We start from the raw sequence: 72,089 nt of genomic DNA, 5'->3' as shown, positions 1-72,089 counted from the left end.
GATTTAGTTCACGGATACAAACATAGCTACCATTGGTCTATTAAGATGAAGCCTGCTGACGTTTGTGAAGAAAATGTTAGATAAGTTCTCAAGAACCTGTATGGTACAACATTAACGAGAAATGGTCATCAAAACTACAAGTTCCAGTTTGGGGATACTGTGAGACTCTCAAAGCTGAGAGGTGCATTTACAAAAGGCTATGAAAAAGGGTACACAGATGAATATTTTACAATAACAGAATGCATTCCTAGGGTACCTCCTGTATACAGAATAAAAGATTATGATGGTGATGTGATAGTTGGGACCTTTTATGAACAGGAATTGCTGAAAATAGCAGTTTTGAATGAGAAAGTACAGAAAGGGAAGAAAATGTGTCTTGTGAAATGGCTTGGTTGGCCTGAGAAATTCAACAGCTGGATACCATCGGAACAAGTGGTTGACCTAGAAACTGTATAAAACTCTAGGATTTTCAGGATCACTTCATTTACATTGACTGCGATCAGCATGGGTGACGGTGGCTTCTACATAACGCTGCCCAGTAACTCATCGAGACATGTCTATCCAAGCAATACGAGCTTGTGCTATACTACAAAATCTGCCAAAGGTATGGGTATGGGATTGGGAAGTATCTTTGAAAGAATTCCAATACCCGCATACGTGGAAGACTTTTACATGAGGTGAAAACGCATTTGAACTACATGACTTGAATGACAACAAAACTTGGAAATCTGAACTCAACACTGGTTATTACAGCAGCATAGTAGAACTAGTGACAGAGATCAACAGTTATATAAAACCACATGGTGTATGGGCGGGGTACGATGAATTTAAAAATAGAATGTTTCTAAAAGGTGAGCCCCAGTTTAGTTTGAAAGTTTGTGCAAAACTGGAACAGATATTGGGGTTAAAACCAAACGAGCGGTGGTACGCCCCATGGTACGGAACATACCCCACAGATATTCTAGCTGGGTTCAACACCCTATACATCTACACAGATATAATTGATTATCAACGTGTTGGTGACAGTCATGTCCCACTGCTGCGAACTGTACATATTGCTTGGAAAAAGAACAAAGTTGTCACAGTGACGTACGACACGCCACACTAGTAAAAGCCAGTTTGATGAGATCTGTATTGAAGTAAAATCTGATCAAAACCAGTTTCATTTGTAGTGGGTAATGTGATTGCAAAATTACACAAACATTCTTTTAGAATTTAAGATGCAGCCTCAGAAACTCTACGATGATCCTCAAAGTTTTGTTGAATAATATACAACACAGGCCGGTAACGGTTTACTGGGGTATAATGGTAGCGCTGCAATGTATGGGGCTGGTCTAGGGGGCCTTTTCTGAGGGCTTTTCCGGATGGCAATACCTTTGTTGAAACAAGGGTTCTCAATAGCAAAACCACATCTGAAGAATGCGGCTAGGATTATAGTTGGCGATGTTGTCAACAGTGTTATGTAACAACAAATAAAACAGCAGGACGGTTCTGCATTGATGGTTATGACTCGAGGTGTTAGAAAGAGACCACCTGGTAGGCGGAGCCTACCCAAGAGTAAAAAACGCAAGAATGAGACAAAAACAAGAGTCAAGGTTAAAAGAGGACATACACCCCGGAGGACACTCAAAGGGAACACGACAAATCTGATTAAGAATATATTTTAGAGAGATGGCACTCCTACACCGTATGTCTGGTGAATGTATGAAAACAGAGTTGGATTTATTGACAGTTCCATTCACACAGACATCTATTGAGAAAAATACTTACGTCGAAATACCGACCCTATCAGCAATATCAGACGCAGCCCCTCTGGAGTTCTTCATTGCCGGGAATGGAGAAGCCTACGTTGATCTAAACAATACTTTGTTGTACCTACGTGTAAAAGTCACTAAACCGGACGGAACTAATATTGATGCCGGAGCACGTGTTGGGGTTATCAACTATCCGATAGCCACCCTATTTTCACAAGTGGATGTCTCCTTGGGTGATCGTTTAATTAGTCAGAGTAGCAACACATACCCCTACAAAGCCGTTATAGAGAGCATTCTGAATTATGGATGTGATACATTAAAGACAGTTTTCAGCTGGTTTGTTTTACAAGGATGCCGCAGGTCACATGGATGTTACGGACACTGCAGGCGAGAACGATGGACTTATTCAGCGGATAGTACAACATTTGAAATGATTGGCCCTGTTCATAGCGATATCTTCTTTCAAGAGAAACTCATGTTAAACGGCGTTGATATAAAGGTTAGGATGGTATGCGGTAAAGATGAGTTCTGCCTTATGGGGGTCGGGGATGTGCGTTATCGTTTGCATATGTTATCAGCGTCACTATTTGTCAAGAAAGTGTCTGTTTCGCCAGCCGTGAAACTTGGACACGCTCAAGCACTACTCTCAACCAATGCCAAGTACCCAATTGAAAGAGTGTGTATGAAGACATTTAGTTTACCGGCTGGGGGTCGTGTTTGCAACCATGAAAACCTATTTTTAGGACCTCTGCCAAAATGTATTGTAATCGGATTGGTGGACAATGACAGTTTTACCGGAAGTTACACAAAAAATCAATTTCATTTCAAACATTATAATTTGGAGTTTATGGCTATGTATGTAGACGGTCAGCAATTTCCTAGCAAACCATTCCAACCGAATTACACAACAGGGTCAGCAGTGTGTGAATTTTACCAATTGGCCTTAGCTTCAGGAAAACACCTAAAGGACCAAGTCCAAGAATCGAGAAAGACCGGGGTATATCTGTCTGCCTAAAATGCTAATCTGCTGATTGTCGCGGGGGTTTTTAAACAAGATGAGGTAGTTTGTGTTCAAGTTAATAGTTCTACTAGATTTGCCTTTAACAAACATGTTTTGGGCAAGGTAAATTGCACTCAGGTTACGGTGGTGTGAATATTGTGTGAAAACTCTCTCCATCTCCAAACTCTCTGATGCACTTTTCATTAAATCGTCAATAATTAAAAGGTTGTTTTTCTCAATCAGTAGCAGATTGTCATGACACAGAGATGTTGGTAGACCTTCTATAAAAGTAATCGCCCTCACCTTCAAAATTTCATCATACAGGGGTTGCCAACATGAATAAACCCAGACGACATTTGAATTTCTTTGAAGAAAACAATGTCAGCATTATCTTCACAAAATATGTTTTACCAGAGTTACTGGGGCCACTAATGACACAGCTGAACGGGTGTTGTAGTCATGGGTCAAAACCACTATCCATCCTAGACTGTGGTTTAGTACCCATAAGGCCTTGTGCTGTAATCAGGGAGCAGTACACGCTTGTTATACACAACTCTGAAACGCTTAGACACTACTCGGTTTTTCAATGTGAATGTTCTTTTATCTCTAGCACTTGTCTGCATTAGCAAGGACGTGATCATCACCACCACCACCACCACCACCACCACCCTAGCCCCGTACAAAGTTATCAACCAGTTGTGTTAGCGTCTCCAACTTAACAAGGGTTGTGTTATAGCTGTTGAGTGTAATGCCTTTTGCTTTGAGACAGGTTAGACCTTTAACGGTTTTGTAACCGTATGTCTTTGGCCCACCACTAAAACATTGAGCTGTGCTGTCACCCTCCAGTAACTCATTGGTTTAAGTCACACAAGAAGGGGGCCCAGTGGGGGCACCCAATTCTAATGGCGTGTTACAAAGATCACGGAATCAGTGTCTGTGTAGAGTACACGTCTATCTAACTTCTCCAAGAGTGAATACAACTCGAGTCTAGCATAAGCGGTTGTGAACGCAGAAATAAAAAAGTTGCTGTTACGTGGTTTGATTGGGGTCTGTTTTGTGTAACGCCACTGTACCATTACAACTGTGTCTGAGATGAAAGAGAAATAAACAACTTCTATTTCACTGGAAAAAAGGTAGTGGCTAAACTCCTCCGGATCTGTAATTAACATGGAGTTCATAAGGTTAATCCGCTCACCCATCTTACCCTAAAGACTATTCATCGCCAATTTAGCCAAAGATCGCCTAGCACTGTTTACAACAATGTTTTCCTTGTCAAGCTGCACACCCACCTTTTCATGATATTCACGGATATACTGGTCTTTAGCCTCATCATCAACCACAGATTGCGGGAAGCCGCTTGCTTCCTGCTTGTGCTTCAGGAATGTTCTCATGTAATCTGCAAAAAGATCATCTGATGTCTTGGTGAAATCCCAGACTTCAAATATTTCCACAATGCGATAATCTTTCTCAACAGCCTTAACCAGCTCAATAGAAACCCAGGTACCGGTTAAAGATCTTTCTGAATCAGTATGTGAACAATCAGTTACCTGGTTTTCAGACTCTGCACATAATCTACACAAGAGAAAGAAGAGCTTACCGCCAACCCCTGTGCGGTAAAACGGGGTGATAAAGGCCTTTTGGTGGACACACCGTAGCCTTAACAATACCAAAGTAGGTGTCTAGTGGTTTGAAATCTCGAAAGATTATGTCTCGATGCCCAATCGGATAAGTCTTTGTCTTGTTGCAGAATGGGTAAAGACTACAGACATCGTTATACTGAATAGTCTCCCCTTCTCGAGCCGTAAACTTCAGATGAATCGCATTAGTACGACCGCCAAAAATAGCATCCCGACGGTCAAGGCGCATCAAAGGTCTTCAAGAAAGATTTGACATCTGCGGATGTGTTTTTAAGCTGATTCCACTCACACTCCCATATGTATGGAACATGTACGTTGTGTTGTTCTTTCAAAGCCTCTAGCTTTGTCAACCATTGCTGGTGCATCAACCCATACTGAATCTTTGTCACTGGATTGATACTTGTTGATCAATGACACTTTGGGTGACCATGCCAGAAACAACATAGAAATTCATTGACCGCGTTCAGCATATCCATCAACGCAGTAGGCACCGATTTTCACTTCACCTTTGTTCAGGGCGTGCTGTATTGATATATTCTCATCGGAGGCCACATATTCAAGCCACTAGATTGAGCTGTTTGAGAATGTCTTCTGACATCGGTTGTAGTTGTCTGAGGGGACCAATGCAATGGTGTCCTTGGTGAGGAATCTGTTACAAAAAACTTTCATGCAAGCCGAAGCAATCGTAATTGACCGGAATGGGTCAACACCATCACACTCCAGGAACTCGAGTCTGTAGCGCATACAACCCTCTCTCAAGATGACCACATCATTCAAGCAGTAAGCCTTTATTTCATCCTGCATGACAAAGGGGTCTGCGGAAACAGTTGCATACCATTGCAAAAACTCATCTTTTTCTTTAGCCATCATGGTATTCACACCATAGTAATGCGGTTCCGGATGGGGGCCAACATAGTTCTCATTCTCCTTGATGTTAAACATGTAAGGAAAGTAGCCTTTTTTCGAATCCTTAAAACCCATAGCACGTGGCAGGCCGACAGCTTCATATGTAGGAAGCAATGACTATCAATGTATCTCTGATTGAATGTGCTGTCTATAAAAATCATGAGCTTGCTACCATTAGCAATAAGTGTTGTGCCAATACCATTGTTAACAAGGTATTGCATTGGGGAATCTGAGCATTAACAATTACAATATGAATGTACGTTTCATTGGAAGTGAACGTGCCTAGTAATCTCTGTTTAGATTATCTCTCTGTAGGTTGTGCTTTAATGACCAAAGGGATATTTACGATAGCCATTTGGCATGGGGGTTACTGTCTTGGAAACCTGATCTTTGCTAGTTAAAAACGCCCTTAATGTATAGGCTAGCTTGTAACCAACATTATAGTGAGAAGATAATGGAACGTTCACCGAATGACATCTGTGCTGTAATTTTCCAATAAACGTGAACAAACTTCTCCCTCGATTTGATACGGGTTTACATTATTTGACCACTATACGAAACCGCAGATTTCTAACAGCATCAAGATGTAACCATTGAAACCTTTAGAGTTGTGTGCTATAAATGTGTAGTCATTATATTTCGGTTGCCTAAACTTCTGGAAAAAAGCAGTGACACAACCATCTCCGGCTGAACGCCACGTCTTGTTATCAAAGCTTATTGCGCATACAAAATTTGCAGTGTGTACACCATTCACCGCAATTGTCTTGAAATCATAAAATATGTAGCACTCACTGGGGTCCTCGGGCTTGGAGGGTTTTATAAAATACTGATGATTAATTTCAACTGCCAGATCCACGTTACAATTATGACACATGTTAGCCATGCACCTGTGCGCTTTATAGTTGGTAACACTAACTTATTACTAATTGTAATAACGGTCGCAATCGACAATATTTCTTCTGGTCACACCTGCTAACCCAACAATCCACACTTTTGTGGTGCTTCAAGCGTTTAGGCTGTCTATAACAAAAATCTGAATAACATATCTGTTTACAGTCAGGGCACTGCTTTGTGTTACCGGGTTGGTTATGACAATCTTCATGAAGACAGACACTACAGCTATGTTTACAACCATGATCACCACGGGTGTTGAAACCGGTATAGCACCAGTCACAGACATAAGACACACCCAGAAAACCCTTCAGATTCATGATGCCATAGAAGTGGTTATCGTGTAAGTACATAAAGACGGTTCTAGGGTGGGTGTCCTCGCTGTTTTGAAACTTGGTAAAGTGACCATCCCGTGTTCTGTGAAAGACAACAATTTTACACTCTGTCATTTCTTCAAACCGAAAAATATCTGTGAATACCACACAATCATCTAAAGCTAAACCAGCTGCAGACGATCACCAGGCCTGTGTACAAAGTCTGAAGCGCTGAAGTATCCAATCCTGCCATAATACTTGCATAGAATGTGCTAAAATCACCAACTTCACTAATATTTTGTACATTTATCAAATGTCGTTATTCAACATTGTCAAACGCATTACGCTGTATAACTCTAACATCACCATCACTGCATTGAGTTTGCATCAGAGAGCTCGAAGGAGAGTCAACTAGATCGTGTGAAAAATGGGGGCTACTAAGCTCGGTTAACAAGCCTTGTATTTGAGGATTATTGTGTGCATCGCTGTGTAACAAAGTAATGTTTGGTTCATTTGTATTTTGGGGTGTGATCGATTGATTATGTGTAGAGGTTGTTGGCTGTTCCATGTCTGGTCTGTTGTTAGCATTATCTTTCTTCATTTCTCTGGCTTTACGTGTAAATAACAATCCACTTTTCAGGTTTAAATATTCTTACTCAAACATACATTTACATACAGCGCAGTTTTGAAGAGTTGGCTGTATTACATTCAGCTTTCAAGCCTGAAAGAAAACAAAACAGCCACAAGGTAGGGTGTCCGTAACTGAATCCATTGTGTTAATGTACTTTGTATAATCACCGGGCTGTCCTCGATCTGTTGGAATAAAGAATGTTGTACCAAGGTTCAGTATGCATATTGTCATAATTGTTAATAACACTTTAGAACAAGATAAAAAATGTCTGTAAATAATCCAAAAATGTGTTTACCAAACACGACCAGTGTTTAATTCTGCTCAACCTAAACCAGAGATGTAAACAGGCAATATGAAAGACAGCTTAAGATGCATGGATTGCGCAATCATAAAATTGATTTACACATTCTTAAAAGGTTCAAATGTCTCGCTTGTTAGTGTTTGTAATTGCAGCACATTTCAAATAAATTACTTCAAATAAAATAACTTATACTTACAACAGAAACGATATACTCCGCACTTGAAACAACAGCTGACTTCTGTGGATGCTGCAGGGTTAATTACTAGCTGTTTCTCAATGTCAATGATCCTTCCTTGGTAGGACTAGTCCTTCCAAGGAAGGATCCTTCAGAGGCTAGGCCAGGCTCCTCCTTAGCATTCGAAGAACATGTACAATAGAACAGGCTACCAAGTGCACGTCATTGCGTCATTACGTCAGTGAAAAGGCCCGTTAGCTATATGACAGGTCCGGTTCGGTTCAGTTAGCTAGCTAGCTAGCCTACTGTTAGCTCGTGGGGTATCTAGCTAATTATCAATAGCAATTTGTACTGGCATTTAAACGTTGAACTTCATTTTTATGTACTACTGTTTTAACAAAGGTACGGTAACATTAAACACTAAACTAAAGATACTAACATTTAAAAGCATATTGCCCTGTCACTCAGCTTAGGTCCGCCATTTTTTTTTTTTTACGAGCTAGCAAAGCCGTGCGCATAGGATTGTGGGTAATATAGTAGCGCGAAGGATACACATATGCATCCTTTGCCGTCTATGGGAAATTCTCTAAACGAAGGACTCAGTCCTTGGTGGGATTCGAAGGATCCTCGACATTGGAACGGTCCTTCGACGGACATCGATGACGTAGCATCCTCCAAATTCTGGCTTCGAAGTATCCTTCCTTGACATTGAGAAACAGCGTCTTCACATCACAACCGGGTGGCCTCCAGCAAGTCGCGCCTCTTAACTTTGTCATTGGTTACATGTCATCGTGAAATAACATATCCTGACCTGTCAACGATTTGCTGTTGTTCATGCAAATTTATACGCTACCTGGCGGGTAACTTTGTAACGTTTTGCCATATAATGCAACTTAAAAGTTAATGCTGACTTAAAACAACCATTTTTATTACAAAACTCAACATTGCTCATACATACACGTGCTTAAATCCATGTTTTTATTAATAACAATATTTTAAAACCCACCTTTGCGTAATGTGTGATTGGCCCTGGCCATGACTCTTCCTTCAAAATAATAGCATTGCTCATGTGATGTTAGTTTGCTGTAGTGCTGTGTTGGTCTACAAACCGTGTAACCGTGCATTTTCAACCTGCATATACTACAGTTTGTAATAGTGGTTATAAGGGACCATTACTACAGGGCTGATATCATCTTAAGGCCCATCTCTTGTTCAAATGAAATATGGGCTGAAACTATCCAAATCGTAAGTCCCTACCCCCCTTCTTTATGTCTTACATAAAGAGCATGTCTCTCACGTGTAACTCTGTGCTTGTGGAAAAACACCATGTAAAACATGGAAGTTTACATCTGTTGTACCACAAGGCAGTGGAACCCTGGCACCCTTTGTTTTGCTCATCAGGCTTTGTAAAACATATAACACTGAAACATCAATGTAATCATAAATTACAAAGTCACCGGATATGCATACGTCACTCCTGTAGTCCCACCCGTACACACGTCATACAGGAAGTCCCACCCTAACATACGTCATACAGGAAGTCCCGCCCACCCGTCACATCAATATGGAAACACCGCCCTCCAGGGCCATAGATCACAATTCTGACACATTATACCCTACACTAACTACTAACATAGATGACATATCAAATGTTTAAACTGAGAAAATGTATCACTTTAAGGGAAGAATGAGTTGATTTTAAATTTCATGGCATCAACACATCTCAAAAAAGTTGGGACAAGGCCATGTTCACCACTGTGTGGCATCCCCTCATTATTTTATAACAGACTGCAAACATCTGGGGACTGAGGAGACAAGTTACTCAAGTTTATGAATAGGAATGTTGTCCCATTCTTGTCTAATACAGGCTTCTAGTTGCTCAACTGTCTTAGGTCTTCTTTGTCGCACCTTCTTCTTTATGATGCGCCAAATGTTTTCTATGGGTGAAAGATCTGGACTGCAGGCTAGCCATTTCAGTACCCGGATCCTTCTTCTATGCAGCCATGACATTGTAATTGATGCAGTATGTGGTCTGGCATTGTCATGTTGGAAAATGCAAGGTCTTCCCTGAAAGAGACGACGTCTGGATGGGAGCATTGTTGTTCTAGAACTTGGATGTAACTGTCAGCATTGATGGTGCCTTTCCAGATGTGTAGGCTGCCCATCCCACACGCACTCATGCAACCCCATACCATCAGAGATGCAGGCTTCTGAACTTAGCGCTGATAACAACTTGGGTTGTCCTTGTCCTCTTTAGTCCGGATGACATGGCGTCCCAGTTTTCCAAAATGAACTTCAAATTTTGATTTGTCTGACCACAGAACACTTTTCCACTTTGCCACAGTCCATTTTAAATGATCCTTGACCCAGAGAAAACGCCTGCCCTTCTGGATCCTGTTTAGATACGGCTTCCTTTTTGACCTGAAGAGTTTTAGCCGGTTACGGCAAAAGGCACAGTGGACTGTGTTTACCAACAATGTTTCCTGGAAGTATTCCTGAGCCCATGTTGTGATTTCCATTACAGTATCATTCCTGTATGTGATGCAGTGCCGTCTGAGGGCCCGAAGATCACGGTCATCCAGTATAGTTTTCTGGCCTTGACCCTTACGCACAGAGCTTGCTCCAGATTCTCTGAATCTTTCGATGATATTTTGCACTGTAGATGATGATAACTTCAAACTCTTTGCAATTTTTCTCTGAGAAACTCCTTTCTGATATTGCTCCATTATTTTTCGCCGCAGCATTGGGGGAATTGGTGATCCTCTGCCCATTTTGACTTCTGAGAGACACTGCCACTCTGAGAGGCTCTTTTTATACCCAATCATGTTGCCAATTGACATAATAAGTTGCAAATTGGTCCTCCAGCTGTTCCTTATCTGTACATTTAACTTTTCCGGCTTCTTATTGCTACCTGTCCCAACTTTTTTGGATTGTGTAGCTCTCATGAAATCCAAAATGAGCTAATATTTGGCATGACATTACGAAATGTCTCACTTTCAACATTCGATATGTTATCTATATTCTATTGTGAATTAAATATAAGTTTATGAGATTTGTAAATTATTCCATTCCTTTTTTACTAACAATTTGTACAGTGTCCCAGCTTTTTTGGAATCGGGTTTGTACTCTAAAACACTTCAAACCACATTCAGTAATCTGTGGCGGTAGCATCGATTTTTGTAAACTAAACTGACCAAACAACCGGCAGAAGAAAAGGATACAACAGAGCTGGGAGAGGATACTTGGTGTTTCACTCTTTGCCATAACTTAATCGAGACATGTAACCCTTCATTCTACCATTGAAATACGATTAAGTTAGATATACAGGTATATTGACTCTTGTAAAAGCTACTTAAGTGGTTAAATAAATGAAATCATGTATTGACATCAATTGAATAGAAAAGTTTAGCTTTGAGATAAAGCCTCAGAGTCAAAGTTTGTGCACCAAAAACAATGGACCAGACTTTAGGTTTACATTCAAGGGGTTTAGCAGATTAGTTCTGTTCAGATACATATGATTGAATGAATAGATTGTACAATCACGTTTTAAAACTTAGAAACATAGTTGGCCAAAATACATTCATCAGATAAATGCCTGCCTGGTTGGCTATGTCAAGGAAATTCTAGAAACCTAGATTACTGTTTGAATCAAAACAGAGAAAGTGACTCTATGTCCATCCCTTTAACTGCAGATACTTCCCAAATTGATTTTCTGTCAAATTCCTGTGTCTCAAAATATTTATTACTTCATCCTGATATAAGTCCCCAATAACTATGATTCCTTTTTGAAACTAGGACCTCCAGAGGAAGGGTGATTTCTCTATACAGAGCCTGGGATTTAGCCAGATCCCAGCGAGACAGATGAAGATAGTGGTCAAATTTGAAGTTTGGCCGTGATATATTTCAAGGACACGAGGGGGGTACAAATAATGCTTTCAAGATTAAATCATGGCAGGGCTCTGTCCGGGGGCAAAGACCACTGAGCCATGTGCCTCAGAGTGAAAGCATAACTGTAAAATAACAGGTTAGGCACACCAAGGCCTCTGTCCACTGGCCTCTGCTTTTCTCGCAGGTTCATTCTGGGACATTCGCCATTCCATAAGAATTTATTACAGAATTGATCAAATTGTTTAAAGTAGAGTACCGGGATTCAGACCGGGAGAGCCTGCAGGAGGTAGTTACATTTCGGAGCACAATTCATTTGAATGATGGTTTGCCCCAGATAGAGAGACACAATGGAGACCATCACTCTATTTCAGCCCACAGTTTGCCCAGTAGAGGGTAAAAGTTTATTTTTATCAAATCAGACAATAGATGGCCTGCCAAGTAGTGGGAGCATATAAATCTGACCTGGTCGGGATGGATCAAGGAGGTTATAACCCTGTCCAGACGGTTAGCGAAATCTTTTGATAAAAATAGGTCAATCTGGGTCTAAAGCTTTTACAGTTCAAAGGGTAATAATGGCTTCAGACAGAGAGGAAGTTTCCCCTTCTCAAGTGCTGCATTATAAGTGTCTAGGATCAATGGAGCTTAATGGCCTTAAACCCCAAGGAGCAAACAACAGTAGTGTTGTATTTCAGTGGCTAGGAAAAACTCCCTAAGAAGGCCGAAATTTAGGAAGAAACCTAGAGAGGAACCAGGCTCAGAGGGGTGACCAGTCCTCTTCTGGCTGTACCGGGTGAACATATTAAAAGTACAAATTGTAATAATTAATAAATGCATGTGGGCTGAGTCTATTTAAACCTATTCCAGGTCAGAAGCATGACCAGATGGACAAGGACAGGGACAACACAGGGACAACACGGGTGGGGGGTCTCAGCATAGTTGCAACTGAAATCGTCAGGTATCGTCTTGATCTGTAACAGAACCAGGAAGACCTTGGACAGGGACAGTGACAAGTCTTTCAAGCCTGGTACTCTGCAGGTGTGGGCCAAGACCTTATGTCCTCCTTAGTTTAAAACAGGAGACAGGGAAAATTATAGGCTATAACCAATTGAACAGCTTTTGCGGGATCAATCGACGTTAGAGTTTACATAGCTGGCCAAAAACATAATTAGCATTTTACCTTATGGGTTGTGTACAGTACCTTTGGAAAGGATTTCTAAACCATTGCTTCTACTTCAATATGATTGGGCTATATCTCTACATTACACGCTAAAGGTCTGTCAGATATTTAGCAATTCCAATTAATCCAATAACCCGCGATCTTCCCGAATCCGATTTTTTATCTGAACATCTAATGATCTAACAAAATCTAATGATGCATAAGCCTATATTGTTATTACTCATGAAAGGTATTGACATTGTTGTATATAAAAATGTAGATATCCGTAGCTTTTCGCGCATAAACTAAATCTGCAGTCGCCTGACGTTTTGCTCCACAACCAACAACATTGTCAAAGTGTTGCAGAAACCTCACGCACGCGAATGCATGTTTTCAATCGTGAACACCCGCATAGAAATAAGATTTAGGCCTACATGCGCAAACGTAACCTGCGATTAGTAGGGCCACCAGTGATGGATTTTTAAAACGCAAATGAAATAAATAAACTGTGATTATAAACTTGCACACTTAGCTTAAAGTAAATTACGTAAGCAGCCAATGATAACCAGTGAACAACATTTTCAGAGATGCAAAACAATGCCGAATCAATTTATCAATCATCATTTATTGATGGAGTTGATGTGGCTGCATCAAATGCAAATAATCATCTTTTTGCAGAGTGCTTCCCAACACACCTTTTCTCCTCAAATGTCATGGTGAAATCCATATCATGTTTTATCTTGAAGACAGCGTCATGTTACAGCTATTTAAAAAATAATTGCCTAATCTATTAAACAATTCCTGTCTAAGTTGTTCAGTGCAATATAACACCAGGTAGGCCCATCACCTATCATTGTTCTGAGTAAGATGCGTTGAGTAGATAACTAAATAACATTTTATTTAGCTTGGCTAATATTATCATAGATAATAATAAAGAAATAGTTTTTGCCAGCCATCCAACCAACCAACCAAAACCGGAAAATTAAACTAGGCTTCAGCCGTCACAAATCTGGTCACTAATCTGGCCCACCTTTGCGCATATGACGATCACACACAACTGAGGCGCGCAGTTCAGTTCTTAGTTTGGTTCAAATAATGATGTGTAAAAAAATAAAATCAGATATTTTTGTTGGTAATGTAACGGGTTACAGTTTTTTTGTAATCCGTTACTCCCCAACTCTGTCCGGGGGAGACCCCGGCAGGCAGGAAATCAATCCACCCACATTGCCAACATCAAGGGGACACCCACCAACCGCACCCACCTTGAATGAGGGCTGAGTATTGCCAGCAGAGTACAGCCCAATTGCACAAGTGAGCAACAGAGAGACAACAACAAGCCAGTGACTCCGCCACCGAATGGCATTGGAGGGAGGGCATTCCAGCAGTGATGAGAGCCCACCTGGCAAGACAGCAAGAGTGGACAGTATCAAGCCTTTCTGGTCACCTTCACACCCCTGAGCCAGAGTACACTTAATCATAGACCATGCAGTAGAAATTAGTCTTTAGTAGACACTTGAAAGTTTGCACTGAGTTTGCATTTCTAACCTTAATTGTCTAATCATTCCACAGTAGTGGAGATTTTTGAGAGAAGGCTCTGCCTCTGGCTGTTTGTTTAGAAATTCTAGGTACAGTTAAAAGGCCTGCATCTTGCGATCTAAGGTTACGTGTAGGTATGTATGGCTGGATTATTTCAGCGAGGTATGTAGGAGCAAGTCCATGTATTGATTAATAGGTTAACAATAAAACCTTAAAATCAGCCCTAACCCTAACAGGCAGCCAATGTAAAGAGGCTAGTACTGGAGTAATGTATTCATAGTTTTTAGTTCTAGTTAGGATTCTAGCAGCCACGTGCAGCACTAATTGAAGTTAATTCATTGATTTTTCAGGGTAACCAGAAAGAAGAGCATTGCAGTAATCTAATATAGAAGTAACAAAAGCATGGATTTGTTTTACTGCATCAGTTTTTGATAGAAATTCTTCAGATTTTTGCAATGTTTCGAAGATGAATATAAGCAACCTTTGAGACATATTTTATATGTTCACCAAAGGAGTGGGCAGGTTTTGGCTTCCATATCTGACATAAAAGTATCTAAAACCCCATTTATCTCCTTGGAATCAGTCAGAATATGCCCATCGACCCTTCTATTAGCTGGAATAGTGCTCTGTGCTTTCTTTTGTTTAATGTATCTGGCGAGTAGTCTACCAGCTTTGTCTTCCTCCTCAAAGTATTTTTGTCTAGCTCGAAAGAGAGGAAATTATGCCCTTTAGGTCATAAGTGAATTAAACTTGTACTTCTAGTCAACCTGGTAAGATTTTCAGAGGGCATGTTTTGGTTTAAGATTGACTCTGAAATTCAGTTCCTGAAGTTAAGTTAAGTTAAGTATAGTTTTCCTGCTTAAAAGAAGTGTTGAATTATGTGACCTATCAAAAAGGCCTCTCAAGACTACTAAAGGACAGTGTGTGAAGAAATACTGGGCTTCTATATAACCGATGCCACTTGATACTATAGCGTAGAGGTTTCCAAACTAGGGGTCCCAACCCCATGTGGGGTCACCTGATATTAAAATGGGGTCGGGGGAGAATGTTTTAAAATTGACTCTCATAGCCTCAAATAAAAAAATTATGATAATATAATTTTTCATGACATGGTTGGTTTCGTGAGAATTTTTTGATATCGAAATGAGGTTTTTGGCCAAACAAGTTTGGGAACCCCTGCTATAGAATATATTAGCGACTGAGATACCAGAAAGAAATGTATTGTACAAAATGAACTATGGGGTGAAGAGAAGAATGTATAGTCCCTTGATGATGGGTTTTGTAGCTGCCATACATCTACCAAACCAGATGCCTCTGACAAATCCTTGAGCACCACATGTGCTCTAGAAATGCGAGCCGATGGAGAGCTACGATCTAATACTGGGTCCAATACATCATTAAAATCACCCCCATTATAATTGGACTGTCCCCCATTTCATTCAGTTTCTTCTCAAGTAGTCCAAAAAATGCAGGATCATCTATATTTAGAGCATATACATTTGCTAGTATAATATTGATACCCTGGATGTCACAAAAAATTAGCAGAATTCTCTCTGCCTCATCCGTACTTTTTCTTATGCACTTGTGTGTATATGAGTGTATATATATATACACTGAACAAAATTATAAACGCAACACTTTTGTTTTTGCCCCCATTTATCATGAGCTGAACTCAAAGATCTAAGACTTTCTCTAGGTATACAAAATACCTATTTCTCTCAAATATTTTTCACAAATCTGTCTAAATCTGTGTTAATGAACACTTTTCATTTGCCAAGATAATCCATCCACCTCACAGGTGTGGCATATCAAGATGCTGATTAGACAGCATGATTATTGCACAGGTGTGCCTTAGGCTGGCCACAATAAAAGGCCATCACACAGCACAATGCCAGTGCAGTTCCATCACACAGCACAATGCCACAGATGTCACAAGGGAGTGTGCAATTGGCATGCTGACTGCAGGAATATCCACCAGAGCTGTTAATTTCTCTACCATAAGCCGTCTCCAAAGGCGTTTCAGAGAATTTGGCAGTACATCTAACCAGCCTTACAACCGCACCAGCCCAGGACCTCCACATCCAGCATCTTCACCTCCAAGATGCCAATTGCACACTGCCTCAAAACTTGTGACATCTGTGGCATTGTGCTGTGTGATTGACATTTCTGTATTGTACATTTGTTTTTCCATGTCAACTGCTGGTATTGGTCCACAGTGTTTTATCAAGTCCAGAGTCAATTCAGCCATCTACCAGGAGATTTAAATCACTTCATGCTTCCATCTGCTGACAAGCTTTATGGAGATGCTGAATTCCATTTCTAACAGGACATGGTACCTGCCCACTGTGCCAAAACGAACGGTAACTGGTTCGCTGCCCATGGTATTACTGTGCTTGATTGGCCAGCCAACTTGCCTGACCTGAACCCGATAGAGAATCTATGGGGTATTATCAAGAGGAAAATGAGATACACCAGACCCAACAACACAGATGTGTTGAAGGCCACTACCAAAGCAACCTGGACTTCCATAACACTTTAGCAGTGCCACAGTCTGATTGTTTCCATGCCATGCCGCATTGATGCAGTAATTCATGCAAAAACAAGCCTTTACCAAGTATTGAGTGCACAAATTAATATACTTAGGAAACCTTTGCAGGTGTTTTGAGTTAATTAGCTGATTAGAGCTCTTCTCAGGTTGACATTTCTGTGTTGTACATTTTTTTTTCCAAATATTTTGAAACACTGGATTTTTTATTTCCATGACCTATAAGCCGTATATAAAATATAAAATGTAATATATAATTAATGTATTGTTCGCAGTCCGAATTGAACCCTGCACCGCAGGCCCTGTACCGAACGGTTCTATACGAATACACGTACTGTTTCACCCCTAAATGGAATGTATTGAATTGTAAAAATAACAAATTAAACTAAAAAGAAAATAAATAACACCAGTAAGTCATCAATAAATGAAGAGTCTGTATTTTCTTTTACTGGTCTCAAATATCTTTTCCAGTTGTAAGTACTGCCACTTGAGTAGTGGCAGGCTATAATATAGGAAGCACAGATTTTCGGCCTTGGCACCTGACAGCTCTAAAAGTATGCACACTCAAATAGGCAATCTAAGAGATGTTTTAAAAGTATTGCACCATTTTTTTTATTGTAACATTACTAATGGGCAAATCATTGAGCCAAATGAATGGACCTTTTCACCAATGCAATTTCGTTATCAACTGTCACCCAAAAAAAAAATTCCATCACAACAAGTAACTTTATTGAAAACATACGTATTGACTTGACTTCACTATTCGTACCTAACTTTTTACAGATATTTGTAAGATTGTTTTTTAAAAGTAGGCATATCATGGACCTTATCAACAATTCTTGACACGGATGCAATATATTATCAAATGTTCAACAGAAAGAGGTGATTGTTGTTGAACAACCAGTCACTACTGCAATTGTAGCAACAACTAAACATCTAATGCTGCATTCGCTCTGAGCTGCATTGCGTTAAAACAAGATGATACATCTACAATATATTGTAATGTAGCTATGTTTTTATCAACAATAGGAATGTAGCCAAATAAGTATTACAGTCATAATTTTCAATGGGAAATCACAAAATAAAATGGACGGACACAGCACTGTATCACCCGCAGACCAAGCTAAATTCTCTAAGACAGTGTTTTGCAGGGTCTATACTAAAAGAAAGCAGGGTATTTTTGTTGCAATTTCAGGACAAATGTAGCTACAGTACCTACAGTACAGTGGTTACCACAATAGTTGGCCATAGCATCAGTGTAACGACGTGTAGCATCCATTCTTTGTCCAAACAACTAGGTAGCTGAACCGTAAACACTTTTTTATATTGGTCTCTCATTGGTGAATATATCGCCAATACAAATGTATCAACAAACTGCTAATATCGTCCGATAACGTCAGTCAACCAATATATTGATCGGGCTCTACTTATGTATTTCTTTCTGAAAACAATTATAGCACTGATGAAGACGCAACTAGAAATATTTCAATTGCGAATTCCAGCTGTTATGTTAGAACATTGTGAACATTGTGTGTTACTGTTACTGTTAGAAAACAATTTCTGAGAACTCCTCACATTTTCAGCATTCTAGCTCCCCCTCATTTTTGGAATAGTGCAATCACAGCTTGATGCAACCTACCGCATGTTGACGCAATTTACCTCCTTTTACCATGGTAAGAAAACCCTGTAATTAGATGAGCGACATCTGTACATACTATATTATGAATGGTTGAGGGTGCAACCATACCAAAACAAGGCAGATTTGGTGGGTATTAATAAAACAAGCGAACAACCAATTTGAGGTGTCCAAGTTATGTCATTTTCCAAAGAAATCACAAAATCACATACCACTGGCACAAAACAGCGTACCGGTTACTCATTAACACGTAACATTACGAGTTGTGTGCAACTTAATGGAGAGTGGATTTTAGAAGAATGTCTAAACACATAATAAGGGTAGTAACTATTTATCTAATTCTAATCAAAGACACTTCTCACCATCTGGTATCATCCTTTCCAATGGGAGCTTGATCTATGTTATGCTGGACTGGCATGCTCTTAAATCACTCTTTCTTTCACAAACTGTGAAGGGGCACCAGTTTTATAGGGGATAAGGAGACAACAAATGACCACCCCTAAAAGTGCCCATGGTTGTTTTATTGCCCGGTACTCACTCACCAGGCGGGGACTGCTGCTGGCTTTTAACTTTACAATATGGATGTAGATTGGCAATTTATATGATTCTGAACAGGTTTTTTGTGTAGGTGACCTTTTGTTTTCATGCAGTATAACTTAACATCTAGTCCCAAATAAAGAAATTATGTTACTGACTTGTTTTCAACCCACAAATCCAACTGGAAGACAGAGTGTAGATGGGAGAATATTACACAGATGAGAGGTCTGTGATGAACTATCTGTGACATGAGAATGAAGCCGCAAGAAAAAACAGAAAATTAGAGGTCCAAATAATTCTTCCTCTGAGATGACAACACAATCCATAGCGAGAAAGAACTCCATTATGTATTTTCAGTCTTATCGGTTCAGTCTCAACACTACACATTGGTACCCTTGAAATATGGACCAATTTTCCCTCTCCAAGACGGCCTCCAGCTGATGTCATTAGCATGCAATTGCAATTTTTGGTTTGGGATTCCATGCACTGCCGTTGAGTGGTCAGGTCCGTACAGACCTTCTGTTAGGGCTGCAGTGCATTCCAAACTAGGGCCACCAAGAGCCATTCCTCTCAGTAATGACCCAGTCTCCCCAGTGGTGTGTGTAATGGGAAAATAATAACAAGAATGGAATCAACAGCTTTACTTTCAGTTTTCATTATTGTTTCTTTGAGTGAGTATTGGGAAACTATACATATAGAGGGGACTGCAGGGCTACCTCAGGGCACTGCATTGAATCGGGGGACGGGAAGTACTTCAAATGGAGAACAAGAAAAAGCTGTTTGATTTTACGGTTGTGGAAAAGAGAGGTGAAATTGGAATGAGGGTCCCTGAGTATTGTGTAGTTGTGTGTGATTTGCAGAAATGTGAATGGTGCTGGAATAGAAAGAACCCATTTGCCTTTCGAGATTATTTTGGCTCATGTACGAAGGTTCAATGCAGGCATTGTTATTAAATGACATAAAACATAGCCATTACAGTGGCGTTACAATTCAAAAGGTCACATAATGTACAGATGTACTAGGTTAACATATGATTGTCAAAGGACACAAATGAATAAAACGACATCCACATAATCACAAGGTTGGTATTTCTTATTTATATGATAACTAGTTGTTGCTTTATTCATTGGTATTCTGCTCAGTGCTCTATGGCTTCTGATTACACAAATCTGTGAGTGGAAAACAGTTCACATGCTATTGTTTTTCTGACACCATACACAAGATTACTCACTGATGGAGCAATAGCTCTTTAAAGAGACCAGAATAAAATGCATGCAAATACTTAATATAATGTTTGCAATTTACTGCAACATACAGACAGTCAGGCATTCACAATATCCCATTCCAATTTTGAATCAGAAAACAATCATATATACTGGTCAACATCAACACTTTTCTAACACATGAATAATGAACCAGTGTGCATTCCAACCTATTACTGCTTTCGACAACAATACTGCTGCAATACCACCTTCTCCTATGACCACTGACTGACTCAATTGTCGACATAAAATAATCACTAACGGCTTGAATTAATTCAAGGATTTGATCCTCCTTTTTTCCCAAAGTCAGGTCTTTGTCCAGTTAGGGATGTCAGGGATGTTTGTCAGAGAGATAATGAACTCAGGAGATCCATACCTGCGGGAGAATGAAAGACAAGGTTACAGGGTGTTGGTCTCAGCAGTGGGGCGTGGAGGACTACTCCAGTGTCTGGAGTGGGTTTGTGCTGGCTCAGGACTTCCCCTGCTTTCTTCCATCACTTTGATGGAATTTTCCTCTGTCTAGAATCTCCTTTTCATTTAATATATTTCTCTTCTACCAAAGTCCATCACCTCTCCAACTGCATACGGACATTGGCACTTGAGATCAAACAAGTCAGGTCTGGCTCCCCCTTTGAAGAGCTTTGCTCAATGAATACTAACTGGATGGCAAGATCAGACACAACCTGTGTCAGTAAAGCCTTGTTAAAAATAGATGGAAAATGCTGACATCCCAGCATAATGACAGTTTTTGGGTTTCTAACAGCTCAGCCCCACCCTGTTTGCTAACTAAAGCCCTTTTTTACTTACAACACACACAGGCGCACAATCTGCATTTTGCTAGCATCGCCTATATATCCCATAGTTATATCAGTTATAACTGTACTTTCATTTAGCTTAGTTGATTACCTATTACCTATTGCACATGCAGCTATGCTTGCTGGGGTCCAAAACAAAAGAAATCAAACTCATTTTAGAACACTTACAACATAGTAGTTTGTTATATTACATTATATAAATATGCATTAAACAGACACAAAGAAACATTTATGAAATGTATACTGTACATCATTTTTATATGCATTTTATATTCTTACAGTACAGTATTATAATTGTAGCTTTAAGAAGAGGAGAGGCACGTGAATCGATTTGAAATTGTGCATTGTCTCTCAGATATTAGCATCCTAAAAAAAATAATTTTGACAGTTGCCTTCACAGCTATTTAATTAGGCAGGAATGTTTTTGCATCGTCAGTGCATGCACATTCTAGTCAAAATGTTAGGCTTTGAATTTGGAGTCTGTTGCTGTCATCTTATAGCACCTGGATATCATGAGGCATTTCTTGTATTCCTTGTTGAGTGATGAAGCTTTCAATTATCCTCCCGGTGAATCCTATTCCAGATCGACCAAGGAGGTTGGGGCATTAACGCGTTCCATGACTGGTATTTTCATTTAGCGCCAATATAATTGGATTAGTTCTTGGCTGGTATCTGGGATCTTGAAGGTTATGTTGCCAGTACATAGCATCTGGGCAGTCTACATGCCCACCTTCCATAGTGCAGTGTAGATTGGATTTATCATTCAGCTCATTAGAGTAGTCTTTTTGTATGGGAAGATGGCTATACTGTCTTACAGCTGCACTATTTATATATTTTACTATGCATGTAGTTATCTTTTTCCTGGAATTCATGTTTGTCATTGCTCTGATCATTGATGCTCTTGTTGTTTTGGTTCCATGTCTTGGAATGATGGCAAATTTTTCTACATCGATGCTGACAAACCAATTAAATTATACCAGTTCTCGTCCCGGATCTACCTGCTTGGCTGGTGTTGTGGCATGTCTTCAAGTTAATAATCGATTTGTTTTGCGTCAGCGCTGGATGTTGCCTGATGATTCCCCACAAGCCTTCTGGTTGTCCCTGTCCACATGGTTGTGCCACTGATCTAGATTCCGCCTCCAGACTCTGGACATGGCCCATCTACATTTACTGCTGGTCATCTTAACTAATAAAGGTCATGGACTTTATTAGTCTTCACTCAGCACAGCCAGAAGAGGACTTGCCACCCCTGTAGGTGGTCTGTGGGGGTCTTTGATTGTGCTACATATTATGTGGTACTGTATTGGCAGGTCTTTCCTCATTGTGACAGGGGTTGGACTGTTTATTTGGGTGGCATTGGATGGGTGGGTTATTGCTAAGTTCCGGGTTAACATGTTCCAGCGAAGCCCTAGGCCGTGGCATATGGGAATGTCAGCATGGTCAGTCCATGTTTAAATGGTGTTAAGGACCGAATTCTTCTGCAGTTTTTCCAAGTTGGTTTATTCCCAGTACACAAGATGGCTGGTCCATCTTACTCCAGCTAGACACCATGTATTATTTATGTGGTATGAATACTTGGTCAGAGGTCACTTGAATGGGGGTTAATGTTGGGTAATATGTCAATTCAATGGCGCTCTGACAGTGGTTTTTGCTGTTTTGCAGGATCGGTACTACTCTTTACTATGCATTTACTCATTGCCTAGGGCGATAGCTAGCAATAATATTATGGCAATGTTATTTTTGGTAGTATCATATACACCAGTGATTGTGATTGCTAGGGAAAAACAAAAACGTGCAACCTTTGGTGTCCTCAGGACCAGGATTGGGAAACACTGCTATACACGACTATGTGATGGCAGTAAGCTAACATAGAAGAGCAGAAACTAATTCCAAGACATTGTATGTGCAATGCTGTGCATAGTGATCCAACACATGTTAAATTGGCATAATCAGTTCAGCCAGGAAATCTGAATGTTTATTGGCCAGCGACGCATCAGCTGATGTCGGATCACTCGAGTCACAATATCAAATGTTATACCGGTCTTTTTAATAGGTTCAATAAAACAAGTTTAAACTTTTTGTTAAAATTAACCACTCTTTTTTTTTTTTTTACAAATCACACACTATATATACACAGCTCAAAGAAATTAAGGGAACACTTAAATCACACATCGGGTCTCGATGAAGGAAATTTGTTGTTAAGACAACAAAATGTCCTAACAACAGTCAATGGAAACCAAAATCCCCAACCGATTGAGGACTGGATTCAGACTCAGAGTAAATCAAAGTAAATAATTGAAATGACAGGCGGTTCCAACTTGAATTGATTTTCATCATGGCAACTCATAATGTGACTCAGTAGTGTGTATGGTCCACACGTGCCTGTATGTACTCCTGACAACGTCTGCGCATGCTCCTGATGACAGCGGATGTGCACCAAAACATGTGACATTGATTCACAATCGCTTATGCTTCCTAACTGGACAGATAGTTAGGAACAGATAGTTAGGAAACTATTTCTGATATCCCAGAAGTTGAATTGACTTGCTGTTATACTGTGATGATTACATGTTCGCTTAATTTATGTGAGCAATTTATATAATGTAAGTAGCCTATTAGGTATTGCACAGTATTTGACTTTTTGCTTGTGTGTTTGCGACCGCGTTACATATCATGTATCTAAACTTATCACCATAATTCGGGCCAGGAAGAAAAGTCTGAGGCTAGCTAGTTTGCATTTAAAAAGCATCGAACAAGAGATAAAGCAAAAACAAATAGGCCTATCAATTGATGGATTTTTCACAATTCATAAAGATGTATCGACAACATCTGAAATGCAGTCAAGTGGGGTGGTGTTACAAGCTGTTTCTCCTGAGCAGATGCCAGTGTTCCTTCCTCACTCTAGCCAGGCGGCTACATCTGCCGCTATTGCTAGCCGAATAATAGCAACAGCAGCCTGGATCTGGGACATATCAATGCTTAAAACCGACTTACCAACTTAACCATGCCTTAGCAAGTACCATGAGGCAATGATTAGTGAGTAATCAGGAGAATCAGGACCATTCCCGCTGGGCCCCAGGTTGTTGGGCCGTTGACGAGGGTCGAGAAAATATATTTCATCATTGCAAGATGATACCTGATGATTCCAGCTACCACTCTGCTGAACAGCAGGAGCTGTCAGGTTTGCAGTAGACAACTTCCTTGCACTTACTGTTTTTCCAATAACTTGGCGGTTGACCTCAATATATCATTGGAGATTAGGCATTTACCCAGTGTTTACCCAGCTCAGGTTTATGAATGAATAACAACACATTAGTAAGCAAAACATCTGTTAGCTCTATGGATACATGGAAATTGGAATATGTCCCTTTGCATCCCAGAACTCAATTTCCCTCCAAAAACCCATAGAACGAATAGGCCAGCTGTGCCTCCCTTAAGTTGAACGCTTTTCACCAACAGTCATGAGACGTTGTGTTGCGTGAAACACCTGCTAACACCTTTCTTGTAGATTGGCAATCTCCCCTGATTTATGTTTGTAGATAAACATCCCTAACAAACTTAACTATTCTATGCCATTTCCTATTGAAGTAGCCTATTTTATGCATTTGTTTTAATTTGGGAATAATTAAATAGACACAAGTATTTGGTTGTGGCTAACCATCCACCAGGAAAGCTAATGTTTACAGGCTCCCACCTGAACACCATTCTAACCACATTTCAGCCTAAACATCAAAGTACAATACCTTGAAAAGCTCATGTGTGATACTGCGTTTGGATCAAATGCCTGCCCACCCTGCAACCTTCAAAATAAGAAGGGCTATGTTTTTTTATACAGTAGCCTAATGTAGCAGTTGTTGTACTTGGTACCTTATTCAAGAGAACAATATAAAATGGTAGAACTATGGTATGGGACAAAGCAACCTTCTATGCAGATTTACATGGGCAATATATAGAAGCTGCCAGTTATTGTGGAAGGTTATGGACTGGCATGTAAGGGGTGTGACAGCTTGCATTTATTTAATTCAAACTCAAACAATGTCCATAATTTACAATGGAACATGGTATGTCTTTAACATAATGCATTGATTTTTAAACCTAAATGTGTCGGCAACATCTGAACATATTCTAAAATTGAAATTAATGGTGATTAACTACAGAAGATTATGAGATTAGTCAGGGTTGTTTATTTAAATCATTTGACAGCACTTTTTATGTTTTTGTGTACATATTTTATTGAAAAGCATCAATGTGTTATCTGTATTTAAATGTGTATATTATTACATATAATATAGTTGTGAAGGACCCCAAAAAAAAGCGTGACATAAGGAAACGTCTGCCATTCCTTATGGCTGGGCTGGAGTGGGACTAATTTTAAACCCGGGAGTTGCATGTTGCATCAGCCCTGCCATAAGGAATGGCAGACGATTTCCCAGCATCCATTATGACCAACGTGTGGATTGAATATTCGGTGTCTACTGACTAAATGTTCTGTTTCGCTTGTCGCCACTTTGGAGGAGACAGGTATGAGCCTCGCGCCTTCATTGATGCTGGATTTTCCTGCTATTGAAGACTGAAATTGGCCTGCGTGGTCAGGCTAAACTTTGAAAGTAGAATACATTTGCAGATTTTATGCCAAATTTGCCTTTTGTTTTATTGTTTTGAACACCCCTTGGTTACCTACTAGAAATTAGCATGTAATTAAATGCATTTGTTTAATCTTTCCTTGTTTTCCAAACTTGTCCATTCCCTCTGTCTATGGTGCTGAAATATGCGCCAAAATAGACACAATGACAGGCGATTTTACTGCTCTCTCTCAGTCACGCATTACCTGCAAACATGTATTGTCAATGTGACAGAGATATAGGTCTGTTAAAACAGTTTTCAATAGCAATGTAGGTCCTTGATGTAATGTCACATTGCCATACCTTGGCTTTTGCTGAAACAATGCCCCTGCCTGAATTGACTGTATATGATTGCCATTATTGTCAAGTGTTTAAAACACCATATAATGCATTAAATACATTTAGATTTCTCAGGTTATGCACAAGGTAGATAAATCTGACTTGAAAGGCTTCCCCCAAAGGCTAAAAGATTGAACTAGGACATGGAAGTGCTTTCCTACAATAACATTGAATCCAACAGGGAGTGGAGAGAAACAGTCCTCTGTTGACCAAAAATCCTCTTAATGTGGGTTTGTTAAGTATTCCTATTGATACCTTTACACAAAGTGTGTTCTCCACACACACACACACACACACACAAGAAGGCTTTTAGCTAAATGTCTGTGTGAAAGCTTTGTCCTCTTCTGCCACAAGAAAAAAAGGATATAGAACAAATTAATTCAAAGACTACATTTCAGTCTTTTGAGTCGTTTATTCTTGTGTGCAAACCTATGTTTGACCTTCTAAACATGTCACTTTTGTAGATTATTTAGAATTTCTTCAACATGAGAACTTCTGCAACTTGAAGTGTTTTCCTGCAATACCACTTAAACCAAAATGGAGAAAGTGACCACATCAGTTTGAAACAGAGTGAAAAATGGTTTCTTAAGTATTCCTTTAGCAAAATCTGTTTAAAAGGCTTTATCTTCTTCTAGTGAAAAATAAAATATTGAAAGAATACATTGGTATCGCCAGTTGGTCATGCCATAGGTGAAGTGCACTGCATAGCTGTTGCTTGAGTTAGTGCCAGTAGCTATAAAGCTGTTGGTGTTATGAACTAGAAAATCTCTTCTGTACTGTAAATATCTAGCTATCTCACTGTAGGTGCCAACGGGTAGCTGGTTGCATGGGCAGCTATTAGCTTGAAATTAGGCTTTCAGATGAACAAAACAAAACTCCATTCCTCTATGGTTGAATCCTTAGGGTCTTTTGCAAACTTCAGCCTGGCTCTTCTTTGCTTCTCATTGATGAAGGGCTGTTTTCTAGCTTTGCACAACTTCAGCCCTGCCCCTAGGAGCCTATTTTGAACTGTCCTTGCCGTGCACTTCACCCCAGCTGCTGTTTGCCATTATTTTTGTAGGTTACTTGATGTTATCCTACGGTTGTTGAGTGACATTCAAATGAGTTGACGGTCATCCTCGGTCAGTGGACAGTTGTTTTTGCCCTCTGCCAGTCTGTAGCTTTGTTGTCCCCAATGTCTGTTGCTTGACCTTGTTATCTATGAACCGCCGTCCCTGAACCCTTCTTTTCCTCACTTAAAGCTTTTCTTTTCAACTATTTTGTTATGCTGAATAGTTATTTTTTATTCTAATTACCTTTGTAAGTAAAACAAGGTGTACCTGTGTAATTTAACACTGGAATGGAATGGCTGCCATAAATTTAGAGATGCTGATTTAATAAATATTAGGAGTGGTCTCTTAATTTTTCCAGAGCTGTGTGTGTGTATTTATATATAAATATATTCACCAAAAATTCTATCCAGTGTGGATTAAGAAGAGGCAGGAGGAGAGGCAATGTGTTTCTGGCACCTCCGTAGTGAATAGTCTTACACAAGGGCAACACAGCAATTTCTCCCAGCCAGAGCTGCTGCCCCAGGAGGGACAAACACCACTGAAAGAGCAGTAGTCTGCCAAGAACAAAATAAAATCCATGCAGGGTGTAAATGCTTTGGGCGTAAAAAGTCGATGAGTCAATTCCCAGCATTATTTACACTTCTTACCTCCTCATTCAGTTGACTAATGTTGATTCAGCACATTCAACAACTTTGGCTGAGACGGCAGCTCCTTTGGCGCTGTGAATGGTTCATGAATGCATAGACTAAGCCCCATTGGAGTTGAGCTCTGATCACACAATCACTCTCTGGGCCAGGTTTTGCGAGGAGTTGAATTTCAAATCATCATGTTTGTTTTGGAATGTGCATGGGAATAAAATGAAAGGCTTATTCTCATTCAAAGGATTGACTTTCATAAGAAAGTCCTTCCCCAAGGACTTTGCAATATATTTTATTCTACATTTGGAGTTGGAATCTGATGTAAATGAGTCTCTTTCTATATCTGTATAGATGATGTTTGCCATAATGTCATCAACGGGTTTATTGGTCGGTTCCAATACATAATTGCATTTTGTAAAATTTGTAAGACAAACATGGATCCTGGGCTTCCTGGCAAGTAGACCCCAGGTGGTGAGAATGGGCAACCACATCTCCTCTGCACCCAGGACTTAGGAATCATGAAAACTGGAATAGGATTTGTCACACCTCACCCATGTACATAGACTACTGTCTATTTACAGACATCAAGCGACACATGTATAAAGTAGTAGTGGTTAGATTAGCTTGATGAGTGGTAAATGGTCAACAGTCAGGTAGTCAGCAAATACTTATATGAATATTTAGACATGTCCTTTTCTTTAGAGCACTAAGAAACACAGGTTCCCATTTGCAATAATACTGAAAAGCTACAATATGTCTTCAATCAGCAACCATAATCCCACTTGTTTTGGAGCAATAACAGAGATGAAAAGCTGGCACAATGTCAGAGGATAGTGGGTTCATAACGCTCTACTTTCCTACTGTTTGCATCATTCATAATTAAACCAGAGATGGTGTGACCAACCACAGCAAACCTGGTTAAGCCAAGATCAACTTACCACTTTTTTTGTTTAGGGATTGAAATCATTGTCACTCTCTTTCTCATTACTCTGTATACAGTAGCATTTTCCTCTGCTGTCCACATTTAATCCATCGGGTTACTGGCATGTTAGTAGTCAATCAAATGTATTTATAAAGCCCTTTTTACAACAGCAGTTGTCACAAAGTGCTTTACAGAGACACCCGGCCTTAAACCCCAAGGAGCAAACAACAGTAGTGTTGGATTTCAGTGGCTAGGAAAAACTCCCTAAGAAGGCCGAATTTTAGGGAGGAACCTAGAGAGGATCCAGGATCAGAGAGGTGACCAGTCCTCTTCTGGCTGTGCCGGGTGAGATATTAAGAGTCCAATTAGAATTAAAAAAAAATTATCTGGGCTAAATCCAGAGTCTATTTGATTTTAGACTAGGTCAAAAGTATGACCAGGTGGACAAGGACAGGGACAGCAACGGGCCCCCCCAAACCAGGTACTCTGCAGGTGTGGACAGGACCTCATCTCCTCCTAAAATTTAAAACTGGAGGAGACTGAAAAAAGTTAGGAAGTGCATTCCTCATATCCCCCAGCACAATAATATAGCAGCGTAACACCTTGGAACTGAGACGGGGGGGGGTCCGGCGACTCTGTGGCCCTACCCGGGGAGGCCCCAGACAGGGCACAACAGGCAGGAAATCAATACACCCACATTGCCAGGCATCAACCAAAGGGACACCCACCAATTGCAACCCCCTGAAAGAGGGCAGAGTATTGCCAGCAGCGTATAGCCCAATTGCACAAGTGCGCACCAGAGAGACAACAACAAGCCAGTGACTCTTCCCCCGAAAGGCATTGGAAGGCCAGCAAGGGTGGACAGTATCAAGCCTATTGGTCAACTTCACGCCCCCGGGCCAGGGTATAAACCGTGCTATAGAGATGAGTTTTTAGTAGACACTTGAAAGTTTGCACTGAGTTTGCATTTCTAACCTTAATTGGCAGATCATTCCACAGTAGTGGAGCTCTATGAGAAAAGCCCTGCCGCCAGCTGTTTGTTTAGAAATTCTAGGTACAGTTAAAAGGCCTGCATTTTGCGATCGTAGGTTGCGTGTAGGTATGTATGGCTGGATCATTTCAGCAAGGTAAAATAGGAGCAAGTTCATGTATTGATTTATAGGTTAAGAGTAAATCCTTAAAATCAGCGCTTACCCTAACAGGTAGCCGGTGTAACGACGCTAGGACAGGAGTAATGTGTTCAAATTTTTTTGTTCTAGTTAGGATTCTAGCAGCCATGTGCAGCACTAATAGAAGTGTATTTATTAGTTTGTCTGGATAACCAGAGAGAAGAGCATTGCAGTAATCTAGTCTAGAAGTAACGAAAGAATGGATACATTTTTCTGCATCAGTTTTTTTGATAGAAAGTTTCTAATTTTTGCAATGTTTCAAAGGTGAAAATAAGCAACTCTTGAGACATATTTTATATGTTCTTCAAAGGAGAGGTCAGGGTCAAGGGTAACGCCTAGGTTTATTACAGTTTTTTGGGATACGACCATGCAGCCGTTGAGGTTCACAGTGAGATCTGCTAACAATGCTATTTGTTTCTTGGGTCCTAAAACGAGCATTTCTGTTTTCCTTGAGTTAAAGAGCAAGAAATTCTCTGTCATCCACTTCCTAATATCTGAAACACATGCTTCCAAAGTAGCTAATATAGGGGCTTCTCCATGCTTCATCGAAATGTCATCAGTGTAACAGTGAAAGTTTATGATTTCGGATGACATCGCCCAGAGGGAGCATATATAGTGAGAACAATAATGGGCCCAGAACCGAGCCTTGAGGAACACCAAAGCATACCTTTGACTTGTCAGTTGATATGCCATCCACACTAACAAACTGATATCTTTCAGATAAATATGATTTAAACCAGGCTAGAACATGTCCACGTAGCCCAATATGGTTTTCCAGTCTCTCCAAGAGAAGGGAGTGATCAATAGTGTCAAAAGCAGCACTAAGATCAAGGAGCAACAGGACGGATGCGGAACCTTTGTCCGAGGCCATTAGAAGGTAATTTGTTACCTTCACGAGTGCAGTCTCAGTACTGTGATGGGATCTGAAACCGGACTGGAGTATTTCATAAAGGTTATTTGTCTTTAGGAAGGCATTCAGTTGTTGGGAAACACATTTTTCTAAGATTTTTGAGAGGAACGGGAGGTTCGATATTGGCCTATAATTTTTTAATTTTATTCGGGATCCAGATTGGATTTTTTTAGAAGAGGCTTAATTTCCGCTATTTTTAGTGAGTTTGGTACACATCTGGAGGAAAGGGAGCAATTTTTTATGTTCAGCATTGGCTGACCTAGCAGAGGAAATAGCTCCTTAAGTAATTTTGTTGGAATCGGGTCTAGCTGAGAGTTTGTGGGTTTAGAACTCATTACAAATGTAGTAAATGTGTCGAGCGATACGGTATCAAAAAATTCAAGTGTCCCCATTGACACCTGGTCAGGGAGGTTCAGGACATTTTTAGGACAACTGAGATTTTGAGGACCATAACTATTTAAGGAGGAGTCAGTTATTTGTTTTCTAATGGTGATGATCTTTTCATCAAAGTAGTTCATGTTTTCATTACAACTAAAGTGAAGACCCACTTCACTTGCTAAACTTGGATTGTTTTTGTACACCTCAATCAGGTTGGAGAAATAAGCTGATCGAGCAGACGTGAGTGATTTGCGGTATTGTAGTGTACTGTCTATCCAGGCTAGTCTAAATACTTCCAACATGTGGAGGCGCCACTTTCGCTCCAATTTCCCTGGAGGCTTGCTTAAGTGCTCTAGTATTGTCTGTGTACCAGGGAGCAAGTTTCTTGTTGCATATTTCTTTAGTTTTTAGTGGTGCAACTGTGTCTAATGTATTTCGCAGTGTTGAGTTTAGATCCTCGATTTGATCGTTTACAGATTTATTTACTCTGTCGTTAATGAGGGAACTTGTAAGAATATCAAGGAATTTATTTGTAGTCCGAGAGTTTATAGTACGGCTTTTGAAACTCATTGTTTGCTGAGCAAGTGTATTTCTTGTTTTAACAGTATATGTAATAAGACCGTGATCCGATAATCCAGGATTTTGGGGGAAAATTATTAGATCTACAATATCTATTCCTTGTGACAGGACTAAATCTAAGGTGGGATTGTGGCAATGTGTTGAACCTGAGACATGTTGGATAAAACCCATTGAGTCAATTATGGCATCTAAGGCTTTTTGAAGAGGATCATTGGACTTTTCCATATGAATATTGAAATCGCCAAAAATTAGAATACTATCTGCCATGACTACAAGGTTAGACAAGAATTCTGGATACTCAGTGAGGAACATGCGTATGGTCCGGGGGGTTTATAAATAGTAGCTATTGTTGAAGTCTAACACTTCCCCGAGTTGGTTTGTTGGAAAGGAGAATAAAACACCAGGAGTCAGGTCAATTACCATACCGCATATTCTGTTTATTACAAAAGCTTTTGGAGACAAGTGTCGCCACACAATGTCTAAGGATCAACAGTCAAAACGTAATTTTTATACTTCTACTACGCCCAAAAAGATGCATTAAGAGGCATTAACTTACAAAGCAAGTGTGTCATTGGCCCAATCCCAGTTCTATTGCTTATGGGATAACTGCAAGTATCCCCTTGCCCCCCTTGTGGTTTCTGTGTTGTCTGTCCGACTATGTGTGTGTGTCTCTGACCTGTGACCTGTTTCTCACAAAACAGACATACTAAATCTTTCTCTCCCCGGCAACCGCTTGAACAGGGTTTCCTATTCTCCTACTTGCTCCTTCAGTTTCAGCTCATATTACAAACAATTAATATTCTGCTTCATTGGTTACAACAGCTTATAACAGTTCACTAACTTATACAATCAATACATCTACACTATGTAAAATGAGTTATCGGCTGGTTAACTTTCATTAGTAAAACTTCAAAAGAATGAAACTCAGTGATATGTTTGAGAGTAAATTTATATTTACTGTCATAAATATTAGCGACACCCCCTCCTTTTCAGGATGCACGAGGGATATAACCAGGAGGAGAGGCCTCATTTAAGGCAGTAAATTCATTAGGCTTTAGCCATGTTTCACATAAACCAATAACATCTAGTTTATGGTCAGGGATTTATGGTCAGGGATTAATTCATTTACGCCAACTGCCTTTGGAGCAAGGGATCTAACATTTAGGAGTCCCATTTTGTGATGCGAGGTGATACAGTCATTTTTATTTTTATTTGTGATCGAGGCGGAGGAAGGCTTTATCTTATTAAGGTTGTTTTTGTTAGCACTACCTTGTTTAACTTTTCTCAGCCTGGAACGAGTCACAGTGGCAATAGGCAAAGCTGTACTAACTACTCTGGCTATGCTACCGACAGACTCCACTATGCTAGCAGGCTGGCTAACAGCCTGCGGCCTGACCTGCACCCTATCTCATGTTAAGGCTATAGGAGTGAGAGTCCTGTCAATGTTCCTAGATAAAAGAAGAGCACCACTCCAGCTAGGAGTAAATGTAGGGTATATTGTGTCACTTTAGTGATTTATGACCCTGGGTGTGGGGCATCTAGATTGATTTTACAGGTGGGTGGGACTTCCGGTGTGACGTATGGACCTCCTGTATGACTTGTGATAGGGCAGAACTTCTGGAATGACATATGCATGTCTGGTGACTTCATCATTTATGATTGCATTTTTGTGTCCATGTTTGATGTTTTATAACGATTGATAATCACTCCAGACAAGTGTTATAACAGGTGCGATAAGTATGATGTTTAACAATGGGGTCTTAGGGTTCCGGAATATTAAATTCCCAGGCAATAAAGCAGTGTTATATCAGCGCCAAGATGTTTTGTGTTTAACAAAAGGGCGCTATAACCCCCGCTGCATTTTATGTTCTGACAAGTGGTACAACAGATGTCCTACAACCAGTGAGTGTTAACCTTCCATGTTTTACAATGTGCATGTAGCATGGTGTTTTTTGACAAGCACAGAATTACGTGTGGGATAAATCTTTGTGTAAGACATAGAGAAGGGGTCGGGACTTACGATTTTGGAGAGTTTCTGCCCATTTTTAATTTTAACAAGAGATGGGTCTTAACCCCCTGAGGACGGACTAGGCGGTAGCGCCAACGCCTGGGGCGTATTTACATAACAATTACATAGTATTACATATTTTCAAAACGGTTTGTGATAGAGAGATTCTGTTTCCTTTGCTGTTTCCACAATATTCCGGTGAAAACGCAGATGCACTTTGTGTTTACGTGGCACATTTCCTTGTTGTTTTCATCCTGTCCAAATGAAACCAAACCCTTGTGCACCTGACCAATGGATGGGCTGTTGGGTGACAGCATCCAATGGAAGGCTGTTGCTATGCAGAATAGTTTATTTTACCCAATCAAGGGAAGGTATCTGTTGTGTATTTGATCAAATCATTAGGTTGCTGGATAGGACATAAGTTTCGTTTTCTTCATTTGCTCAATCTGACTGTATAAGAGGTTGTAGAAATATGTCAACTTAGCTAGCATGTTAACTTAGCATTAGCGAACGTTTTAGCATTGTGTCCTTGCGTAACGCTAACTTGCCCGAGAAGACAAAGAAAGAATGTGTTTTCAACAGTTTTATAAGTATTATTATTAGTATAAAATGGCAAAACGTAAAAACACTTTTACTAAATGTAGCCATAGTCCGTTACGGTTATCAAACGCTGGATAGCTGAGTTACCTGACAACAAAGGACGAATGCTAACAACAGGCTAATGCTAACGCAACAACAGTCTGGTAAGTAACATCTAATAACCTATTTATCATGAAATAATGTAATACAAATGTGATCGTTATAGATATTGTCTGCTTTGCGTATTTGGAATGGGAGAACTGTTCCACATGGCTGTGTGTGGTCTGAATTCAATCATAAATAGAAAAATAATCATGGGTGTCATCATCATATTGTCCTGTATGCACATAAGGTGAATTATTTAATTGTTCTATTCACTTTTATTGTGATACAATGCATATTCGTGCAAGAAAAAGGGTTTGAAAAGTTTTGGTGTAATGGCAGAATGGTTTTTGGGCTGATTTCAATGAAAGATTTTATCAAATACGTGTTGAACAAAAGGCTGATTAATTCATTTTTTCTGTTCACATTCATTGTTGAAGCCTTTTCTTACACAAATGTGCATTGTGTTTGCACAGAACATTTGTATTGGGAGTATCACTACGTATGGGTATGTTATGGTCAGAATTCAATGATACACAGAAAAAAATCTGATTTCGCTTATGAAATTATGTACTTTATTGTGCATTTTTCCCTAAAACACTACCTTATAAGAACATTAACATGCATGCTTATATTAGCTGAAGTACTTTGGAATAATTTGATGCGAAATACACAATGATCAATTTACATTACATATTGTTTATAAGCCCAAATATAAAAGTAGTGACACCCAAACATTTTAAGTGTAGTACTCAGAGGGTTAAGATCAGATCCACCCAGTACAATCATTAAATCAGGTCAGTTTCTTTTCCAACAAACCTAGGACTGATAATGGAATAGGGGTAATCCCTGTTGTGGAAATATTTGAACTAAGGTACATTTGAGAAATGTCTGTCTTTCTATTACCTGGTATGTAACTATTTTCTTTGATTGTGACACACATGTTTGTATAATTTCAGAGGATTATTAGGTACTCTGACCATATTTATCTGCTTAAACCAAGAAGGGTGTCAGTCCTTTATTCTTTAGGAATGTGGCCTTTGGGAGGAAGTAGGGGCAGTTGGCCTCTTTAGGTAAACACAACAGTAAACATTATGGCAGGAAGGATAAGATGGGGGGACAGCCATCCCTTAAGGTAAAACCTATGAGACAGATGAGCAGCATCTTACCACACCCCTTTTCTCCCTATAAGTGCTGATGATTGTCCTGTATTAATTTAGAGACTCCTCAGATGATTATCCTGTAAGCGTTTGACGCATATCTCTATTTGCAAATAAACTGTTAAATTGTGCCAAGAGAATTTTGTCTCTGTACTTACCCCTTTAAGAGTGTTGATCGATGGAATTACCATCACATTTTGGAAGCTCGTCCTTGGTTACTTAACCTGGTGTCTCAAAATCATAACCTAGCAGGTCAACCGTGCACGGCCTGAGACTAGGTCTCTGGAGCCCGAATCCTCCCCCATTCGTGGACTGGCTGCGAAAGGGGTGAGAGTCAGGGCGCCCGGCTTAAATTATTTTCGGGATTTATCAGTACAGGTACCCGGGCTGATATTTTTAATTCTGGAGGTAAAAGCACAATACAGTTGCTGTTAGTCTTCAGGGTTAAAAATCTGCAGTTGAGGTTGGACCTTATCGATAAAATGTGCAGCATAGGTTGGACCTTTTGAGAGGTTGGACCTTTTTAGATCTGCAGTAAAGGTTGGACCTTTCAAAATCTGCAGCAAAGGTTGGACCTTTTGAGAGGTTGGACCTTTTTCGATCGGAAGGAAAGGTTGGACCTTTTAAACTAGATTTACTGGGTAAATTGGGAACATGTGTAAGTGCGACAGTTAACCATTGATCGTTTCTCGCATTTACAATGGACCGGCAAAAAAAAAATTCTGACGTTTATGGTGTTTGGAGTTATCTTTGGGAGTTATTAGGTTTTCCGGTTATTGGCATTTCGTTCGGAGACGTATGCCCGGCCTACCGGGCAGGTTGGAGGAATATGGACAACGTAACATATGGAAGTTGCAGAAGGTATTATATAAAGTTGTTTGGAGGGCGTAGGCTATGATATGTTGGACGTCTGGAAGCTTTAGGAAAGTTTGTGTGGGGTTTATTGATCTCTGTGTTGTAGTGGTTTTTGCTCAGGTTGGATGGATGTTCCCGCAAGAATAGAGACAGTTCCAGCTACCTCTTTAGCCTCACAGCGAGCGATGCAAAAGGAACACGCAGGAACGCTTAACCGCCTGAGGGAGTGGGGGTGAAGGTCAGAGGAGACGGACTAGAGAGTATCAACCGGTGAAATCATTCCTTAACACAAACCTGTTTTTTCTCTGACATATTTAGAGTATACAGAATGTATACCTTTTCAGGATTTAAAAACAAGGTGGGAGGTTTCAGAAAGTCAGGATTTTGGTTCTGAGTAAGTGTGGTTTGAAGATAGTGAAAGTGATTTTTTGACGGGGGAATATGTATACTGGTTTTCGGAAGGTTTTTGGGCATGGTCTGTGCGAAGTGTGAGAGTGATGTCTCGTTTTTTTTAAGTTTAGAGGTTGGACCCCTGTGTTCGCCAAACCTGTGTTTAGTACGTGGAAAAGCTTGGGTCCTTGGGTGAGGACATGCAATGAAGTAGTGGACTGGGTCCCTTGTCATATGGTGGGAGTGGAATTTTCCATAGCAGCCTATAGAGAAAGATTTGGGTGCACCGTTTTGGGTAAACGGGAAGTACATCTTATGCCACGTGATGACTGGGTCCGTCAGGTCTGTGCAGTCCAGGTGGCTGCTACAGATCCTAGGATAGCGGAAGTTCCACTCCCCCTTTGGTCACAGCATAATTATGATGTTGTGCTAATAAACAATGCACAGCCTCTTGTAGGTACACCTAGAGGACCCCATAGACCATGCCAGGCTCAGTACCCACTGTAAGCAGAGGCTGTTGAAGGGATAGCTCCTGTGTTTACAGCATTGTTAGAGGAAGGCATATTTGTTCCATGTCCAAACAGCCCCTGTCACACTCCTATTTTCCCAGAAAAGAAAGCCAAACCTGTAGTTTGGCGATTTGTGCAAGATATTTCGCCAGATTTTGCCTTGTTTGGTGTACACTTGGGTGAACGCATTCATTGCGTGGTTAGTGCAATTCTCTGGAGAGGTTTTTACCTACGTGCAGACCAGTTTTGTGTTTACTTGGCTTTACATGAGAGTTTTTTTTCTCCCTGAGAAACCTGAGTCGTTGCTAGAGCCAACTGAGATTTTCAACAGGTTTTCCCCACTGGAGTCGGAGTCAAGGCCCGAGCCGTCTTTGGAGGGGAATGATCGGCAGACATGTTCTACCGGAGGCCCAGAAAAACTGAAAACTTCTGTCATTGGCGATTCCATTACCTGCAGTATTAGACTAAAGAATCAGCCGGCAATCGTACACTGTTTACGTTAGGATGAAACAGTCAGAGGTTACGAAGCAGAACATAGCATCAGCATGTAAACTAGCAAGAAAGATGTGTTGGCATCGAGTACTTGTCTCTTGCCCCCTCCCAGCTAGGGGTAGTGACGAGCTCTACAGCAGAATTAGGCAACTCAATCGCTGGCTGAAAACTGAATTCTGCCTGTTGCAGGAGGTAGTGTTTGTAGATAACTGGCTCTCTTTTTGGGACTCTCCCAGAAATAGGGCCAGGCCTGATATGCTGAGGAGCGACGGACTCCATCCTAGCTGGAGTGGTGCTCTTCTTTTATCTAGGAACATTGAGAGGAGTCTCACTTCTATAGCCTCACCATGAGATAGGGTGCAGGTCAGACCGCAGGCTGTCAGCCAGCCTGCTAGCATAGTGGAGTTTGTTATTACATTTACCGTTAAAACAAGAAATCCACTTGCTCCGCAAACAATGAGTTTCAAAAGCCGTACTATAAACTCTCGGACTACAATTAGATTCCTTGATATTCGCTCATCAACAAGTAAATAAATCCGCAAACGATCAAATCGAGTATCTTAACACAACACTGCGAAATACTTTAGATACAGTTGCTTCTGGACTAGATCACAGCAATGCTCTTCTTTCCGGTTACCCTGACAAATCAATGAATAAACTTCAATTAGTGCTGCACACAGCTGCTAGAATCCTAACCAGAACAAAAAAATGTAACACATTACTCCTGTACAAACCTCTTTACATTGGCTGCCTGTTAGGGTTAGGGCTGATTTTAAGGTTTTATTGTTAACCTATTAATCAATACTTGAACTTGCTAAGAATTCTGTCTTTCTTTTACCTGGTATGTAACCATTTTCTTTGATTGTGACACATGTCTGTACAATATCAGAGGATTATTAGGTACTCTGACAATGTTTATCTGCTTAAACCAAGAAGGGTATCTGTCCTTTGTTCCTTAGGAATGTGGCCTTTGGGGGGGAAGCAGTCGGCCTCTTTAGGTAAACAGAACAGTAATTATTATGGCAGGAAGGATATGGTGGGGGGACAGCCCTCTCTTTGGGTAAAACCTATGTGACATAAGACAGATGGGCAGCATCTAACCACACCCCTTTTTCCCCTATTAGTACTGATGATTGTCCTGTATTAATTTAGAAACTCCTCAGATGATTATCCTGTAAGCGTTTAAAACATCTCTCTATTTGCAAATAAACTGTTAAATTGTACCAAAATAATTTTGTCTCTGTACTTAATTCTATAAAAGTGTCAGTGGATGGAATTACCATCAGATCCCCCACAAACACAACATGTTAACCACAGTCTGACAATCATGTGACATAAATCTCATGCAGCTGGTTGATGTTGTAATGACCCAGGGTGAGATCAGGTCCAGAGGTTGGTGATACAACCCACGGTCAGTCCCAAAAATCTCATAAATCCCCCAGAAGCCTTTGCTGTATTTACATTTGTATACACTTCAGCCACAGGTTGACAAATCAAGTGTGTGTGTTTGTGTGTGTCTGTATGAACATGCTGATTGGTTGAGGGTGTGTTCTGAACCATGTGTGAAGTATTTGAATATAGTGGTGGTGTGTGTGACTGTGTGTGTGTGTGGGTGGAGTCAAATAGGGTAATGTGTATTAAGTTGTGATATATTGTGATAAATGTTTTATTGTATTATATTGTGTATAACAAGGATATCATGTTCAATTTGAATCCAAACAAAAGGCCCATTTTATTCCTATAGGTTTCCAGCAAATATCAACTGTTTTGAATGGTCAGTGCGTTACCTAAATCAGCATGGCTACAGGTATGTATTAACATGATATGGTTTTATTTTTGTATAGATTGGCAAATACCATTTACCACACTTCCGCTGTATGTTGAAGGTTTGTTTTTTAAACAAGCTGGCTTACGTGTTGAAATGAGGTAACCATCTCATTTATATGCAACTTTTAATAAAAGTCTATAACTTTTAATTTATTGTAAATTATCTTTTCAGGATTGGCTATAGACCTATTATATTTAATTATCTGTACATTTTGTACTCATAGAATGTTCAACAGAAGATGATTTTTCAAGGGGTTGCCTCAGAAACAGTACCCTGGAGAAAAAGGGCGGCAAAAAGTATTGAGTTTTGATTTCATGTGTAAGTATAGTATAAGTATAGTATAAAAGTTGAGGGGGAGAACAGCACAACGGATGAGACCAACGGTGTGCCACCGCAAGTAAACCAGCTCAACAACATTATTGAAACAGTAGCATTGTTCAATGAAGAAGATCTTTAAAAGCTGCTAGACTTAAGTGGTCCAGTAAGAGAAAACCTTGATGATGATGGTGTTTAAATCAACTGTATGATATGGTTTATGGTATATGGGCATGAACATACATTTCTAAATGACCATATGGTCAGAATCGAAGATGTTGTTCGTGACAGATTTGACGATATTGAATTCAATATTAATGGCTTTAGATATGAAGTAGATACACATTTACAGGGTTTGAGATATGAAGCTACAGAGGTGTCTACACCAGCACATGAAAATAGATTGCTTAGGGATCAAATCATGCCTTTAAGATGCGAATTAGACGCAACCAATAGGTCCGATCATTGATGTTGTCATGCATAAAGCTAGTAAAGTAAATGTTGTTTACTATACTTGATATGAATCATGGAGCCTAAAAAAACTAATTAATTATCATTCACCAGAAAACTAGAGAAATGGGAAGAGCAATCGGTAACACCACCCTGCCCCTGTCTTCCTCTACACACACTCAGCAGACCGGGCCTAACGCTACAAATTCAACGGCTATATCTACGGATATTATGCCTAGAATCAACAAGGACAATCTCATAGATAATAGCAATAATACAATGATAAGGGGTCGCATGGTGCATCCGAATGTCAAACCCTAAAAAAGCAAATAGACAATCCAGAATGTGTGAAGCTACATACAATCTTACTGATTGCGATTGCTTCGGCTTGCATGAAAGTATTTTGCAACAGATTCCTCACCAAGGACACCATTGCATTGGTTCCTTCAGACAACTACATCTGTTGTCAGAAGACATTTTCAAACAGCTCAATCCAATGGATTGAATATGTGGCCTCTGATGAGAATATATCAATACAGCACGCCCTGAACAGGGGTGAAGTGAAAATCGGTGTCTACTATGTTGATGGATGTGCTGAACGTGATAGGGTGAGCACTGTTTCTGGCACGGTCACCCAAATTGTCATTGTTCATCAAGCACCAATCCGGTGACGAAGATTCAGTACAGGTTGATGCACCAACAAAGGCTGACAAAGGAGGGTGTGCAGCTTGACAAGGAAAACATTGTTGTAAACAGTGTTAGACGATCTTTGGCTAAATTTGCAATGAATAGTCTTTGGGGTAAGATGTGTGAGCGGTCTAACCTTATGAATACAATGCTAATTACAGATCCGGGGGAGTTTAGCCACTACATTTTTTCCATTGAAATAGAAGTTGGTTATTTCTCTTTCATCTCAGAGAGCAATGGTACAGTGGCGTTACACAAAACAGACACCAATAAAAAAACCGTAATGGCAACATTTTTATTGCTGCGTTCACAACCGCTTATGTTAGACTTGAGTTGTACTCACTCTTGGAGAAGTTGGATAGACGTGTACTCTACACAGACACTAATTCAATGATCTTTGTCACACGCCACGGGGATTGGGTACCCCCACTGGGTCCTTTCTTGGTTGACTTGACCGATGTGTTACCGGATGGTGACAGTATCGCTCAATTTGTTAGAGGTGGGCCATGATTACAAAACTGTTAAAGGTCTAACATCTCTCAAACAAAAGGCATTACACTCAACAACTACAACACATCCATTGTTAACTTGGAAACGTTAACATGAGTGGTTGAGGCTATGGTAGTGAAGATGATCACATCCTTGATAATGCAGACAATCGCAAGAGATAAAAGAACATTGACATTGAAAAACAGAGTAGTGTCTAAGAGTTTCAGAGTTGTGTACAACAAATGTGTACTGCTCTCTGATTACAGCACAAGGCATTGGGTACTAAATCACATTCATGGGATGGATAGACTTCAAAACTATTCAGCTGTGTCATTAGTGGCCCCAGTAACTTGGGTTAAGCATACTTTGTGAAGATGCTGTTGGATAATGCTGATGTTGTTTTCTCCAAAAAAAATCAGAATATCGTCTCTGTTTATTTCACCAAAATCGCTTTGTGATGTCTAAATGCATTCGTAGAAATTTACCACTTTTGAAGATGCTATTTAAGTCACCGACAAGTCAACGAACAGTTTTAGAATCAGCTTCCTCCAATCTCATTCTATCACTCTGTGAAATAGCGCTTAATCTAAGGCGCGGAAATATGTTCTAGCCTGGTTTAAATCTTATTTATCTGAAAGATATCAGTTTGTTAGTTTGGATGGCATATCCTCTGACAAGTCAAAGATATGCTTTTGTGTTCCTCAAGGCTCGGTTCTGGGCCCATTATTGTTCTCACTATATATGCTCCCTCTGGGCGATGTAATCACAATGTAAACTTTCACTGTTATGCTGATGACACACAGTTATATATTTCAATGAAGCATGGAGAAGCCCCTAAATTAGCTACTTTGGAAGGACGCGTTTCAGATATTAGGAAGTGGATGACAGAGAATTTCTTGCTCTTAAACTCAAGGAAAACAGAAATGCTTGTTTTAGGACCCAAGAAACAAAGAGCATTGTTAGCAGATCTCACTGTGAACCTCGACGGCTGCATAGTCGTATCCCAAAAAACTGTAAAAAACCTTGGCATTACCCTTGGCATTACCCATTACTCCTTTGAAGAACATATGAAATATTTCTGAAGAGTTGCTTATTTTCATCTTCGAAACATTGCAAAAATTAGAAACTTTCTATCAAAAACTGATGAAGAAAAATGTATCCATGTTTTCGTTACTTCTAGACTAGATTACTGCAATGCTCTTCTCTCTGGTTATCCAGACAAATTAATAAATACACTTCAATTAGTGCTGCACACGGCTGCTATAATCCTAACTAGAACAAAAAAATTTGAACACATTACTCCTGTCCTGGCATCCTTACACTGGCTGCCTGTTAGGGTTAGGGCTGTTTTTAAGGTTTTACTCTTAACCTATAAATCAATACATGGACTTCCTCCTACTTACCTTGCTGAAATGATCCAGCCATACATACCTACATGTAACCTACGATCGCAAGATGCAGGCCTTTTAATTGTACCTAGAATTTCTAAACAAACAGCTGGCAGCAGGGCCTTTTCTCATAGAGCTCCACTACTGTGGAATGATCTGCCAATTAAGGTGAGAAATGCAAACTCAGTGCAAACATTCAAATGTCTACAAAAACTCATCTCTACAGCACGGTTTATAATTAGGTGTAGCCTGGCCCGGGGGCGTGAAGGTGACCAATAGGCTTGATACTGTCCACCCTTGCTGTCTTGCCAGGTGGGCTCTCATCGCCACTGGGATGCCCTCCCTCCAATGCCTTTCGGGGGAAGAGTCACTGGCTTGTTGTTGTCTCTCTGTTGCACACTTGTGCAATTGGGCTGTACGCTGCTGGCAATACTCTGCCCTCATTCAGGGGGGTTGCGGTTGGTGGGTGTCCCTTTGGTTGATGCCAGGCAATGTGAGTGGATTGATTTCCTGCCTGTTGGGCCCTGTCCGAGGCCTCCCCCGGGTAGGGCCACAGTGTCGCCGGACCCCCCCATCTCAGTTCCAAGGTGTTACGCTGCAATATTATTGTGCTGGGGGATATGAGGAATGCACTTCTAACTTTTCTCCTCCAGTTTTAAATTTTAGGAGGAGATGAGGTCCTGGTCCACACCTGCGGAGTACCTGGTTTGGGGGGCCGTTGCTGTCCCTGTCCTTGTCCATCTGGTCATACTTTTGACCTAGTCCAGAATCAAATAGACTCTGGATTTAGCCCAGAGAAAATGTTTTATTATTCCAATTGGACTCTTAATATCTCACCCGGCACAGCCAGAAGAGGACTGGTCACACCTCTGAGCCTGGGTCCTCTCTAGGTTCCTCCCTAAAATTCGGCCTTCTTAGGGAGTTTTTCCTAGCCACTGAAATCCAACACTACTGTTGTTTGCTCCTTGGAGTTTAAGGACGGTTGTCTCAGTAAAGCACTTTGTGACAACTGCTGTTGTAAAAAGGGCTTTATAAATACATTTGATTGATTGAACACATCTGAAAAAAGTTGGGACAAGGCCATGTTTACCACTGTGTGGCATCCCCTTTTTATAACAGACTGCAAACGTCTGGGGACTGAGGAGACAAGTTGCTCAAGTTTATGAATAGGAATGTTGTCCCATTCTTGTCTAATACAGGATTTTAGTTGCTCAACTGCCTTATGTCTTCTTTGTCGCACCTTCCTCTTTATGATGCGCCAAATGTTTTCTATGGGTGAAAGATCTGGACTGCAGGCTGGCCATTTCAGTACCCGGATCCTTCTTCTATGCAGCCATGACATTGTAATTGATGCAGTATGTGGTCTGGCATTGTCATGTTGGAAAATTCAAGGTCTTCCCTGAAAGAGACAACGTCTGGATGGGAGCATATGTCGTTATAGAACTTGGATATAACTGTCAGCATTGATGGTGCCTTTCCAGATGTGTAGGCTGCCCATGCCACACGCACTCATGCAACCCCATACCATCAGTGATGCAGGCGTCTGAACTGAGCACTGATAACAACTTGGGTTGTCCTTGTCCTCTTTAGTCCGGATGACAAAGGCGTCCCAGTTTTCCAAAATGAACTTCAAATTTTGATTTGTCTGACCACAGAACACTTTTCCACTTTGCCACAGTCCATTTTAAATGATCCTTGGCCCAGAGAAAACGCCTGCGCCTCTGGATCCTGTTTAGATACGGCTTCTTTTTTTTGTTTTAGCCGGCAACGGCGAATGGCACGGTGGATTGTGTTCACCGACAATGTTTTCTGGAAGTATTTCTGAGCCCATGTTGTGATTTCCATTACAGTATCATTCCTGTATGTGATGCAGTGCCGTCTGAGGGCCCGAAGATCACGGCCATCCAGTATAGTTTTCCGGCCTTGACCCTTACGCACAGAGATTGTTCCAGATTCTCTGAATCTTTGGTTGATATTATGCACTGTAGATGATGATAACTTCAAACTCTTTGCAATTTTTCTCTGAGAAACTCCTTTCTGATATTGCTCCACTATTTTCTGCTGCAGCGTTGGGGGAATTGGTGATCCTCTGCCCATCTTGACTTCTGAGAGACACTGCCACTCTGAGAGGCTCTTTTTATACCCAATCATGTTGCCAAATGACATAATAAGTTGCAAATTGCAAACTCCAGCTGTTCCTTATCTGTACATTTAACTTTTCCGGCCTCTTATTGCTCCCGGTCCCAACTTTTTTGGATTGTGTAGCTCTCATGAAATCCAAAATGAGCCAATATTTGGGATGACATTACGAAATGTCTCACTTTCAACATTCGATATGTTATCTATATTCTATTGTGAATTAAATGTAAGTTCATGAGATTTGTAAATTATTCCAATCCTTTTTTACACACAATTTGTACAGTGTCCCAACTTTTTTGGAATCGGGTTTGTATACATTATATAGTAGAAAGAACACCATCAACCAATCTGGAGGTCTTCTACTACCGCTACTAAGTGTTGCAGTACCGTTCCTAACCAGTCTAATTGCGTCGAGGCACTGGATCATGCTCAGACATTTTTTCTGATGCTACAACATCAGTTAGAAAAACTGCGAGAAACCAAACTGGCACCGATGTTAGACAATCCGTTGAAAATGATTTGGACTCATCTATTCGCAACTGTTGAAGCCTGATATGGATTTACATGAGAAAGCTAATAGATACTCTGCCATTTTACAAAGATCTTTGACTCTTGAGAGACAAGGGGAGCTTGACACAAATACACTGACTTTAAGTCTACCCGGGTCTGAGACTGGGCCTGATGTAGTAAACATGACTGAGACTAAGCAAACTGTTGGCTGAAATCTTGTCGATAGAATTTTGGATAATGTGCCTGGGAAGCGTAGGAAGAATGTTGAATATATTCTTAATAGAATGCACAGGTCTAAAGATTTTACTTCATGGACTTCAAATGCTGAATTCATTTTCAAAGGATAAATAATCAATGGTTCGCACCTGTTGGATCTGGTTAAAAGTGTGACCAATATAACCAATATAAATGGTGAAGCTAGAAGGCCTTTTGGGTGGGTGGGGGGGTTTTAGAGGTCATGGCATGTCTCAACATGCCTTTTACAACTATCTCAAATGAGCTTGTAAGGCGTAAAGTCTATTTGCATGAACAAACGTCTGGTGACACAATGGATGATTTAGCCACTCTCCCAGCAACTGGTTATCAACCAACCAAAGCTTTCTTTGTACCCCCTACCATGGACCCCTCAAAATGGCTTCTATTTTAATGTTTTTATTTTATGCTTTTTTTTTATCATTTGTGATTCATTGTCAAAGTGTATGTTTTACCTTGAATAATTGTTGTTTAAAAATACTATGTAAACATTGAAGTGGTTTTACGAATGGTTTTATTTTTGAATAATAAAGTTGACATACACATGATTTACTTTTCTATTTCTTCAACAACCATGACACAAATTAAACGATTTACAAGATTGATCATGTTGTATGCAATTAAACATTTGCTTATCACGCTTAGCTACCAACTTAGCTACAATAATTTTCTCGTAAATCATCAATATAAAAAGACAAAGCATCTTTATAACTCAGAACTCTTGTCATTAGATAGAGAGAGAACACGCAATGTTGTCCACACCTGGTTGAAAACATGTCCTGGATTTGTCCCATTCTCACAGGTTTGCAGAAAGGCACTGATCTGGGGGGTTTCCAAAACTTTATAAAACCTTCCAATGCCATCGCCTTTATGTAATTAGCCAGCCAGTGCTCCCTGGGGTGATTGCTCAGGTGTGTATTAACAATCATCATTGATGCAACATCTCGGACTGGTCCACTAGGTAGTTGGTCGCTTGCCAGCACACCATACAAATGAGTCCTAGATGAAAATTGGTTCACCACACCGGTCGACTCTGCGGTATTCATTTCCACACCATTTTACTAATAGTAGTCAACCATAACTTGTCGCTGGTTTGACACTTTGATAAAAGAGTAAAAAGATGAATAAACAACTAAATTAATTGTGTGGGGTAGTGATTGTCTGAACCTCATCTCAAGTCGTACATTCCCTGACTTGATCAAGGATAAGTGCCGACCGCATTCCTCATCTGGTGCGCAGTTGAATGCATAATGGGCATAGCCATGTAAGAAGTCAGACTTGTCAATAGCCAAGGCTTGGTCCTTTAGGTGTTTTCCTGAAGGCCAATTGTTAAAATTCACGCACTGCTGACCCTGTTGTGTAATTTGTTTTGAATGGTTTGCTATGAAATTGCAGACCCTTTTCGTAAGTCCATCATTCTCGCCTGCAGGCTCCGTAACATCCATGTGACCTGCAGCGTCCTTGTAAAACAAACCAGCTGAAAACTGTCTTTAATGTATCACATGTGTAATTCAGAATGGTCTCTATTACGGCTCTGTAGGGGTATGTGTTGCTACTCTGACTAATGAAATGATCCCCCAAGGAGACATCCACTTGTGAAAATAGGATGGCTATCGGGTAGTTGATAACCCCAAACATGTGCTCCAGCATCAATAGTAGTTCTGCCCGGTTTAGTGACTTTTACACGTAGGTACAACAAAGCATTGTTTATATCAATGTAGTCTTCGCCATTTCCTGCAAGATATTGCATCTGATATTGCTGATAGGGTTGGTATTTCAATGTATGTATTTTTCTCAGTAGATGTCTGTGTGAAAGTAACTGTGAATAAATCCAACTCTGTTTTCATTCTTTCACCAGACATACGGTGTAGGATAGCCATCTTCCTAAAATATGTTCTTAATTAACCTTGCGGTGCTCCCTTTGAGTGTCCTCCAAGCTGTATGCCTTCTTTTAACCGTGGCTCTTGTTCTTCTCATTCTTGCATTTTTTACTCTTTGTTAGGCTCCTCCTACCAGGTGGTCTCTTTCTAACACCTCAAGTCATAACCATCAATCCAGAACCCTTCTGCTTTTTTGATTGTCGAGACATAACACTGCTGACAACATCTAAATTCAGCTATATTCCTAGCTGCATTTTTCAGTTGTGGTTTTGCTATTGAGAACCCATGCTTCAACAAAGGTATTCCCATCCGGAAAAGCCCTCGGAAAAGGCCCCCTAGACCAGCCCCATACATTGCAGCGCTAGCATGATACCCCGGTAAACCGTTACCGGCCTGTGATGTGTAGTATTCAACATACCTTTGAAGATCGTCGTAGAGTGTTGTGGAAATTTCTTATACAATGTATTCTGATTGTATAAAGGACTGAGTCCCACTGTTAAGATAGGTACAGGAATGTGTGGGACCTGGTATTTGCATAGGGGACATCTATTGTCTGTCCAGATGCAGATCAATGGGTTTTAGGACAGGATAGGAGAAGATACAGCAAGGGGGCAGTAAGGCCAGTTGGCCCCTTTGGGTAAACATTATTGCAGGAAGGATAAGGTGGGGGAAGATAGCATTTGACGTGTGTGATAGAACAAAGGGAAAGGTGTTTGATTGACATGAAACAGATGGCAGCATCTTACCACACCCCTTTTTCCTATGTAATAAATACTGTCGAAATGATGTTTTTATTTAGAAACTATCCACCGTTACTTTGTAACCTGTATACTTTCTCCTTGCAAGCAAGATTAAAACCGTTTATTGCGCAATTGATTTCTCCTGTCTTACCTACCATTTTCATAGAACTTTGGAATTTTAGAAATTGCCATCACAATTTGGGGGCACGTCCGGGATCCTAATCCTGATCGGTTTGAGTCCCTTTCCTAACAGGTTAACCGTGCACGGCCAGAGAAAGCTCTGGAATTCTAGTATCGTCCAGAAAAGGCTTATCCTTTGACGGGCTGAGAAAGAGTGCCTGACGGGAGCTGTGACTCGTGCTTGATCAGTACAGGTTTCCTGCGGAAATTGAATTTGGAGGCAAGAACGCAATACGGTCTAAAAACTTAAAGTTGGACTTTATAGTTTAAAATCTGCAGTAAAAGGTTGGACCTTTTAAAATCTCATTTGTGGGCTGACGAGCTTGACTTCGCTTTCTGGTTGGTTGAGTATAAAGTAGATTTACTGGGTAAATCTGAAACATGGGGACGTGCGACAGTAAATCTTTGCCGGTCTCTCGTGTTTACGCTGGACCGGCAAAGATTATCACTGACGTATATGGTGTTTGGACATGTGAACAATGTTTCTTGGAGTGTTATTAGGGTTTTCCGACGACTGGCGTTTTCATTCGGTTATGGATGCGCGGCCTGTCGGGCTGATTGGAGGTAGATGGACGTGGTACCCTTACCAAAAATAAGTTTATTCCAGTGTGCTATTAGTATACTTCTTTTAAACTAAAAATAAGATAGTATACTTTCAGTTTACTTTTTGTGTACTTATCAGAGATATACTTAACAAAATTATACTAACGTGTACTTGGCTTATACTGACAAGTATACCGAAAAAGTCTAAGTATATTTGGCATATACTTGTACTCAATCTATTGATTGAGATATTCTAAAGAAAAGTATAATCAAGTAGTCTTGCCTTATACAAGAAGTTTAAGTATACTTGGCTTGTAGTTCTGCTTATTTCTTTTCACACATATTGGATTTTTGAGGTAGTATTCCAGCATAGCCTATGTTTTACATACCACCTTATAAACATACATGTTCAATGTTATGGTAAAGTCAGCTATGGGGTGGAATAGCTTCTGGAGTAAATAGTACATGGGTGGAAGTGAACCTGATTGTTTATGTAGTGTTATTAACCCACACAGAAACAGATAAACATTTAGCTGATTTTATATACAATTTGTCCAAGGTTTGAGAGTATTGTACAGAATTGATTCATACTGGATGCTATTATAAGCCACAACCAGAACATGAAATATACATATATTTAAATCACATCAAAAAACATCAAGGAGCAAGTCTCTTTACGTAAATAATTGGCTACAACCCTGGACAACAACTGAATGTTTTAGTCCCGTTCATATGGATTTGGCAAAGGTGTAATGTACAACTTATCAGCTGTTTCAACAACAACACATTTCATCTTTATCATATCAGGCCAGATGGCACTGAAGTTTCCAGTCTTCCTAACCTCATGTACAAAAGTACTATGTACATTTATTTGTGAATCTTTACATAAAGGCCTGCTAGATTTAGCAAGTACCTCAACTAAAACACAGCAATGTTTGGTACATACACAGCATGCAGGGCTTTGATGTGCACACTTTTGTTTAAAAATGACTAAGTCATTAATTAAACACAGTGTATCATCTTTCAAGCATATAGCACTGTTGTATCTTTTCTTTAGTCTGTCATATTTTTGACTGTGATACACAACTCCATCAACCAAAAAACGGTTGTAAGACCAGAAGCAGTTACCTAGATTTCTACATAGCTTGGCAATGGCAAGCCTGTATGAAGTTGTAATATTTTCTTGCAAAGGTGGATGCCCAAAACCCTTGACACTTTCATTTAGTATCTCACATTTGTCAGTTTTTCGCTTATTAAAATAAAGTTCTTCAACAAATGACTGAACCTTTACACTGGTGTTAGTTTGCTTGGCCTTTTCTGGCAATTCTCTCCACAGTAGAAAATGTCTAGCTATTTGTGAAGGGACATATTGTGTTCCATGAAAATACTTCAATAAAGTGCCCATATTGGATTCAAATGCAAAGGTTGATGTAGCCCATAATGGCCCCCAGTGTTTCACACTTTGTGTGCTGTGTGTGAGCAAGTGTATGTTGAAAGTCATGTTGTCTTTTCCATACAGTCTTTGAAAATCAATGACAAATTTTTTAAGAGCCAGTTCTGACATCAAGATGCTTCTAGTCTTGATCTTATCCTGCAGTAATGTATATATGCCAAACACCAATAGGAACAAATGATTCCAAAATCTGGCAGGGAGTATTCCTTTCAATACAGGCAGAGCATAGAAGAGGAGAAATGCTCGCCACTCAGAAGCTTTCCAGAACTTCCTTTCAGTAATTGACCTTGGTGTCCTAGTTATCTCAATAGGAGGTTTTATTTTTGCAAGTTGCAAATCAACATCTTCAATCTTTTTGCCAATGTACCAGGGGGCTTGACTGTTTGCTGTATCAAACCATAATGTTGTTAGTTGCCTAGTGACTCCAAGGCACACATTGTGTTGATATTCAGGAATGAAACCATTGATCATTTGAAAGTGACTAAGCTTCATTAAAGGAGATGGCCCTTTGACTCCAAACACTGGCTCATTTACTGAAGCTGACATTGCATGCCTGAAATGATCTCTTTCATTTCGCAGTGGGGGTTCAGGTTGATCGTATGGATAGGATTTACCACCTTTGTGATAACAAAAGTCACAACCGTAAAAACCATTAAACTGCTTTGTGTTACGAAGCAATGGACGAGCCATCGAATCAGAGCTACAAACCAGCACAAACACTTTAGAAACATGACAGTTTCCCTGTATGTCTTGCCAGTCAATACCTTCAGTCTCTAATAATGAGGCTTCTTTAACAAATGGTGTTAGTAATGTAAACATGGATGGTTTACTTGGCCCAAACCATAACGCTGACATCAAAATGTGCTTTTTCCTCACTTCTGGTTTCAGTTCAATTACCTGACACTGAATTGGCCAAATGCTGCATTTAGAACTTTTGAACACTGGTGCGCCATCACAATTCCAAATGAGTGTCAAGTCATCTTTTTCAAGAACTCCACTGTCACATAACTTTTGATACTCTTCCCCAGACTGTATGTCAGAGAAAATCCCTAAGGTTCTAGTTTTTTCATTAAGACTGATACCATGTTCTTGAAGTAGTTGCTTAATCTGTGCATACAGGGGCAACACAAGAAAATAGAAGCCATTCTTAAGGTTTGCACTGGCGTCAAAAACTGTGTTGCAAGAGTCACATTGAGAGGGACAGTCTGCTCTAATACCAAGGTATTTTAAACAGCTTTCACAATAAAAGTGAACTTCAAATTTAGATGAACTTCCAAATTCTTTGTGGAAAAGGTAATGTGAAGATGGGATCAGACCTGGAAACATTATGTTAAACATTTCCAGTAAGTGATTAAGTGCTTTTCCGGTTAAATTATGCCGTAACAGATAGGACATCAGCATTAATACACTTTCTCCTTTTGAAAGAGGTGCACCAGGATACAATGGATTGTCACCAGTATCTGCTCTATCTTCACTGCCCTAGAGAGAGAGAGAGAGAGAGAGAACACATTTTATTTTAGCAAGTGTAATTTTCTAGAAATGCTTGCCCTGGATTACCACAAAATGTATGAAAATTGCATCATATCCAACAGAGCTCCAAACCCAAAAGTAGTAGCCACATGTGTGTGTCCAACTTTTGTAGAGTCTACATTTTGTATGCAAAATGTAGTACAATGCTACTCCTTTGTGTCACACAGTTGCAGCTATCACACTGGAGAAATAGAACGCTATTTATAGCTATTCTAGCGAAGTTGCTGGGCCACTATTATTTCAACTTAGAAGATGCAGCAGAGTTTGTTTGACCGGGAGGCAATTAGGCTAACGTTAGCCTTGTTTGCATTGTAGAAGAAGGTCTACCTTTGGTGTGATTGTTTCAAATTGCACTTGACAACGATTGAGATTTGCATAGCTTGTTAGGGTACCCTACTTTTTGCAGACAGCAAGAGCTATAGTTAGCTCCATTGTCTAGCTTACTGGTTAATGGTCCATAACGCAAAGCGCAAAGTGACACATATTTCAGGGGCATTTAAAATATGAGCAGGTTATTAAAGAATGTGATTAACAATTTCAAATGGCTCTTGTATGCATACATTTTTGGACAATGTTTAACCATATAGATTAAAATGTGCACCCCTATACTTAATTTTCTCCTCTTCGAACGCATCTCAGCGACTTGTGGGCGTGTTGGCTATTTCTGTATGCAAGATGGTCCATTTGCCTGGGTTCTTTGGGAATTTGTGATCTTTATAACTAATTATTCTACATGCACAAACTGTTTCCCATGCACAATATTGGTGTAATCAAGAGATTTACTGGAAATAAATATTTTTTAATTGCAATGTTTACAATATGCATGAGCCAAACAGGACATCTCTTGCCATATGTGGGGTTTCAGCATGTCAACAGTCACCGGTCCGCATGGCCACAAAATTGTGGAGGTATGGGGACCGTGCTATAGAAGAAAATTACGTCGGCGGATGCGATTTATACTTGGGCCCCAACACAGTGTCATTGACTCATTTACAACATACCATTGAAAATGCAGATGTGTTTTCTCCACTGGTGTTGCCCTCCATTAAGACTTCACTGTCCACATCGTTTTCATCTTCACTCCTGGCGGCATCAAATATGTTCCCTTCGGAATCTGACAGGTCTTCCTCATTCTATAGGTTAACAAGGGAAAAATATGACTTGAAAGAATATTAATGCATAAAAATAAAAAGGTTTGGCATTTATTTAAGCAAGGTAAACACTGTGATGTATAATTGTGTATTTACCTCTTCAATGTCAGTGCCCAACAGGCTAGTTGTGGAGGGGTTTTCATTGTCCACTTCATCATCTTCGTCTTCACTGTTGGATGCATTACTCATGTCATCTTCTGTGTTTATTCGGTCATCCTCATTGTCATTCTGCAGGTTAACAATGGAAAAAAACGTGATGGGTGAAATGTAAAATCAAAAATGGGTGACAGACACTTTTGTGCAGGAAAGTGTGATATGAGAAATTATTACAGTAAAGGTCTAGCTGACAACCCGAGTACAAATGAAGTGGAAGTTGTGAAAACATATTGTATAGTACAAAATCAAACAATATTACTAGGATATTTTAATGCTGTAATAAGGGAGAATGCTCTCCATTAGGCCTGTGAGATATGGACAAAATTAAGTATCACAATATTTCAGATTGAATACTTCGGTATTGATATTGTGACAATATTATAGGAATGACAATTGGTACTTTTAGCCGATGTTTAAACAATTATATTTTTAATAAAAAGTCCATAGTAATGTGATTACGGATGATCAAGTGGGGAAGCATTTATTTGTCAGTTCATAAAAGCATAAAATGCTGACATTGTACTATCGTAATAGGTGTAATATGTAAAAACCTCTTGAATGTCCTCAAAGTCCTCATTGCCCACTTTATTTATTTCATCTTCGCTGTTGGAAGCATTACTCATGCCATCTCCAGTATTTCTTTGACCATCTTCATTGCTGTTGCACTTGTAGACAAGACAGAATGTGTAAGAAGCATTTAATAACATTTTATAGATTACATGATTAATTGACAATGCCAAAAAGGTGCTGCAGCCCTTGTGTCACCCTCCAATAAGCATCCCTCATACTGACCACATTTAGGAAACTGTCATCATCATCTTCAATATTTGCATTTAACCTGCAATCTTCTTGCCTTCTCTGCATTTAGAGAGACATTGAGACTTTTTAGTCATATACAGTGGATATAAAAAGTCTACACCCCTGTTAAAATGCCAGGTTCTTGTGATGTAAAAGAATGAGACAAAGATAAATCATGTTAGAACTTCTTCCACCTTTAATGTGACCTATAGCGTGAACAATTCAATTGAAAAACAAGGTTTTTATTTTCCCCCCTCAAAGATTTCAGTTTGTTTTTCAATTGAATTGTTCACATTATAGGTCACATTAAAAGTGAAAAAGGTCTGACGATTTATGTTTGTCTCATTCTTTTACATCACAAGAACCTGACATTTTATCAGGGATGTGTAGACTTTTTATATCCACTGTAGCTATTGTACTGTTTGTAGACATAAAAAGAAGCCTCATATTACTAGAAGCAAAGTTCTCCTGAAGCAGTTTCTTCTGATAGACGACCACTACATTAACGCTATGCTGTTTGAGCCTGTGGTATTCTGACTTTGAACAGAAATAAAAGCAGTGGTGATGTGAACAGAACAATTACTTTGCAACCTAAGCGTCACCAAAGTTACTTACTTTTGCGTTCCATCTGAGCGTTGTTCTTTTCGGAATTACATCTGTGTCGTGCAAGTATCTTTTGTAAGGTCCAACACGTTTCGCCATCACTTCGGCATGTTACACACACAACTACTATCACACAAGCAACCTCACCTCCAACAGCTCCCGAATCCCGAAATCCTTTCAATGCAGTCGCGCACCTGTCGCGATAGTATCCGTTCGCGCCACTGCTTGTGTTTGAAATCTGCTTTGACGTGGATCGCGTGCATCTCTCCTGAGACGGTTCATCATCTTTTGTCTCAAATAGCGGTTACAGGTTGTTTGACACAGTATATAGGACCAATAAAAAAACATATTTGCCAGTGACAAGAATATTTATCCATCACAATGGTATTTGCCATATATTACTTCAAGGACAAGACCGTGGAAGTAGGAAGAATTGATTTGATGAGTATTGAAGACCAGCAAAAATCTTCAAAAATTATCACACAATGCCCCAGACTCGAGGATGAAGATGGGTGGATTAATGTTAAATGGGACAAAGGCAGAAAAAAGAAAGATGGTCCAGCCTTTTTTCCTGCTAAGCTTTTAATGCTCGGTGGTAAGTCTATAAATTCGCTAGCAATTTACTTAATCTGTCACCTAGCTAGATGGTTATCCTCACGCGTTAGCATAATTTGACAGTCTGTTCTGTGTTATTTTAAATATTGGGTTATTTAACAACATTAAATTACCAACAATATGTCTGTTAGGTAGAGCTCATATCCCACATAGCCAGAAGACCCAGTCGGAATTTTAATTTGCTCAAAACTTTGTCACATAGACAATTACAGTGATCTTTGCAAGAAGAGGGACGGATTCATAAAGGGTGAAGACATCTGGAAACAAACACTCAAGAGGAAGACAAAGCCAAACAGTAGGTGGATGAAGGATGTGGACGAGGAGGATGAAAGGCCAACAAAAAAGGTAATTACATAATAAATAGTATGGAGAGGATTCTATGGCAGTGATTCTAGCAGAAAAAAAACTGAAACTGAAAAGCAGAACCTTCCTTGCCATTGTTCTTACCTCACTTGATATCTTCTTCAAAAAACAATGTTTTTTCTTTTTTTTAAATTAAATACTGAATTTGTGTCAGAAATTACTGTAATCTACTTTGAAATGCAATCCACATAAGCTTCATTGTTTCAAAATTTGCATTACTTCATATTTGAAACAAGTGGTCCTTTTATTTCCATTAAGAGTGTGAGAGTCGTGCCACATTGAAAAGTAATCCCTGTCAAAGTTTTTCAATGAAGACATGAAGTGACTTCAGAACAACGGAATGAAGGGTTTGCATCTCAGTTTGGCATGCCATGTAATGGCCTTTCCCTGAGTCTCTGTGAGCCTAATGGATAGGAAGATATACTAAATATTCAGGTAGCAGTGGGGATACCAAAGCAGATAGTTAAATAAATAAAATAATTAGCGATGTCCCCAGATTTCACAATTGTCAAACGGAAAATCATAATTTTGGGTTATTTTAGTAAAATATGGAGCTAGGTCAGAACTATCTGTGGTACATTTGATTCTAAAAACAACAAAATAGTTATTAGAATCATTGTTATTAGACATCCCTGCTATTGAAATACTTAAAATTGTCATTTTAACAGCAAAACAGCAAAAAGGAAGTCTGTACCCCAAAAGATGCAGCAAACCAAATGATTGAAGGCCTGAAGAAGGAGCTGATGGCAAAGCAAGCATCTTTAGAGGTAAATTATTTAAGTGAGTCATTTTGTGTTGAAGTAATAACTTTTATGTGACTTTTGCTGCCACAGAGGATGCTGATTATTTTATCTTGTGTTTGACACAGTATAATTTTTAATAATTTTGTTTTGGTGTAGTCAAATACCGAAAAGGAAGAGTCATCAGATGAGGACCTACTGCCCAGAAACTGGAGTAAGGCGCAGCTGCAAATAAAGGAACTTAAAAGAGAGAACAAGAGACTGAAAGAAAACAATGTTGAAGAGATACTAGAAGCCATGAGAGGTAATCTTATGAATTAAAGTTTTTTGAAATAAAGTTAAACAAATACTTTGCCCTTGTGTAGACAAGATCACACAAAAATGCAGAGAATATAAAGCAACATCAAATTTGTTAAGGAACAGTACACCCAAAATGAAAATAATTATTGTCTCCCATCACCTAATGTAATGGAGTTGAATGGGTACGTGTTTGTGGAGGTATATATTTGAAACACAGCAACCAAAGAATACGAGCCAAGCAGAGACAGTTGGCCACACTGATACTATCTGGACTGATAAATTGCAGTGCAAAAATGTGAAGAAATCTTTGCCCCACTCAAAGATAGTGCGTAAGAATGGCAGTTTTGGTTGGTCCGTTTGTCTGTCTATTCAACACTTAACTTCAAGACATCATATCTTGATACTGATTTTAAAGATTCAGTTTAAATGAAAACACATTCATTCTGCCTAGAGGATGAACCCTGACAACTTTGGTGACCTCATGACCTTTCCTCTAGTGATACCTTCAGGCCAGAATGTTTAAACCCTGTTCACCCACTGCCTGCATTCTCCCAGCATCCACCAAGAGAGCAGGGCACCAGTGATGGATGGTTACTGGTATTTTTGGTGAACTACTCGTTAAAGGACTTAAAGTATTGGTTCCATAAAGAAAAATCCAGCTGCTTTCATTTGCCTTAGCTTTTGAATGTTTCTCTAATGACATTTTATTTCCAGATTGAGACTTCCTTTTTAAAAATGTCATAATTTAAACTGGAAGATTTCCCTGGGTACTTAAATAGTATTAATGAGAGCCTAGGAAAAGGCCAAAAATGTGGCACTAATTTGTCAAGAGTTGGTCTTATATTGAATGTCAGTTAGCATTAAAAAGTCTTAAAATGTCTTATATTTAGCTTAATGAAACCTGCAGAGGCACCATTTTTTTCTCTTCAAGTGACTATTGTGATGTTTGGTATTTGTCTCAAAATGCAGTCATGAGACTAAAGCTTTTACACCCTTGTCTTATAATCATCTATATCTTCATTCTCAGAGCTTCCAGTAGTAGTGACAAAGTTGAAAGAAGTAATTGATAAAGTCACCATCCAGACCTCAACTCCTGCATCCACCTGGTCAACACCCACAACATCTGTAGACTTACCAGCTTCTGCATGTGTTTCTCCTCAGGTTGTGTCTGATGATATGGTAAATACCTTGCATGCATAGACATGTTACAGTCCGTGTGAGAAAATTTGGATTATTTGCGGTAAATCTGTAAATTAACCAATGCAGCGGTTACTATACACATTACATGTACCTGGAAAATCTGCATATTAAACTGTAAGGTGAATTTGCAAGTTAACTAGTTATTACTTGCATATTCCCTGACCAAACAGGAAATCTGGGAGGCATTCACACATTTCCCAATGGTTAATGTGGATGAAGACGCTACAATGCAGCTTGGCCAGGCTCTGCCTAGCGTGGCACAGTAGAATTTTGCACCCTCAATAATTTTTTCCTTGTGAAATGTGGGAATGCGTTCCAGTTTTCCTGTTTGGTCGGGGAATAATAACGTAATTTTTTCTCTTACTGTACATATTTACTATTTGATCCCCTGCTGATTTTTTAGGATTTTTGGTTGTTATTTTGTATCTCACTGTTTAAATAAACCTACCATTAACATTGTAGACTGATCATTACTTTGTCAGTGGGCAAACGTACAAAATCAGCAGGGGATCAAAGAAAAATCCCCTCACTGTATACTGCACAGTTTCTGAGGGAATGTGTATCATTATTTTATCACAATGTATAACCAATTGCAAACTAACTGATCACTCAATTGTTTTGCAGGTGTCTCTTGTGGCAGGCTCTGATGTCCAAGTCCCTCTAAGAAAGCTTAAATGTCTGCGGACTGCAAATCCATCAGTCTACATCGGGGACCTTGCCGTGCTTGTCTATGGCAGGGAAACACTGTCCCATTCAAGTTTGACAGGGAGACAATCAGGGGCACACAAAGACGTGGAATCAAAGCCACAACTTGATAATACAAAACTAGACGCTATAATTGGTGAGTACTTTTAATAAAAAATAAAAATCCTACACAACTCATTTAGTTTTTTTTTTAACAACATGACTGTTCCATGTTGGAGGTTCCAAAATGGAATGTTCCAAACATTGTGTGAAAAGCCTCTAATCTCTACAAGTCTAATTTGGGATCATCAGTTTGAAAGTGGCAAAAAATAAAAGTCTCACAATGCTCAATGCTGCAAACAAAATAATCATTAAGGCTCTAAAAAACTAATCCTAATCTATGTGAAGGTAGACATTTAAAGGACATTTTCATATGTCTTTAAATATAAAAATTTTGCATTAGTGTTCAGAAACTTATCTGATCAAAATCAAGCTCAAGTTGAATTGCACATCCCAACATGATGCTTTGACTGTTTTATCATGTTAATTCTGGATGGTGAATTTTAGCTTGGGAAAAAAACGCTAAAGTAATGTTTTGCTTTGTTTGTGTCTGTGTGTGTGTGTGTGTGTGTGTGTGTGTGTATGTGTGTTTTAACTCACAGGCCATGCTCTGTCAAAGTTCCCTGACATCAGCATTCAAGATGTGAGACGTATCATAAGAAAAAAATGCAACAATGAAAGCTACAACAAACAAACCACTGCAAAGAAGATATGAAGAATAATTTTTGTTTCCATTTACTTGATCATTTTTGGGTTTCCATTTACTTGATCACAGTTTTGTAACCAGCCAGTGACTGATTTCAGTCTTGCATGACATATTCTAATATTAACCTTCCCTAAAGACTGTTTATACTGTGTTTATTGTGTTTTGAACTGGGATGTCGATTTGAGTTTTCATTGTTATGTTTTGGCGTCCAATACAATATTTGTTATAACATTCTGATTTATGTGAATTTTTATGTGTATTGTCCACTGGTAGTGTACAAGTGAATTAACTTCAAGTCCACTTCAAATACAGTTAAAGGTATATTTCAAGCGTGAAAAATAATACCTAGATAGAAACCTAGTAGTATACTTTAAAGTTAAAATAGAATGTATAAATAGTAAACTATAAATATGATGTACAGTAATATACTTGCAGTGTAAAAACTATCAAACCAGTAGTTTACTGAGAGTATACTTAAAAGTGTATTTTCATAAACGAAAAAGTTGGCTAGAAGTATATGACTAGTAAACTAAAGGTATACTTAATAATTCACTTAAAAACAACTTACTAGTATACTTGAAGTATAAAAACTATTAAACTAGTAGTTTACTGAGAGTATACTTATAAGTGTATATTCATAAACAAAAAAGTGCCCTAGAACTAAATTAATAGTAAACTACCAGTATACCTATAAGTTCACTTGTAGTATAGTTTGCAGTACAAAATAAAACTTAGATGTAAACTAGTTCTTTACTCAAACTGTACTAGTCTTACACTTGAAGTATACTTAAAAGTATACTTTTATAAACTAAAAGAGTGCCAATTTAGTCCCAAGAAGTATTAAAATAGTACACTTACAAGTATACTAATAGTACATTGATATTAGTATACTTACTACATAAAGTATACTTGGGAAATATACTTGAACGTTACTTAAGTATACTTAATGAAATTTACTTGAAGTATACTTATTTTTGGTAAGGGTAACGTATGAAAAGGTGTTTAAAGCGTAGGCTACGGTGTGTAGACAGTGTGGAGTATATTGATCTGTGTTGTAGTTTTTTTTTTGCTCAGGTTAGATGGCTCGTTCTCCTCTGATCGCCCGTCACCCCACCCCGCGGAGTTCAGCTGGACCGATAGGTGGGTCTCCTTGGAGGCCCGCTCGGGACACTGCATCGTTGGAGTCATAACGTGGCCAAGCTCTGTGGACTTTTTCGTTGTGAACGTGGAAATGCTGTGGGCCGCTGGAGGCCGTTTTCTGCTCCGCTTTGGAAGTGTTGAGCATGTCTACGAGTTTCAAGAAAAGTTCCAAAAGTGGGGAGTTGTACACACCAGGTGTACACACCCGTAATCTCTTTGGCCTTGCCGCGAGTGATTCAACCGGAACACGCAGGAACGCTGAATCGCCTGAGGGAGGGGTGCGGACGGTCAGACAGGGGACCAGAGGGAGCATCAACCGGTGAGATTGTTCCTTAATACAGTTTTCATATGCTTTAGTAAACAATGTGGTTGTTTTTGTATGTCAGATTTGATGGTTTTGTAGAAATTGATAGATGGATTTGAGTAAGTATGGTGACTAGAAGTTTTTTTTGAGTATTGCAGTCAGGGCGGCTGTAGTTAGAAACATGTCGTTTTTGTTCCATGTCCTGACACCAATTCCCGTGCAGCAGTTGGACTGCGTGATGGAGTATAGCGTGCTCCTGTATGTGTGTTTGTGAAGTGTGGTGTTTTGGTTAATAGCGACTGTAGTTAGGCCTGACAACCATTCCTATGCTGCTAACCTATTGCGTTGCGATTAGTGCTGGATTATAAGCGGTTGGACTGCTTGAACATCTGCAATTTAGGTTGGACTTAAATATGCAATTGAGATTGGATCTCATACTTTCAGTGCCTGTAGAAGGCTCCTGTAAATTGCCGCAATTGTTGGTCAGCTTATGGTTTGGATCAGTATGCTACAGAAGTTGTATATGCACGCGCCACTTGTGTTTGTTCTGAATGTGGTTATGGCCCGAGTCACGGGCATTTGTCATTGTCTGGTTGTGGTCGGTCTAGTAAATGCATTTGTCCATTTTGGTATTCCCTGTGCACGAGGGATCCGATTGGCTGCATTGAGTATTCCTTGATAGAATATTGGATCTCGTTTACCGAGGTTGGTGTTAACTTGGAAGTTTTGTAATAGCAATGTTTCGTCTTGTTTGGAGTGCGTTTGGGCGAACGCTTACATTGCGTTGTTAACATGGTTATTATGCGAGGCCTACTCTTTTGGCTTTTCCCTTTGTGCTGAAATTGTGAAATTGAAGTTGCCTGATGGCTTGCACACGTGGGAGTGTTAGCCTGCTAACTTAGGAGTTTAAGAAAATAATGGCATAAATATAATTAGAGGGATAGCTTAGAAATTGGTATAATGATGATTCTGTGATTTGGTAAAATATGGTCTCGTGGTTTCGTAATGAGGGGTTAAAATAGTGTTTTCTCTCTCCTTGTATGGAGTGGGATGCAGACGATAGCGGAAGTGTTTAGTATTAAGGTAACAGGCTGTTTCCAATGAAGACTGGATTCAGCAAATATAGTCATAGCCTGCAAAAGAGGGTAAAATGACTACGGCCTGTTTATTCCCCAAATAGCCAAAGCCAGTTTATTCCCCGTTTAAATAAACCCGTAAAATTAGACGTCCTATTTTAAATGCTAAATTGAGTTTGGTTAAATAATATAGTTTCTCTTCTATGTATTTACCAACGATAACTGGGATAATACTTGTGTTTTTAAAACCAGCGCCTGCTACTCGTTCATGGAATTTAAATTCTGGAATGGTACGTTTGTGAACAAATAGGGTATTGATGTAAAGGTGTTTAAGGCTACATTGAGTTTCCTTTGGATTACTTATTCTACCTTGATTATAGTGACGTCATAAATCTGTTTTCTGCCTGGATCGCCATTCTTAATTTCCACCATAATGTTGAGTTTCTGTATAGATAATGATAAGCACATTTTTACAAACTGTGAAAATATTAGATAGGTTGGACTCTAAATCTAAAATCTTCAGTTAACGAACGATGTAGGCTAAATTGAGAGGATGGTCTGGGGACCATAAAGGAACATTTGGCCTTGCTAATGGCTTACCATATATGTGTTGAGCTCAGAGCTTCAGGAAGGGTGGGCAGGTCCACTGGGATGGCTTCCGCCACCCTTAACATTATATCAAGGTAGCATATTACTAAGGGTTAAATTCGAGTGTTCAGCCTGTTCTCACACGTGGTAATTTTACCAACACATGTTCAGTTTTGGGATGATAAAACATTAAGTGAAAGCTGAATAAGTTTTCCTTTTGGTTGCTTTAATGTTTACATTTATGATTTCGAATCAAATTGTAGTAAGGGTGGAGACCTTGAATCATCCAACATTGTTAATTGCTAGAACAAATTCGATGTCTTTGCATGAGATATGCATGGAAGTAGCGATTTTGGCTGACCGCCACTATTTTGAATGACGTAGACTTACATCTAAAATTGAGAAAATTCCCTAGAGTTTAGGAGGTAAATTGAGTCATGATGTTTGTTGGTCTCAAATTAGTTTGGCCATTGCCTGTGTAGATGCAAATTTTGATATGCTAATTTGGGAGTTCCTTCACACGAGCGACCGTGTGTGTGGTACAGTTTTTATTTCCTTTGTTTTTCTTATTTTCGGTTGTTTTGGTTGGATATTCAGTTTGCGACGTTTACTGAATGCATGTTAGAATTTTCTTTTTAATTTTGGTTCTGTAATGGTTCTGCTTTCACTTTGAGTCATTTTCGTTGTCTCTGTCGTGAAAGCGGGGGGGATTGTATGAAATGATTATATATAGTGGAAAAATTGTATGAAATGATTATCTATAGTGGAAAAGAGTTGAACTTAGAGTTCAAAGCAAATTAAATAGGTACTTAAAGAAGTTACGTGAATAATCTAGTTTGTCAAATTGGGTTTTTGAAATGTATGTTTTATTTGAAATCTAACATGGTTATGGTTGAGTAGAATACATCTTGTCATTTTGAAATGGTTTAGCTAAGCAATAACTAATTTGATGGGTGTGTTACTGTTCAGTTAGTTTAATATTTGATTAGAAGTAATCATATTAATCTTATGCATTATGGAACAAGTGGGTAAAAACGTGCAGGGAGCACATTTTGTTATTCCTTACATGTTTACAAAATTTTGCCATGGTTTAATTTGATATTGAGAAAATAATTCTGCATCAAGTTATATTTCTGGAAAACCAAGTTGAGAAGTCTTACATAGTCTAAAATGCATAAAGAGAGGTACAGACCCACTGGAGCACTCCACTCACTGACACAAAAAACAGTTTGAGATGGATTTTAACTTGTTTGGACTCTTTAGAAGAGAAACAGACATTATCAAAATTGGGTATTCTAATTCTAATTTAAGTTCTGTCCTAGTAGGCAATCATTGGAAAGTTAATGGTTAACAGAGGTTTCTTTGAGGTGAATGAAGAGAAAAAAGGTTGTTTTACTATTGTCAATGCCTGGGGTGTTTCAAGATAACAACAGTGTCCCTTAGTGATAAGGTGACAATCCTCCAAGACCAGGGTCTGTTATCCTTAGGTTAGTAAACCACCCCCCACTCCAGGGAGAGCCCTGTGGTGGTAAAGGAGTAAAAAGGGGGGGTCATGATTTATGACAGGATTTCAGAGTGTGTTTGATGTGCTAGGATAATAAGAAGAGATTGAGAAGTTCACACTAAGTTTCATCTTGTAGAGAAATTAGGCTAAATAACAGTTGTGTTAGCTGACCTTCAAGATGGTGTGAAACGTTTGATTTGAAATGAGGTATTTGATCCTATATGTCAAACAATGGGTGAATTTGATTGTAGTTCCGATACAACACAATCAGATGTAAATTATATAGGTGAACTGAGAATTGTTCATGAACTGCTCTTAGAGAGTGGTACTTCAATGCAAGCAAACTATCTTAACTGATGAGTTTTCGGAACAGTAATGAGAAATGTGAAATTGTGTTCTTCTGGTATTTGTGTTGGTTGTTACACCAACTATAGAAAAGAGTGGAATTGTTATTTTGCTACACTAGCAGAACAGAAGCACCAGAGATGTTAATGTTTTAACGATACTGTTATTGATTTCAACCGTTCTAATCTATTTGGAGAAAAGAAGTAGGGAAATATAGGGTTTGAGTGTTTGATAGTGTGTGGTTCTAATGTATCAGCGAGATGCAACAAGCTAACGTGATGGACATATGTGATGATGTACTGTGCAGTTGGAACTAATCTTCTCAAGGATAATTCACACATTCAGATACAGAACACTTGAAAGCGATTCAACAAGAGAGGACTTGTTGGAGCCCTGGGAGAGACTGAGCTTGGCTTAAAAGGACAACTGTGGGGTGGCTGAGGTGAGATGGATCTCACAGACACACAGACAGACTGTCCTACAGCTGAGAGAGGAGTCGACTCTGGCTCGCTGCACGTCTAGGTGCTGCACGTCTACAGGATGCTGGGTTCCTGTGAGCTGGACTGACTCGAGTCCTGATGGTTCTGCAATGTGATGGAGAAGGCAACCTCCGACCGAGAGGATGGAGGCGTAGGAAAGATCTACTGCACAACATCATGCTACGCTGATTGGGTCCATACCAGGTACATCTCATCTGCTGTCCAGGTAGCTGAGAGAGGAACCTGGGATCGACGACACGCTACACGAGGATTGTAGTGTTTGAAGGTTAGACACAGTGAATTGAAGTCACTGAGGGAAAGTGAATTTTCGGGTGCTAGTAACCAGTCACTTTCTACATGGCCTTTAGCTCTAGAACCTTTAGCTAAAACGGGTCATCTTGGAGTTCACAAAGGAGAACACACAGATTCTCCTGGCCTGGCTGATAAAGCAGCTAGAATGGAGACAACAAGAGCTGTGTCTGCATTTGAGCTGTGAAGGACAACACCTTGGAATACACATCTGACTTTTTCGTTCTGTTACATCGACCTGTCAAAGAAATGGTTCATAACTGACTGTCTGACGTTTGAAGGAGCAGAACATTTGTGATGACTTTGGAAGAACATCCAAATGGAACCATGGAGAGGACTTTTCAGTGAATTGAGCAATTGGCATGAGAGAACTTTGTAACAGTGATGAATTGAAGGATGCATTCAGTGATAGGTGTTTATGATGATTTTAACATAAAAGTTTTGCTGTATTATGTTATGATTCTGTATAATGACAATGTGTGATCTTGGAGTTTATACGGAAGGTAATGATCTAGAAGAATGTAAGGGAGGATCCAGACATTTCAGTTTGCTCAGTTCTCTAATCACTAAGGATAATAATATTGACTGGGTCATGTTGTTAAAGAGTACTGTTTTGTTGCAGTCTACATCCTAATGAGTGAACTGTTTAAGGTTTGATACCAAGGTTTGACATGGTATCAAGAGGATGGATTGTTGTGGAAATTTCTTATACAATGTATTCTGATTGTATAAAGGACTGAGTCCCACTATTAAGATAGGTACAGGAATGTGTGGGACCTGGTATTTGCATAGGGGACATCTATTGTCTGTCCAGATGCAGATCAATGGGTTTTAGGACAGGATAGGAGAAGATACAGCAAGGGGGCAGTAAGGCCAGTTGGCCCCTTTGGGTAAACATTATTGCAGGAAGGATAAGGTGGGGGAAGATAGCATTTGACGTGTGTGATAGAACAAAGGGAAAGGTGTTTGATTGACATGAAACAGATGGCAGCATCTTACCACACCCCTTTTTCCTATGTAATAAATACTGTCGAAATGATGTTTTTATTTAGAAACTATCCACCGTTACTTTGTAACCTGTATACTTTCTCCTTGCAAGCAAGATTAAAACCGTTTATTGCGCAATTGATTTCTCCTGTCTTACCTACCATTTTCATAGAACTATTTGGAATTTAGAAATTGCCATCACAAGAGTTTCTGCGGCTGCATCTTATAGTCTAATGAATTGTTTGACGTGTCTGAAGTGTAATTTTGCAATCAACTTGCCCACGACAAATGAAACAGTACGTCACTGAATTTAAAACTTAAATGGGTCTCGCCTTTTAAAAACATTATTTTTTTAAATTCATCATACCCCGCCCATACACCATGTGGTTTTATATAACTGTTGAGCTCTGCCACTAGTTTTACTATGCCGTTGTAATAACCAGTGTTGCCGTCACCCATGCTGATCGCAGTCAATGTAAATGGCATGATCCTGAAAATCCTGGAGTTTTATCCAGTTTCAAGGACTTGGTATCTGATGGTATCCAGCTGTTGAATTTCTCTTGCCAACCAAGCCATTTCACAAGGCTCTTTTTCTTTCCTTTCTGTACTTTCACATCCAGAACTGCTTCCACTTTAAAAGTTTTTTCCTTAGCCACGATTATTTTCAGTAATTCCTGTTCATAAAAGGTCCCAACTATCACTTCACCATGGTAATATTCTATTCTATATACAGGAGGTATCTGCGGAATGACCTCATCTCCTCCTAAATTTAAAACTGGAGGAGACTGAGAAAAGTTAGTTGTACATCCCTCATATCCCCCAGCACAACAATATAGCTGCGTAACACCTTGGAACTGAGACGGGGGGGTCCGGTGACACTGTGGTCCTACCTGAGGGCAGCAGGCAGGAAATCAATCCATCCACATTGCCAGGCATCAACCAAAGGGACACCCACCAACCGCAACCCCCCTGAATGAGGGCCGAGTATTGCTAGCAGCGTACAGCCCAATTGCACAAGTGCGCAACAGAGAGTCAACAACAAGCCAGTAACTCTTCCCCGAAAGGCATTGGAGGGAGGGCATCCCAGTGGCGATGAGAGCCCACCTGGCAAGACAGCAAGGGTGGACAGTATCAAGCCTACTGGTCACCTTCACGCCCCCGGGCCAGGCTACACCTGATCATAAACCTTGCTGTAGAGATGAGTTTTTAGTAGACACTTGAAGGTCTCACAGTATCCCCAACCTGGAACTTTGTAACTTTGATTACCATTTATCATTATTGTTGTACCATACAAGTTCTTGAAAACTTGTCTAACATTTTCTTCACAAATGTCAGCAGGCTTCATCTTAATAGACCAATGGTAGCTATGGTTGTAACCATGAATTACATCTTGAATAACCTCAACATAGTGATGAGTGTTGGCAGCTGTAAAATACCTCCACATTCGTGATTTGTTTTATTAAATCTCTCAACGATACTCACTTTGACATCATTTCCTGTAGCGAAATGTTTTATGTTGTACTTTTTCATTAACATTTCAAAATGTGAATAGAAAAACTCCTTCCCCTTGACCGTTTGGACTTGTAGTGTTCTTCCTTCTTTTAATATGTCTTCAAATGCTTGGTTTACCTCGACAGCACTTTTATTTCTCAGCACACAAATCCATGCATATTTGCTTAATACATACATACATCTATGCATGTTAATATAAATGTAGTGTTATTGTTTTCCCCACTATAGGCGCTCATGTCAACCAAATCCAGCTGAAATTGAATTTATATCATTAACAATAACTCTATTTCTTTGAAAATGTATAGATACAGGTCTGTGTAGTGTGTATGTACCCAGTCATTTGCCTCGCCATTTTTTAGGATCTGCCCGGTTTTCTCCAAGTACTCTCTTTTCAAACCCTCTCTACCCACATAAGCACCAGGGTTTGCAGGTTCGTAGTAAATACTTTTCATAACCTGTTCAGACATCGTAGAGCATTTGGGCAATAATGAGAAGTAATAAATGTTCAAACATTTTTTATGTGAGTTTTCAAAATTACACCAAGCATTCAGATTTCTGCTGATTATCACACAAACATCTGTTACATATGTAAATACATTTTAAAGTCTTTCTTGTAAGCATTTGAAAATGTTAGGAGTAAATACATGAAGTTATTTAGGGCCTTTGATTCAACACCGTTTGACAACAATTGCAGCCAATCATCAGATGTGTTCCTGAATTTTCCATATGCTTGTTCAGATTATTAAAACGTTTTATACTGACATGGTCTAGGTTATTAAAAGGTCTACAAACATCAATACCGCTCTTGATAGCTTTGTGCATCAACTGTTTAATCGCTATACCCACATAGGATTTGTTTAGATACATGTAAACACAACAGTCACTGTTGTTTGTGCCTATGGGCCGAACGGCAGTGCAGAGTGCCCGACCTTCTTGGAGTCTCTGGGAGGGGTGCTGGAAAGTGCTCCGACTGGGGACTCTATCGTTCTACTGGGGGACTTCAACACCCACGTGGGCAATGACAGTGACACCTGGAGGGGCGTTATTGGGAGGAGGGCCCCCCTGATCTGAACCCGAGTGGTGTTCAGTCATTGGACTTCTGTGCTAGTCACAGTTTGTCCATAACGAACACCATGTTCAAGCATAAGGGTGTCCATCAGTGCACGTGGCACCAGGACACCCTAGGCCGCAGGTCGATGATCAACTTTGTTGTCGTTTCATCTGACCTGCGGCCGTATGTCTTGGACACTCGGGTGAAGAGAGGGGCGGAGCTGTCAACTGATCACCACCTGGTGGTGAGTTGGATCCGATGGCGGGGGAGGAAGCTGGACAGACTCGCCAGGCCCAAGCGTACTGTAAGGGTCTGCTGGGAACGTCTGGCCGAGTCTCCTGTCAGAGAGATCTTTAACTCCCACCTCCGGCAGAGCTTTGACTGGATCCCGAGGGAGGCTGGAGATATTGAGTCCGAGTGGACTTCGGCAATCCCCGAACCCGGTGGTGGACACCGGAAGTAAGGGATGCAATCAAGCTGAAGAAGGAGTCCTATCAGGCCTGGTTGGCTTGTGGGACTCCTGAGGCAGTTGACGGGTACCGGCAGGCCAAGCGGACTGCAGCCCGGGTGGTTGTGGAGGCAAAAACTCGAGCCTGGGAGGAGTTCGGTGAGGCCATGGAGAAGGACTATCGGCTGGCCTCGAAGAGATTCTGGCAAACCGTCCGGCGCCTCAGAAAAGGGAAACAGTGCCCTAGCAACGCTGTTTACAGTAGAGGTGGGCAGCTGTTGACCTCAACTGGGGATGTCGTCGGGCGGTGGAAGGAGTACTTCAAGGATCTCCTCAATCCTGCCGTCACGTCTTCCATTGAGGAAGCAGAGGATGAGGGCTCAGAGGTGGACTCGTCCATCACCTGGGCTGAAGTCACAGAGGTAGTCAAGAAACTCCTCGGTGGCAAGGCACCGGGGGTGGATGAGATCCGCCCTGAGTACCTCAAGTCTCTGGATGTTGTGGGGCTGTCTTGGTTGACACGCCTGTGCAACATCGCGTGGCGGTCGGGGACAGTGCCTCTGGGATGGCAGACCGGGGTGGTGGTCCCTCTTTTTAATAAGGGGGACCGGAGGGTGTGTTCCAACTACAGGGGGATCACACTTCTCAGCCTCCCCGGGAAAGTCTATGCCAGGGTACTGGAGAGGAGAATACGGCCGATAGTAGAACCTCGGATTCAGGAGAAACAGTGTGGTTTTCGTCCGGGCCGTGGAACACTGGACCAGCTCTATACCCTCTATGGGGTGCTGGAGGGTTCATGGGAGTTTGCCCACCAATCCACACGTTTTTTTTGGATTTGGAGAAGGCATTCGACTGTGTCCCTTGCGGCATCCTGTTGAGGGTGCTTTGGGAATATGGGGTCCTGGATCCTTTGCTAAGGGCTGTCAGGTCCCTGTACGACCGAAGCAGGAGCTTGGTCCGCATTGTCGGCAGTAAGTAAGACTTGTTCCCAGTGCATGTTGGACTCTGGCAGGGCTGCCCTTTGTCGCCGGTTCTGTTCGTAATTTTTATGGACAGAATTTCTAGGTGCAGCCAGGGGCTGGAGGGTGTCAGGTTTGGGGACCACACGATTTTGTCTCTGCTCTTTGTGGATGATGTTGTCGTGTTGGCCCCTTCAAACCAGGACCTTCAGCATGCACTGGGACGGTTTTCAGCCGAATGTGTGAAGCGGTGGGGGTAAAAATCACCGAAAGGACAAGATCCCGGATACAGGCGGCCGAAATGAGCTTTCTCCGCAGGGTGGCTGGGCGATCCCTTAGAGATAGGGTGAGAAGTTCGGTCACCCGGGAGGAGCTCAGAGTAGAGCCGCTGCTCTTCCACATCGAGAGGGGTCAGCTGAGGTGGCTTGGGCATCTGTTTCTGATGCCTCCGGAACGCCTTCCTGGGAAGGTGTTCCGGTCCCGTCCCACCAGGAGGAGACCCTGGGGAAGACCTAGGACACACTGGAGGGACTATGTCTCCCGGCTGGCCTGGGAACGCCTTGGTGTCCCCCTGGAAGAGCTGGAGGAAGTGTCTGGGGAGAGGGAAGTCTGGGCATCCCTGCTTAGACTGCTGCCCCCGCGACCCGGCCCCGGATAAGCGGAAGATGATGGTTGGATGGATGGACATGTAAACACGACTAACTTAAGTTACCCTTCCTTTGACAGTATCCTTAGACATACTCTTTGCTTTCATCGCACCAAGACACCACTTCGTCGCATACAGCATCCTCATTAAATGTATCCATGTATTCATCCCTGTTCTCACTCAGTCTCTGTGTGATGTTCGGCTCCAACTTGAGCTCATGCAGAAAGTTCTCAGCGGCCACGTGAACATCGGTCAGCGGTGCATGAAACCTTGATGCGTTCAAAGCCTTGACCAACACATGTTTCAGTCGCAGTGTTAAAACTGTCTCAATGATGTCATCATACTGGGTCTCAAAAAAATGATTGAGACAAGAATGTCTTCTCTGGCTCGGGTGGTCCACTTCACATCCGATGCATGCTTTGTGGAGAATAGCCGCAACAATGTTTTCCAGAATCATACCCAATGTTGCTTTGATGGTGCAAGGCGTTTGTCCAACTCTTGTTAGCATTTGAAAGGTATAACAGATTAAGAGGTCCTAACTGATCACCAAAACATTCAAGCCAATGGTAGTTTCTTATTGGGTATGCCGGTGGAATCGAGCATCACACAGTCAGTTCTCAGCCTTGGGTTTTTCAATCTCCAGTTGGTTGTAATTTTCAAAAACTAAACCATTAAAATGTCAATTAAAATGTAATTAAGTTAATTGTAAAATGTGACTTTAAAGTGAGTATATGATTTCAAGTCATGCAACCTGAAAGACAGACCAGCAAGGAAGTTTAAATGGGAAATTACTCAGGCACTCACATCAATGTTGTGGTAAACCATTAACTTAAAACATTAACTCCAGATGTCTCCTAATAATGTTTTTTTGTGTTCATGCGGGTATTACAGTAAACATCTGTAATGGTTGTGGAGGCAGGACACAGGTTGAAAGACATTCTTTTAATGGTCTTCTCAATCACCAGAACAGAACGATAGACACCAACCAAGAACTGTGCTTCACACAAACAATGATCCACCCCATGGTGTGGACAAACTACACTTAAATAGGATCCCCAATTAGAGGCAACACAGGGCAGTGTCGCCCAGGTTTTAAGTTTGTTTTCCAGGCTCTTACCTTCTCTCTGTATTCGGTCTCATTGTTGTTGGAGACCCAGGATGGTGGTGTCGTCCCGCAAACTTAAGTATGATGTTGGAGCTGTGTATGGCTGGGACTGAGGGGACTTCATGATGATGGAGGTCAGTGCTACAGGGCGGAATTCATTCAGGCAGGTGATCGAAGGTTTCTTTGGT

At 40.2% G+C, this 72,089-nt stretch overlaps 1 protein-coding gene across 1 annotated transcript; it reads right to left on the bottom strand.

Annotated features, from left to right (window-relative positions):
* Nucleotides 1-36,507: 36,507 nt before the first annotated feature.
* LOC117592904 lies at nucleotides 36,508-54,053 on the bottom strand. Its single transcript, XM_034287184.1, has 5 exons — nucleotides 53,931-54,053; nucleotides 53,320-53,451; nucleotides 53,074-53,205; nucleotides 50,128-52,021; nucleotides 36,508-36,515 (listed from the first exon to the last, which is right to left on the bottom strand). Exons 1-5 carry the CDS (start codon nucleotides 54,000-54,002, stop codon nucleotides 36,508-36,510), a joined length of 2,238 nt encoding a protein of 745 aa, XP_034143075.1. The 5' UTR covers nucleotides 54,003-54,053.
* Nucleotides 54,054-72,089: the final 18,036 nt, after the last annotated feature.

The sequence above is a fragment of the Esox lucius genome, chromosome 17 (assembly GCF_011004845.1).
Source record: "Esox lucius isolate fEsoLuc1 chromosome 17, fEsoLuc1.pri, whole genome shotgun sequence".
Classification (NCBI taxonomy): Eukaryota; Metazoa; Chordata; class Actinopteri; order Esociformes; family Esocidae; genus Esox; species Esox lucius.
The sequence above is the reverse complement of the archived record's forward strand: the minus strand, read 5'-3'. Positions and strand labels throughout refer to the sequence as shown.

What these genes read in the sequence shown, in the direction of transcription:
- LOC117592904 (XM_034287184.1), bottom strand. Translation starts at nt 54,002, where the DNA reads ATGAGTAATGCTTCCAACAGCGAAGATGAAATAAATAAAGTGGGCAAT. An exon ending in TGGGCACTGACATTGAAGAG is followed by an intron (nt 53,206 to 53,319) that starts GTAAATACACAA and finishes GTTAACCTATAG; the next exon opens with AATGAGGAAGACCTGTCAGA. An exon ending in ACACATCTGCATTTTCAATG is followed by an intron (nt 52,022 to 53,073) that starts GTATGTTGTAAA and finishes CTCTCTCTCTAG; the next exon opens with GGCAGTGAAGATAGAGCAGA.